Source organism: Ctenopharyngodon idella, chromosome 1, assembly GCF_019924925.1.
Source record: "Ctenopharyngodon idella isolate HZGC_01 chromosome 1, HZGC01, whole genome shotgun sequence".
Classification (NCBI taxonomy): domain Eukaryota; kingdom Metazoa; phylum Chordata; class Actinopteri; order Cypriniformes; family Xenocyprididae; genus Ctenopharyngodon; species Ctenopharyngodon idella.
Genome location: NC_067220.1, coordinates 43,536,864 through 43,597,811, shown reverse-complemented (window position 1 = coordinate 43,597,811; position 60,948 = coordinate 43,536,864). Strand labels below are relative to the sequence as shown.

General features: G+C 36.2%; 2 protein-coding genes and 2 long non-coding RNA genes across 13 annotated transcripts in view; 3 read left to right on the top strand and 1 right to left on the bottom strand.

Moving 5' to 3' along the window:
- Nucleotides 1-647: 647 nt before the first annotated feature.
- LOC127515132 (uncharacterized) lies at nt 648-46,544 on the bottom strand. Of its 2 annotated transcripts, none has more exons than XR_007930774.1 (5): nt 46,330-46,544; nt 2,083-2,187; nt 1,864-1,985; nt 1,644-1,747; nt 648-1,263 (listed from the first exon to the last, which is right to left on the bottom strand). It is a non-coding gene; the product is annotated as an uncharacterized LOC127515132 (long non-coding RNA). The 2 variants fall into 2 exon arrangements; XR_007930763.1 differs by lacking the exon at nt 46,330-46,544 and adding an exon at nt 3,094-3,322.
- On the top strand, nt 8,280-29,286 carry LOC127513741 (CD209 antigen-like). 9 transcript variants are annotated; one of them, XM_051896001.1, is made up of 10 exons: nt 14,364-15,535; nt 15,638-15,747; nt 16,034-16,137; nt 16,234-16,868; nt 21,239-22,663; nt 22,753-23,298; nt 23,381-23,490; nt 24,483-24,586; nt 24,713-24,837; nt 28,895-29,286. In XM_051896001.1, the coding sequence occupies exons 5-10, from the start codon at nt 22,522-22,524 to the stop codon at nt 28,951-28,953; spliced, it is 1,086 nt and encodes a 361-aa protein (XP_051751961.1). In that variant the 5' UTR covers nt 14,364-15,535; nt 15,638-15,747; nt 16,034-16,137; nt 16,234-16,868; nt 21,239-22,521; the 3' UTR covers nt 28,954-29,286. The 9 variants fall into 9 exon arrangements, with proteins under 9 accessions (XP_051752058.1, XP_051752226.1, XP_051752381.1 ...); XM_051896421.1 differs by lacking the exons at nt 14,364-15,535; nt 15,638-15,747; nt 16,234-16,868; nt 28,895-29,286 and adding exons at nt 8,283-8,506; nt 8,817-9,374; nt 9,463-9,584 and having other exon boundaries at nt 24,713-26,867; XM_051895846.1 differs by lacking the exon at nt 16,234-16,868 and having other exon boundaries at nt 16,036-16,137.
- LOC127515279 (uncharacterized) lies at nt 32,231-33,972 on the top strand. Its single transcript, XR_007930808.1, has 3 exons — nt 32,231-32,330; nt 32,546-32,649; nt 32,774-33,972. It is a non-coding gene; the product is annotated as an uncharacterized LOC127515279 (long non-coding RNA).
- An 11,222-nt stretch (nt 46,545-57,766) lies between the features above and the next one.
- Nucleotides 57,767-60,948, top strand: part of LOC127512338 (uncharacterized) — a 21,843-nt gene continuing 18,661 nt past the window's right edge. Inside the window, exon 1 of the mRNA XM_051893140.1 lies at nt 57,767-57,974. Within this exon, the coding sequence (XP_051749100.1) occupies nt 57,875-57,974 (100 nt within the window). The 5' untranslated portion in view covers nt 57,767-57,874. The remainder of the gene's footprint in view (nt 57,975-60,948) is intronic.

Here is a 60,948-nt window from a genome sequence, read left to right as displayed (position 1 = left end):
CACGCTTAGTGTGAAAGGACCTTTAGATGAAATCAACTGAAGATAAAAGACATTAAGATTCTCTTAAGATCTGATTAAATAACTCCACAAACAGCATTACCAGCTTATAACTAAGCTTTAAACTCTAATGTAACTAATAAACAGATTTACTTTATTTAGAAGTTCTCGTTGAGAATTAACAGAGGTTAAAGATGTTGATGTTTTATTGTTTCGTTTGAAGTCGCCATTATGGTGATCAGTGTTTGCATTAATTGGGCTCTTCACTTTTGACTTTTTAACAGTAAGTTTTCTTTGTTTGCTGTAACTTGAGTGTTTATAAAACACATTTGTTATGATGAGTCTCAGATTCACTGATCACATCCAGTGTTTAATCCTTTATTAAAAGAGTGTTATATTATTAATACCCTTAAATTCTATTTTACCACCACTGTAAAACTACAGCAAGACTTCCACCAGCAAGTTATTCAAGTAACCTATTGTTTTGGAGCTGAAGTTTATATTAATCTCTGATCACTTCAGTGTGTGCTCTGCTGGACTGAAGAAATCTCTCAGTTTTTGTGCATCAAGTACAGTGAAGCAGATACACAAGAATAAAACATGAAATAAAAAAATAAAAAAAATATGAAAAAATGAAATGTATTATAATAAATTGTTAATAATGTTTTTTATTCAAAGAGAAAGCAAATCAACTCAAAAGCAGTTTCACAGCACTCAATATCTCAACACTGAATAATAGGGTGAATCAGGGCAATCTAAAACACTTTACACTTCAGTACTGTGATTGTCATTTCAACACTTCAGATCAACAAATGAGACATGATAACAGCTAGAATAAGACATATTGGCATAGAGCTGCTTGTGATGAGCAAGACATGAACACATCAGATGTAAAGTGTGCAGCATCACCTTTCACATTAAAGCAGTTCATGCAGTTAAATTAACTGATATTGTCTTAAAAGACAGGAAATGTAATAATAAATGATGTGATAGGGGCCATATTCACAAAACATCTTAAAGCTAAAAGTAGCTCCTAACTTGCTGATTTAGGAGAACTCTTAGTGGTAAGATAAAATGTTTTGTGAAACGGCCCCCGAATAAGACTGAAAGTTAAGCATGATGAAACCCTATTTCTCACAAATCCCTTTTCTCATCTTAGAGCATCCGAGATCATTCCAGTTGTTCAGGGTGTGTTTTGTAGGATCCAGTTCAATGCAGTCCTCATCCCAATCATAATAGTTATTCGGCTCACCTTCAGCCCAAAACCTGAATAAAATGTGTCAGATTTTAAATTATTCAGAACCACAAATGTTCAACCAAAGTTTTTATCCATTCAGAAAATAACAACTAAAGAATGTCACAAGCAATTCATAAATCATCAGTACTTGCACTAGCACAATGACAGTTTCAAGAGTAAATTTAGTATAGTAGCTCAAGCAGAAGCAAAACTGCTGAAAAGTAAAAACATTATTATTATTTTTTTTTTTATTATTATTTATAGGTAGTGTATTTTGGGTTTTGCTGCTTGGTTTTGTGGTAAAGCTGTTTTCAGGAATTTTCTGGAAGATTTGATGTTCTTATTTTTAAAAACGAGAATCAAGAACAAATAAATACACATGATTTTCTGGGAGTGTTTTAGCACTTACCCTTGTTTCAGTGGTGAATTATCCACCCATTTCATGTTGCTCTCATTCTCTGTGTCAGACAAACCGATCCACACACTCTCCTTGAGGAATGACGTTATATGCCTCTGTGTGTGAATAAAAACAGGAATAAGTGACATTCCTCTCATGAACACAGGCATTACAAACTGCATTCCAGCAGGGTTGGGAACCTCTGCATTAACAGACACTCACACAAACTCACCTGCTTCTCTTCAGTGTCGATAATGACCAGATCAGCTCCTCGATCCCTGCAGTACTGCCTGCTGTCAGACCAGCTCTTCACCTCACTGGATATGAACAAACCATCTGGACCCCACAGATATCCTAATAGAAACTGAACTTTTTAAAACGGTATGCATAAAATAAGACAAAAAAGAAAAAAAAAAAAAAAGAAAAAAAAGAAATGTACACAAAAACAAACCCTGTTTAGAAGTGCCCAAAAAGTATTGATATATAATGCCAGCAATCAGAAGAAGACAAAGGATCCCGAGACACACTGTGATCAGCACCAAACATCGACTTCCTTCTGAGAAACAAGATGAAAACACAAATATTAATGAATACACTCCATATTGTCAGTTCTGTCATGGTAAATTTCTGCTACAAATGCTATAGCAAACAACAGGCAAGTTTTTGAGAGTTGAGAAGCAAGCTTAATGGCTACTGATACAGCAGCAACCAATCAGCTGTGCCCTATGGAGAATGATGTGATTGCAAGCAGGTTGAACTATCAGCCTGCGCCATCTAGAGTTTCATGACAGAACTATATATATATATATATATTTAGAAGTATATATTTTTTATTTATTTTATTTATCCTTTATTAAACCAGGAAGATCCCAATGAGATATCATAATCTCTTCTTCCAGGGAGACTTGGTCCAGACGGCAGCACACAGTTTCACGCAAAAAAACAAGGACAAAAGTGTGCTCAAACAAAACAGTTCATAAAAACAGGGTCAAGAAAAGCACTTACAAGACTCTTTTAAAACAGTTTGCAAAATACATTTAAAATTATTCAAAGGTGGCAAAAAAACTCTAGTTTAAGTATGTTTTGCATGTCATTCCATGCCCAATGGGGCATAAAAAGAAAAACATACCATAACTGTTTGTATAAAAAGCTGAGAGTTTTGAAATAAAAGAAGGTAATTTACCTAAAAATTAAGTTACCTACCTAAAATATATATCTAAAATATGAACTTTAAAATCAAACTTTGTAAGTTTTTTTTTTTTTTCATGTAAAATATGCAAACAAGAACATATGCTAAAAAAGTAAAAAGAAAAAAAAAATATATATGTGTTAATACATATAAAAATATAAAAGCAGAAATATTAACATATTGGTCTTGGAAACAATGATTGAAATCTAACAGTTCTCATTTCCTGAAACCTCCCTGATGCCAACTCTGCTTCAAATTAAACGCTCTGCTTACTGTGATTTTGAGCTCTTCCTTCATCCTGGCAGTGTCTTTGGAATCCAATTGCGTTCTTATTATTTCTGAGTTTATTTTCATAATAGTCCTCTAATTCCATTATTTCTTTTTGTGTCTTGCAGTACGTTTTGACAGATGAGCTGTAGTTCTTAGAATGATGACTACTTGTAAGCTAAACGTCTCAGCCTGACATTCCCTTCTCTGTTTCTCTCTGGTCTTGGCAGCTGTTTATAAGGCAGATTTGTTATCAGAATCAGAAAGAGCTTTATTGCCAAGAGTGCCTGCGCACACACTGAATTGACCCTAATAGTGAACAAAGAAATGCAGCTGTAACCCCATAAACAAAGCAGCTGCTGTACTTTGTGTTTTCTGAACAGCATTTAAATATGCTGTTGAGGGTAGCAACACACCAACAGACGTAAGTCGAATGTGCATGGCTGTCGCGCATTTTATTTGAGATGTGCGCAGTGTTCGAATTGTGTCAACTCTTGGGGGTCAAAGAAACTGTTTGTTCTTCATTGAACAAGAGCTTTTTTTTTTTTTTTTTGACAAAATAATTTTCCAGGACTTTTGATGTTTTCTCTCATTTCTCATGTGTTGTTCATTATTTTCCAGGATTTCTAGGTTTTCCAGGACGCATGGGAACCCTGTTGAGCTTTGGCCAAAGGGAAGGAAAACAATCATACAGAGAAGTGTTCATTTAAGTCTCCAGCCCTACTATAAAATGATCAGGGTTTATACAGACCCCTTCACACACAACACAACACTCCACCCTCTCAGAATCCTGTTTGTACAGATCTTTGCTCGCCAAGCAATTTCCCTTCATTTACAGAACATCCTTCATATATTTCCTTTGTGCATGTAAGGAATATGGAATATTAGTTTCAGAGAAACTATGAAAAGGTTATCTTTTCATAGGATAATGGAACTCTTAATCCATAACAGCTTAATAAGTTACATTTTATGCTTCTTGTTTATCCATTCATGATATTTATTTAGTAGTTTTGTTAGAAAATTTACCCTTTTCACGGTCTGTGGTGTAATCAACATTTCAAATCTAGTAAAGATTTTAATATTTTTATTTAAAAAAAAAATAATAATAAAATAAGGTGCAGTAAACTATTTTTTGAAAAACACTGTTGAAAGTGTATAAGACAGAGCACCACAACAAACTTGTACATGATCAGCAGTAGGGGGCGTGTCCATTCATGATGGGGGAGGAGAGACTGAGCCAATCAGCAGTAGGGGGCGTGTTCACTCATGATAGGGGAGGATAAAGAGAGTGAGCCAGTGAGCAGTAGGGGGCGTGTTCAATCATGATGGGGGAGGAGAGAGAGTTAGCCAAACAGCAGTAGGGGGCGTGTCCACTCATGATGGGGTGAAGAGAGAGAGTGAACCAATCAGCAGTAGTGGTGCATTCACTCATGATGGAGGAGGAGAGAGAGTGAGCCAATCAGCAGTAGGGGTGCGTTCACTCATGATGGGGGAGGAGAGAGAGTGAGCCAATCAGCAGTAGGGGGCATGCTAATCTACCCAGCCGAGAACAGCTGTACCTCGGCTAGTCCTTCTGACATTTGCCGCTGGCTCAGATGTCTCTGTAGTGGTTAAAAACGAGATATTCATCTTGTGTATAACGGACAATCTTTGGTCTCATGAAATTATAATTTGTATCCTTTATTTGTATCCAAATCGTTTTGGCTGAGGGCAAAGTGAAGTTTCATAACTTTATATATTTATTTAACTTTACCGTTGCGCTGACTTTGTACGTTTGACTGAATTGTTTGCTTGTCTTTATTTCTTATTGTATAGCTTCTCATACTTTATACTTATACTTTTATAATGGTTATTATTGATAATTAAAACTGACTTTTAACAAAAAGAGAGGGTTGTTTTGTCTTATTTCATTTTATTATAGGCTACATATACAGTGAATATAATTAGAGTACATATGCACATATTGCCTGAACCACACATTAATAGGTTTCATGTTTTTTAAATGAAAACGAAAAGAGGCAGGGTTGTGTTTTATATTTTGCTTTTTTGTATAGCCTACATGAAGTGAAGATAATCAGTGCATGCGTTGCCTGAACCACATTTGTGTGGCGCCTCTTGTGTTGTCATTCCCCTTGTAACACGCGCAGGTGACGATTCTCTGTCAACCAATCAACGTTCTGCAGAGTGTAGCTCCACCCTTTTGGTACGGTACTATCGTGCTTGGTACCCCAATGGAAGTGTCCCAAAAAAGTGGTACGGTACGGTTCGGAATTAGGGTACCATTCACAACTTTTGACAATGGAAACGGAAAAAATTGCGTACCGTACTGTACTGAACCGAACCGTACCGCTCAGTGGAAACGAGCCATAAGTTTAGAAAAAAAAAAGCTCAGAGGAATATCACTTGAAAAAGAAGGGTTATGATCAGGCAAGAGCTTCAGGATCTGCATTAATAGAAAAGTTATGTGAACTCAGTAACTGAAACAGAACTCAGATCGAATGAGTTATAGTAAATTTATAGTTCCCAGCATGATAATTCCATAATAATTGTATGATTAAGTGATGATTGAGCATTATCAAAGACACTTGCTGTTAACAAGCAGAATCACAGGGGAAAGGGGAACAAGAAGAACCAAAAAAAAAACATTGTAAATAACTTCTAAAAGTTAGGATAACCTCCTAACTATGGAGTCAATATAATGCCACATATATTTGCAAAAGAATAAAGTAAATAAATAAAGTTTTGCAAAAGAAAAATAAAGTAGTGCAAAAATAAAGATATAATTAATCAGTGACTGCTGTAAAAGAAGCGCATCTCTGAAACACATTTATTTGCAGAGATGATTTTCCAACAGATATTTTTTTTTATGGTCACACCTAATTAATTTGCAACACTCCTTTTATTCTGTGTTTCAGTCATGTGTGAGTTCCCGATACTGATTTCACTTTGCGCTTCACTTTTCTGTGCGTTTCACTTCATGGCATTGTTTTGACATGGGGTGGAGTCAAGAAAGCGGAGCGTGTTCAGCAGGCCTGGTCACACCTCCCTCCAAGTGACCTCATCTGCTCGAGATGCAGATCCCAACTGATCAAGTATGGGAGTCAGAATTATTCCAAATAAATAGATTGAGATTAACAAATAAATGTAAAGAGATTCACAAAAAATAATCAAATATACAAATAAGCAAAATGAGATTTGCAAATAATACATATATATATATATATATATATATATATATATAACATTTGAAGTGGATCAAAACATTTCATCAAAGTTGTCCTAAGAAGAAGGTTCTTCTTAGGACAACGTTGAAGAATTTTTTGATCCACTTCAAATGTTGACTAACATATATATATATATATATATATATATATATTTACAAATACATATATTAACAGAATTTTGTTATAAGAACGTTTTCTAAATATTCAGTGTTGGTTCTTGGGAACGTAAAAAAAGTCCAGTTTTCTTGGCGTTAGAGGAACGTTTTTATAAGGTATAATGTTCCTCAAATGTTCTTTCAACTTAATTTTGATTTAAAATTCAACATTCTAGGAACATAAAATGTCCAGTTTCCTTAATGTTAATAGAATGTTACTTAAAGGTTAGTATGATGTTCCTGAAATATTCTTTCAATCATTCAAACACCTGCTGTGAACAAACACTGAAAGAAAGAGAAATAAGAACACAAACTAGAACTTTCTTCAGCCACATCTTTAGATGAACTGAAGATAAAAGACATTAAATCTCTGAAGATCTGATTAAATAACTCCACAAACAGCATTACCAGCTTCACTTATTACTAACCAGACTGACTTTATTTCTGTCACACGTCTACAGAAGCTCTTATTGAGAATTAACAGAGGTTTAGATGTTGATGATCTATTGAAAATGTTTTGTTTGAGGTCACCATCATGGGGTTCTCATGAGCTCTTGACCCTTGACTTTTGTTGAGTTGCTTCTTTATCAGCAATTGCAGGTGTTTTCAGAAAACATTTCTGAATTCATAAAGCTGATCAACATGTCTGTTTTAATAACAGACAAAAGACAGCATTAAAGTGGTTTGTAAATGATTTGCATACTTGCTTTGATGCATCCGGGGTATATAACCTCACACAGAGTAGATACAGTGTAAAAAATGGCGCAACGGCTGATTTTGCCTTATAAAAAAAGCACAATCACGGTAACAAATATAGGACATAATATCATGTATATTACCAAATATGAGTCCAAATGTTTATCAGTGATGTAACAGTACGAGCCTCAGCATCACTGCAGTATGTACTCTTATGAAGTATTATTTGTGTGAACAAGTGTTGTTTGCTGGGCATTTCACTTTTAAATGCATGATACCTTCTAAGCAAAGTTATGTCCATGTTGAAAAGACGTCCACTGAGGAGCCAGAATGAAAGCTTTTAGGATGTTTTTTCTTGACATCTTCTGAACGTCTGATACAGATGTTCATGAAACCTCCACACAAGGTTAAAAAAAACAACAACAAAAAAACTCAGCCACAGATCCCTCCATAGACAGTAAAACACGCGTTCACACCTATAGACAACTTAGAATCTGTAAATCACACTTTTTTTTTTTTTAATAATTATTCTATGTGTATATTATATTTGTGTCTAAGAGCAGCTCAAGTGTCTCAGTGGGAAACACCGTCTCCTCACAGCAAGAAGGTCTCTGGTTTGAGTCCCAGCTGAACCAGAAAGTCTGAGCCCAAAGACTGTTCTACCAGTTTCCCTTAAATACCCAGACCAGAACAAAAGAGTTGTAAATATATGTTACACAATTATTTTTTTGGATTTGTTGGACCAACTCTCATGCCCCAAAGGGTTGAACCTGGTTTCGGGGGAGAGGAGCAATGATTATCAGATATCTTGAAGGACCACCCAAAAAGGAGAACAGAATTCTCCCAATTTTTTTTAAAGCTTTCACGTAATATATGGTGAATATCTGGTGAAATTGAGACCATTTTACCAATCACACTGAGACAATTAAATGATACCAAACATGAACAGGAAAAAACAATAGATTCACAAGATACATCAAATGTTTTATATCAACATTGTTAGTGAGCTTTCAGTGACTTGAGTCAGGGGGAAAGGATCTCCCTCAGGAGAGGGCGGTTCATAGATGGGCGAGGAGAGAAGTCTGGACAAGGCGGTCCTTATGCTCTTTCTTTGAGGTCTTCTCCAGATTAGTGAGTTTTATTGTTTTATAGCACAATGTTTGATTTCCAGTTCTGTCTTAGCAGGAAACCCAGTACAGATCACAGCTCATTTGTGAACACATAGGCTACTGTATTGCAAGGCTGCAAAACAAATAATGAAATCAGGCAGGTATACTTTAAACACAGTTACTGGAGGCACAACTGAACCTCTCTGCCAGGATGAAGGAAAAGCTCGAGTGTGCAGTAAGCAGAAATTTATTCTAAAGTTGAGACAGAGTTGGTAATTGCGCAATAATGTTTGAAAAACTGAAAACTGTTACATAAAATTCAGTCATTGCTTCAATGTGTCAGTGTTTCTGCGCTTATATTAAATGTATTAATTTTCTATTTAATTTATAAGCATATGTTCTTGTTTGCATATTTTACCACCAATTACAGATATTTATCATTATGAAATTATCTAAAGACAAATATTTAGAAAGGTTGATTAAAGGGTGAATAATATGTGAATGGTTATTAATTGATATTTGTGTGTTTTCTCTCTGTTTGTCAGGAGGAAGTAGGTGTTTGGTGTTGATGACAGTGTGTCTCGGGCTCATTTGTGTTCTTCTGCTGGTCTTCATCATAGTGAAGCACATCTCCATCACAGCAGAGAGAGAATCTCTGTTCAAGAGTTACAAGAACACAGTTGAAGAGTTCAATCAGACCATCAACAGCTTACAGGACGAAAACACTGAACTAATGAATGAAAAAGACCAAATGAAGAACAGTTCAAACTCTTTAAGTCAGAAGAAACGGGAACCGCAGACCAGTGCCAAAGATCTCACTGCTGAGAAAAGCCAGTTACAGGACAGTTCAAACTCTTTGAGTCAGACGAATCTGGAGCTGGAGACCAGAGTCAAAGATCTCACTGATGAGAAAAGCCAGTTACAGAACAGTTTCAACTCTCTGAGGCAGAAGAAACTGGAGCTGGAGACCAGAGTCAATGATCTCACTGCTGAGAAAAGCCAGTTACAGGGAAGTGTTGGTGCTTTGAATAAGAAGAAACAGGAGTTAGAAAGCAAAGTCACATCTTTGAGTAAAGAACTAGAGAAGGACAAATCTAAACGAGGTCAGTACAAATATGTTTTTAAGTAGATTATTTTTCATACCTTTCTTTTCTTTATACATAGAGTTTGTTAAAAGGTAGTTTCTGTTAGGAAATCTGTCTGGTCCTGTTTGTTTGTTCAAATCCAATGAGTCAAAGAGCTGGTCTGAGAGCAGGCAGTACTGCAGGGATCATGGTGGTGATCTGGTCATTATCAACACTGAAGAGAAGCAGGTGAGTTTGTGTGAATGTGTTTATGTGTTCAAGGAGAAATAAGGGGATCACACTTATTCCTGTTTTTATTCACACACAGAGGTCCATATATTCATTCATCAAGGAGAGAGTGTGGATTGGTTTGTCTAAGATTGCAAATGAGGGCAACATGATATGGGTGGATAATTCAACACTGAAACAAGGGTAAGTGACAAAACACTTACAGAAAATCACTGCGAATGTATCTTAAACATGAGACTATCACAACCTCTAAAAAACAACTGAAGACACAACAACAAACACCAAAACCAAAGATTTTTTTTAGCAAAACACAACACTGCTCTCTATTACTTTTGCTCTTGCTTCAGTTCTAAGTTTACTCTTGCCATGTTATTCAGGTTTTGGTATGAACAGCCAAATAATGCAGGTGGAGATGAGGACTGTGTCGAACTGATGCCTTTAGACACCATCCATAACTGGAATGATCTCCCATGCTCTGAGAAGAGAAAGGGGATTTGTGAGAAATAGGGTTCGGAATAGGGTATTGTCATGTTTTTAATTGTATTATTTTATGGAATTAATCTTATTGTGACAAATTCTGAATGAGGTCTCCCCTACTTTATTTAAACTGCTTTTATGTTATCAATTTAATTATATAATTTTCTATAACATAAAAAAGTGCAAATGGAAATTCATAAAATGAAAATGTAAAATGTCAAAATATTTGTATATATAGATATTGCTTTAATAAACTCAATAAACTAATAAACTTAACATCAGCGGGGTGAACTGGGTAATCTGGGACACCAAACCTCTGATGTGTTCATGTCTTGCTCCATCAAAAGCAGCTCTATGACAATATGTCCTATAATTCTAGCTGTTATAATGAGCCAGTAAATTACAGAAGTCTAAAGTGCCTTAGACTGTATTATGTTGATATTGTGTCTTTTTTTTTTTTAACTGCTTTCTCTTTAAATGGTCAATGTAACGTAAATATAATAAAATGGTCAATAACCATTATTACCAAAACATTTTTTATGTAATCACTGAAGAGTGCTTCACATTTTTGGAAAATAAAGTTTCTAAAAGAAAGAAAAAAAAAAAAAGTGTGTTGTGAATATTTATACACTCACAAACTTCAACAATCAGCATATGAACCACAACAATGGTGACATGCTTCATGGCAGCATACAAAACTCATTTATGGCTCCCAGCATGCATTTCAGCATGAATAAATTATGCTGCTGAATTCTTTTACTATTTATGTTTTTTTTTTTTTTTTTTTTTTTTTTTTTTACTGTCACCATTGTTGAGGTTTGAATGATGAGTGTTGATGTCTAAGTAAGTCTCAACTGTTACACAAGAGTTTGTGTTGATGGCTGAATTTATTACTTTTTTTCATTTGTATATCTTTGTATTAACATACAAGTTTGAGTAAAACATTCTTGAGAAATGTAAGGTAATCATTTCCCTCATGTTTTCTAAGTACACTCAACAAATTACATTTTACAGTGTAAATATATTGTCACATTTTTTCAATATATGAAAAGCAGCAATTCCTTATGTATTATTCAATATATTGTAATATATTAACGTAATATATTATTTCATATACTTCTTTCAGTATATTTAAACGATTTAATATATTGATCATAAATATATGGAAATATATTTTCATTATGTAAACGATGCATATAAAGCCCGTTCTTCGGGCTTTAATTTCAAGTTATCAAAATTTATTTGTGGTCCTAACTATTTTAATAAGTTACAAAAAAACACAAACTGACATAAAAAGTAAAGAGTCAAACTGCCTAACTAAAGGAAACGTTGATCACCATAATGGCGACCAAGCATTTTCAATAAACCTCTAAACCTCTGTTAATTCTCAAAATGAACTGTAGACGAGTGACAGAAATAAAGCCAGTCTGGTTTCTAATGAGAGAGATTTTATGTTTTTTTCAGTTGATATCTAAGGCTGTGGCTGAGAGTCAAAACATTACATAGTTCTTATGTTCCTTCAGTGATTCTGCTCGTTATCATCAGGTGTCTTCAATATTTGAACAATTATCACTCAATTAATCACTTAAGTATCTAATTAACTCTAAAGGTGATGATACACGGGGCAACTTTTTGAGCAATGTTGCCGGGCAATGTTGCAGAGCAACGTTGCTTGGGCACTTTCCCACTGAGAATGAGCAACAAATTTATATCTGGATTCGTTAGATCGGTCATGGGCAATTTTTTGAGATCCTCCAATCAGAATGTTAGCAGCCGATCACGTGACCGGTTCGGAGATTTCAGAAAAAATTCAAACAAGATGGCGGCCTCTCAGCAGCAGTGGAGCGGAGAAAAGGAGCATGAACTTATATCTTTTTACGCTAGTAAGTTGTCATGTATCAACCAAAAACAGGCAATTTACCTCATATAATGCTTAAAATACCAACAACTGTCCAATGTAATGCGTGTAAGCTGTAAGTAAGCCATCGAATGTTTTCAGTTAGATACTAAATAGAAGGGGCTTGTTTAACGTCTGCAGTAGCGTAGGTTGTAGGGCATATGGCGCATGAATGTTGCTTTTGTTGCTTTTGGTTCGAATCCACCTTTTGCCGAACTCGCTCTTCTCCCTTTTCCTATCACAAATCAGATCGGAAAAGCATTTATTTTTAATTAAAATGAAGAAAATATTTGAAAAGTTGAAATAAAGTGCCTAACAAGTGTTTATAATAAAGTATTTACTGGATTGGCAATAGATTTGCTTCTCTCTGATTAGTTGCTGCCAACTGTCCGTTGGCCTAATTAGTTGCCCTGTGTCTCATCAGGTTGCCCGTTGACAGCAACATTGCCCGGCAACATTGCTCAAAAAGTTGCCCCGTGTATCATCACCTTAACACTGCTTCAGTGTTACTTTAACGCACTACTGGTGGTTCCCATATGAACACTGAGCGGTGTTAATTTTAACAGTGGGAAATTTACTGTGAGTAGTTGCACGTACTCTAAAAATTTGGTTTCAGTTTAAGAAGCATTTTTGTTTGCAGGCAGCCTCTATTTTGGGCCCTATTGTTTACAACTGTTCCTGTTTCCTCTGCCCTATGTGGATTCTGCATTCCTTATTTAGCAAGAGAATGGTATCAGGCTCTTTTTACTCTTTTGAAGAGCTTGAATGTTGTTTTGCTTTGCCTAGATCCCCTTTTTTCAGATTTGAGCAAATCAGAAGTATTTAACTCCTTTCCAGGGCTTCCCCCTTCCTCACCCATTGAAACGCTGCTTGATTTAAATCGAAACAGCAACGGGCTTATTTCATGTATATATAAAATCCACACAATTTAGATGGTATTTGAAAGGCCTGGCAGTGTGATTTGGGCATAGACTTTACACAGAGAGAATGGGTGGATGATCTATGTCAGGTAAACTCTTCATCTCCCTGTGCTAGACATGGTCTACACTAAGTCCAATTTAAGAGACTCCACAGACTTCATTTTACTAACTCAAAACTAGCGTAATAGGTGCCATGTAATAGGTGCTCACATTCACCCGCCACAACAGCTCACATGTTTTGGTTGTGTCCATGGCTGGAGGAATTCTGGAGAGAGATTTTCGAGTCCTATAGTAATATCTATAGAATTCCTATTAATCCTGACCCCTTAACAGTTATTTTTAGCACTAGGGCTGAAACGATTAGTCGACATTATCGACAACTTCGACAATAAGAAATTGTCGACAAATATTTTTGTTGTCAAATAGTTTTTTGATCTCATATGATCTATGTGAAGGGCCTGCAATAACGCGGTTTGACCAGTGGGGCACTGTAGCGCAATACTGTAATGCAGCACTCCCGGATCGGATCCACAAGAAGAAGACACGGTGCTTCGGAGTGCATAATGCAAACGAAGTCGAACCCGTAAAATGTGGGAGTTTAACATAGCATAAAACATAACATTTAGCATAACTACAAAAAATGCTGTCATGCAGTGCCATCGACTCTCATTAAAACTCACTGTTTGCCACACGTCCATTTAGACAGCGCGCCGACAGATAAGACAGATCAGGCTACTTTTGATATGAAACAAAGTCTTAACTTTTAAATTCTGTCAATTTTACTACGGGATTCAAACAATACATGTGGTTTTGGCGCTCTTTAATGTGGAGTGACAGATCGCTGTAGCGCCTCAGGTCAAGCGGCACGTGAACCTATTATCTCTTCCTCTTTTCTGCTATTACAGCATGAAATAAACATGAATGAATATTAAAAAGTATGTTGAAAGATACAGTACAATTTACTGAAATGAATCCAGCTCTAATGCAATCACTTAATCAGAGTTTCAACCGCAGAAAGACTGCAATAAAACAGCTTGCAAACAAATATGTCACAAAATGTTACATTTACCTCAGGAAAGCCATTCAGTGACCGTAAACTCGATAGTTAGTAAAAAAAAAAAAAAAAAAAAAAAAAGAAGAAATCTAGAGAGGAGCGTTTTTCAGAATTTTTTGCACAATATTACATATTCATATTTTTACTCTTATTAAAAAGTTATTACAATTCCCAGACATAATAAAAACACAGTACGTCATTTTAACAGTATTTTTAACAAATTCATTAAAAATACACTTTCAAAAGCTGAAGTTATTACCTTGTTTTAATTATTAGTTAAAGTATAACTCAGTATTTTAACCAATTGCTAGTGGAATAATCGAACAAAGCATACTGATTAACCAGTATAATAATCGATGATTAGTCAATTAATCGGTCCAGTAATCGGTAGATTAATCGCAAAGGTGTAAAGTCCAGGGGTCAGAAAGTAAAAGTCCTGCCATATTTTTTATTCCACCCACTGAAGCAGTGTTAAAGTTAATGAGATAATTAAGTGATAAATTGAGTGATGATTGACCATTATTGAAGACACCTGATGATAACAAGCAGAATCACCAAAGGAGAAAATCACAATTTTTAAGCCACCATCGTAGAGATGAGTGTTTGCTTTACTTGGGCTCTTGACCCTTGACTTTTTAACATTAGATTTTGTTATTTTTATTTATTTGTTTATTTATTTATTTATTTTTTTTGTAATTTCATTATGTAGTATTGTATTGTTTTATTTTTGTAAGGAAGAAACGCCCAATACGTATACTGTTACACCCAAAGCTGTATTGGTGCCGGTGCATATGTATGTGTGTTTCTCTGTCTCTCCCTTTTGTTCTCTCTTTTTTCCCATTTCTCATAGGTCACCACCCTAATTGGACGTGATGCTAGCGCACAGTGGTTGACAGGGAGCATGAGCGTCTTTTAAAAGAGGAACGGAAGAGCAACAGCCTTTGAATTATGAATGCCATTTATTTTTTGACTTAGTTTTAATTTAGGAGTTATGGAAGTCTTTGAATTTTCACTTATCTTTTGTTCCTGATAGGATATATTGTTGCTGGGTTAAGGTAGTTCACTTTTTGTTTATTATTTTGGCTTGGCCTGGCCCTGAAGTTACTTGTGGGTTCTTTTTCATAGTTTGAACTACTGGCAAAATTAGTTTTCTCTAACCTTACAATAAATATACCTAGCTAACTTACCCTGATTCGCCCTGTTCCCTGGGGAAAACTCAGTTTTTCTCAGAATACTGAAGCCTGATTTGTTCACGTCTGTGCACCTGCAAAACATTTTTGAATAATAAAATAATAATAATAAAAAGTTATTTTGGCTCAAATTAAAAACCAAGTAGAGACTTAAGAAACTGTTTTGAATTGTAAAAGTAGTTCTGTGAGGTCTCCCTTTTTATCAACAGACATTTTAGTTCACTTTGGTACTTTTTTTCAGGCTTTAATGGCTGTTGTAAATTTAATGAACCAACAGATGGCGTTGCTGTCGATACTCTGAGGCTTTGAATATTTTCTAGGTAAAGTCTCAAGTGTCACAAGACGTCGTTTCCCAGGAGCTGCGACACAAGGAAAGGAAGAAAAGCAAAGGAAAGCAAACAAGGATACATAATGTAAGAAATGAGAAGCAGCTCATGTGTGAGGTCAGAATACCACATTTCAGCTCAATGCCAGAAATGTTCAACACAATATAATTTTTTATGTTTATTGAAAAGGCAAAGGCAGCTTTTCCATATCGAGTGAGGAGAAGAGCTGGTTTGACAGCAGGCAGTACTGCAGGGATCAAGGAGCTGATCTGGTCATTATCAACACTGAAGAGAAGCAGGTGAGTTCAGTGGCTAACAGAAGCAGTTCAAGGCAATTCTGTTGTGAACGAACATACTGAAATAGATTTGGTCACAAATGCAAACATCCACACAGAAATTAAAAGTAACAGTCACACCAAAGTCTCACGTTTTAACACTGCTTGAAAAATAAATGCTACAATAATGTAACAAACATTTTTTTTTTTTCTTATAACTGTTCTTGCCTTCTGACAGTCAACTACCAGATGAAAACTGCAAATGTACTTATGATTCTCACTTTTTTGTGTTTTATATATTTACACGCAGAGGTTCATATCTTCTTTAGTCAAAGAGTTTGTGTGGATTGGTTTGTCTGACTTTGAGAACGAGGGCAACATGAAATGGGTGGATAATTCACCACTGAAACAAGGGTAAGTGACAAAACACTCACAGAAATCCACACACTCTGTTCTAGTGAGTAATTACTTTTAGAGCTGTTCAACTGAACCTGATTGTATGTTAATCAGATTTTGGGAAAAAAAAAAATGAGCCGAATGATGCTGGTGGAAATGAGGACTGTATTGAACTGAATCCTGCAAAACCCGTCCTGAACAACTGGAATGACATCCCATGCTCAGCGATGAAAAAATGTGTTTGTGAAAATTAACATCTGTTCCTTCATCTTCATGATAGTTTTGACTCATGTCTTCCAGCTTCATTAGTTGATTAGTAGTCATCATTTCTAAGCATTTCATAAAATAACAAACTTTAGGATTACAATTTTTATGTAATTTTCAAAACAAAGAGTAGCTATAAAGATGTATTTTTTTTAGAAGACAAGATTAAGTATTTTTTCCCTTACTGCAAAATTAAATAATGGACAATGTTCTATTTCTCATATTTTTCTGAAATACTAGACAATCACAGTAAATGACAGAAGTCTAAAGTTTCCCTGATTCACACTGTTATTCTGATACTGAAACTGTGAGTGTTTGCAGTTGAATTGGTTCCCTTTAAATTAAATGGTCACTTTTACTTTTACATTATTAACATTGTAAACCCATATTTTTATTTCATATTTCATTCTTGTGTCTGCTTTGATGCACTTTGGAGAGATTTCCTTCAGTCCAGCAGGGCGCAGCAGAGAGCAGGTTTATCAGAGGTTAGTTGTCTCAGTGAGCTCAGCAGGCTACGAACCCTTTTCACATTTCTGGGGTTCTCAGAAGCAGAAGTCATCATAGTTGGGAAATAAAATGACAGCAAATACCCAGATAGCAACATTGTGTCGGCCCACATCTGGCACGTGTGGCATGATGATCTGGCCTACATGCTGCAATGAATTACGGTCCTTGTGTGGGCCGCTTCTGTTTGCCAGATCTGGGCCACAAACAGGCCACAGCAATGCCACATGTCAGCCAAGAGCAAAGAAATAAACCAGAACTGGACCTTATCTGAGCCACAAAACCTGTATATATTAAGTACGGAATCATCTGAGCCTTAATAAGCCTGTTTAAAAGCAGAATCACTGAAGGAAAGAAGAGAACAGAAAAGAGATGAGCAGAAACACAAGAACTACAACTGAATTCAGCCACAGCCTTAGATGAAATCAACTGAAGATAAAAGACATTAAATATCTCAAGATCTCAACAGAGGAGGATTAAACAACTCCACAAACAGCATTACCAGCTTCACTTATTACTAACCAGACTGACTTTCTTTATGTTAGATATCTATAAAAGTTGTTATTGAGAATTAACAGGGGTTTAACTCTTTTTAATTTGAAGTCACCATAATGGTGAATAGTGGTTCCAATAGTTGGGCTCTTCACTCTTATTATACCTTTGTCTTTTCTGGCTGCTGTGACAGTGTGTCTGTTAAACACGTTTGCAGTAACAAAGGAAGCTGAAGCAAAACAACATCAGATGATGATGGTTGTCTGTTGATTGTTTTGTGGTCATCATAAAATGGTCTGATGTTATTTGAATCTAACATTTGTGTTGTTCTATTAATACATTTACATTATAAGCCCTGTGTATTTTTACAGCATGAGTTCCTGCAGCAATCATAAGATTTGAACAGACATGAGCACTAAAAGTTAATCTATGATAACACAGACATCAAGAATCAGCGTATGAATCTCAACAATGGTGACAATCAAAAGTGGTCTGCATGCTGGGTACCAGCATAGTACAAAACACCCAGCATGCATTGCAGCATGGCACTTTTGATTGTCACCATTGTTGGGATTCATACGCTGATTATTGATGTCTGTGTGTTATCAAAGATTAACTTTTAGTGCTCTTGTCTGTTAAAATCTTCTAACTGATTGCTGCAGGAACTCATGCTGTAGTAACGCAGGGTTACAATGCAATATATAATATAATGCAAATATATAATGCAAATGTATTAATAGCACAACACAATTGTTAGATTCAAATGACATCAGGCCATTTCATGATGACAACAAAACAAGCAACCATCATCACCTGATGTTATTTTGCTTTAGCGTCCTTTGCTACTGCAAATGTGTTTAACAAACACACTGTCACAGCAGCCAGAAAAGACAAGCATGCTGTAAGAGTTAAGAGCCCAACTAATGGAACAACTAATCACCATTATGGTGACTTCAATTGAAACAGAGTTAAATCCCTGTTAATTCTCAATAACAACTTTTGTAGATGTCTAACATAAAGAAAGTCAGTCTGGTTAGTAATAAGTGAAGCTGGTAATGCTGTTTGTGGAGTTGTTTAATCATCCTCCGTTGAGATCTTGAGAGATTTAATGTCTTTCATCTTCAGTTGATTTCATCTAAGGCTGTGGCTGAAGTCAGTTGTAGTTCTTGTGTTTCTGCTCGACTCTTTTTCTGTTCTCTCCTTTCCTTCAGTGATTCTGCTTGATAACAGGCTTATTAAGTCTGAGATAACTCTATACTTAATATACACAGATTTTGTGGCTCAGATAAGATTCAGTTTAGGTTTATTTCTTTGTTCTTGGCTGACATATGGCATTGCTATGGCCTGCTTGTGGCTCAGATCTGGCAAACAGAAACGGCCCATACAAGGACCGTAATTCATTGCAGCATGTGGGCCAGATCATCATGCCACATGTGCCAGATGTGGGCCGGATCTGGGCCGACACAATGTTGCTATCTGGGTATAGATGTTCTTAAGATTATCTTATGAAGTACTAAAGAATTTTTAGTATGTTAAGTACAAAATTAGTCCACGAAAATAGAGCACTTTAAGTACATTGTAGAAATGTACTTTTTTTTCACCTGGGCCTGTCTGAAAGTTGCCACCCTGGAGAGTGATAAAAATGTGTTCCAGTGCAGGAAATTTAAAAATCATTTCATCCGGAAATTAGAAAAGGGCACAAATATAACAGTTCAGTGCAAAATATGTTTGCCAACTAAACAACTAAAATGCTATTGACAACATCGAATGTTTCAATGTCGAACTTGAGGAATCATCTCCTGTGATGAATGTTAACCCAGTGGTGTAGTCTACGTGATATGCAGGTATACGCCGTATACCCACTAGGAAAGGTTAAGAATTTCCGTATACCCACTTAAAAAAGCGCGAGGATACGTAACCATCCAATAAATCACAATAAGATTTGTTGTTTGTTGCTTTTGACATGAAACAAAGTCTCATATTTCAAATTCTGCCCATTTTACTACGAAATAAAAAAAAAAAAAACCTAAATACCATTTCGGCGCTCTTTAATGTGTCGTGACCGCTATAGCGCCTCATCAGTTCAAGAGAAGTGGCAGCTTGAAGCGCAAGTGAACTGATCCTCTCCTCTGCTTTAATACCAGTTACAGCGTGAAATAAACATGAATGAACTTCTGAAGGTATGTTAAAAGATACAGTACAACTTAACGAAATCCGTATCATGTCTCGTGTATTCGTGTAATCAGTGTTTCAACCGCGGAAAGACGTTAATAAAATAGCTTGTAAACAATGTCACGTAATGTCACATTTAGGCTAACGTTACCTCAGAACAAACAGTGAACATAAACTCGTTAGTCAGCTAGAAAAATGAACTCTAGAGACGAGCATTTAGCTAAATATATGCACCATATTACAAATCAATTATATTTTTTATAGTGTTCTTCAATAGCCTATATAATGCATGTTTGAATAAATCTGTCAAGTTGACAGCCACCATTTAAATGTTTATATTTCAAAAAACGAATTGGAGTAGAAATAATTAGTTAGTAGGCCTATTATAACTTTATTATTACAAAAATTTTCTTAAGTGTAGTTTAAGTTTGTATGCAAATCAGTTCATTCTAACCTTAAATATTAATGTAGTACCAACTGATTCCCATGTATATTTTACAGTATTAGTTGAGAGATTTTTTTTCTTGAGAAAATTTGCCATGTACTGTACCTGATATACAGTATATCCAAAATAACTGATATTGAATCGAATTTCAAGTTAGTGAATTGAAATGCATAACTATGATGACAGACTGGCAGGAAATGGTGCAAAACAGAAAACAAAATCCAAACGGGGTGATATTGTGACATGCTGTTAATCCTCATCTTTCCATTATTGTTACACTCTAAAAAATGCTGGGTTAAAAACAACCCAAGTTGGGTTGAAAATGGACAAACCCAGCACTTGGGTTAAACGTTTGCCCAACCTGCTGGGAAGTTTTATTTTACTCAACTATTTTTTAAAAATGACTGTGGCTGGCCAAAATGAACCCAAAATAGGATGGAAATTAAAAATCAGACACATAATTACTAGAAGCAACAATAATAATCAAAAGGTGATAATTTATTAATAAACAATTTAATAAATGTTTATTGTTTAATTATTATATTTAATATTAATAAATGTTCATTTCCAACATATTTTGGGTTCATTTTAAGCAAGCAATACAGCCATTTTTACACAGTGGTTGGGTTAAATAAAACTACCCAGCACGTTGGGCAAACATTTAACCCAACTGCTGGGTTAAAATAACCCAATTACTGGGTTTGTCCAATTTCAACCCAACTTGGGTTGTTTTTAACCCAGCATTTTGTAATAATAGTTGCAACTTGCACTCTTAAATGTGCATTGAAACTTGCCAGCTGATAAAACCTATGATCCAGAGACCATATTCATATAACATCTAAGGCTAAATGTATAGATCTTAAGTGGCTGAGTTAGATGGTGATTGACACTAAACAGTAGAAAATCAGTCCAGTCTCTTCAGCTGTAAATGTCATTGGATGTTAAAGTCTTGTGTTGCTTATAATAAACTGACATGTTGATAAGACACATAAGCATAAGCAGTCTTTCAGAATGCTCTCAATTACATGTAGCCTAGATCAGATACATACTATATGCATTAGCAAGTGTGGTGGTGCTTATGGGGTGTTGCTCTGGGACGTGTGAGTATGAGGTTGGGAGGGAAAAATCACAGTATACTCACTACAAAAAACTAGACTACACCACTGTGTTAACCTTAAGCACAACCTGCGAAAGTATGTGTAAAACCTTCTTTAACATGTATTTCATCTGATTCCTCTTCAGAGGTCAGTATGCTCTGGGTGAGAGGACATGGGTTGGCCCAGCTTGGAGCAGAGCAAGATAAGTGATGAGCTCAAAGAAAAATACAACGGCATGTTGAGTCTCCAGCAGGATCTGCGCTTCGGCTGCGGCTAATCCGTCAAAACGGCCCTAATGCCAGACTACTGCTTTTGAAGACATAATTAAATATTATAAATCAGGAAAATCAGAATAGATTAATTTTCAACTTTAAATGTATGTTAAACATGAGTTAATTTTGACTGTTGCTCAGATTTTTTATTTTTTTTTTTTTTTATCAGCTATCCTGTTACTCAGTGAATAAATTATGTAAACCAGCATGATTTACTTACACTGCCTTTCTTTACTTACAACTGCTATTCTTCACATAGCATAGCATATTTCCATAATAAAAGAAGTCTAGAAAGATCATCTGTTCTGACCATTCCCTTATTCACTGTCCCAAAACTGATTTATGTCGCGATGCAAAATTATATTATAATCTTTACTTTAGAGTAACCTTATGTTGCCTGATGAACCTTGTGTTGTGTAAGTGCAATTTTCCAATAATTCAAGCTCAGCAGGATCTCAAAGTAAAATGAAATGAAAGTAAGTTTCTTTAGAGGGAAATGTGTATTTGTGTTTAACACAGCACATCAGACTGAAGTTCATCACCTATAGTGACACTGAGCACAAATTGTACTCAATAGAAAGTTCAGAATGGACCTTGTGCTGCAACAAGTTCATTTTAATGATTCTCTTTGCAGTTTTTAAAACAAAAGAGTGTATTATATAAAAGATAAATAATGTGTTAGTTCTGTTTGTAGTCATTTTGTGAGTAAAATCTGAAGGCAAGAAATATTTTACTAATATTCACCAGTATTTGAAGAAAGTTACACAATGAGCTGTGCTGTTTGTCACTATGCAAGACAAAACAGCTCTAAAATCAACTTTATATTATTATATATTAAAAAGTATCCAGTTAATAATACAATTTATAGAAATATTTATGAATATGTTGGCATATTTATGTTAATTTCTTAATTTACAGTTGAGTTTGGACCCTGGAATGTAGTTTCAGTGAAATTAAGGGGGGGGGAGTCCCTGCACCCAACATGTTTGACATTGTTCACATTTTTTAAAAAATTTTTAATGAAGATGTACAGTGCATCAAAGTTTAAATTCTTGTGTGTCAGCGATATGTCAATTCTAGGGGAGGTTCTCTATATTACATCCTGCACTCATCCTCCTAAAGTCCACAGCTCAACTGAAGAGACGCAGAAGTCAAAATGGAACTGGAGGGCATTTATAAAAATGTTGACCGCGAGACCTGCAGCAAGGGCAATGAGCAGGGACTGGGCAGAGATGAAGATATTTATGCTAATAAGGACCAAAAACTCAGCCAGACTGAAGCAAGAGCTCAAAACCAAAGTAAGACATGTGATGTCAGTAATGTTTATACACTATAATAATAGTCATTTGTTCATAGCATATGTTCTTGATTTTTTCCTATTTGGCAGGAGGTTTAACAGGGCGAAGTAAGTGTGTTGTGTTGAGCACAGTATGCTTTGGCCTCATGTGTATTCTCCTTGTGGCCACCATTATAGTACTGCAAATCAAGCTCACGGCAGAGAGAGAGACACAAGCTACGCACATGTTACAGACCAGTTCAAGATATCAAACTGAAATGGACCAGTTACAGAACAGTTTCAACTCTTTGAGTCAAAAGAAACTGGAGCTGGAGACCAGAGTCAAAGATCTCATTGCTGAGAAAAGCCAGTTACAGAGAAATTTTGACTCTTTGAGTCAGAAGAAACTGGAACTGGATATCAGAGTCAGTGATCTTACTGCTGAGAAAAACCTGTCGGAGAGCAGGGTCAAAGATCTTACTGCAGAGAAAAGCCTGTTGCAACAAAGTTTTGACTCTTCGAATCAGAAGAAACTGGAGCTGGAGACCAGAGTCAATGATCTCACTGCTGAGAAAAGCCAGTTACAGAGCAGTTTCAACTCTTTAAATCAGAAGAAACTGGAGTTAGAGACTGAACTAAGGAAGTTATCTGAGCAAGGTTTGCAAATATTGAATTGTACATAAAAGCACTTTACAAATAATAAAAAATAGCCTAATTGTATTTGTTTGTTTATTGAAAGCAATTGGCTGTCTTGTCGCGTCCAATGAGGAGAAGAGCTGGTCTGACAGCAGGAAGTACTGCAGGGATCGTGGTGGTGATCTGGTCATTATCAACACTGAAGAGAAGCAAGTAAGTTTACTGGCAAACAGAACCAGTGCCAAGAAATTCTGAGAATTTCTCTAAATATAGTTTGTCATACTAACAGCTAATAAGTAATAAACCCAAAATTCACACACACGTCTCAAGTTTGCATGGAATGTGTTCAACTTTTGAGGGAGTTTTAGGTTTCTCCTACACTGTAAAAAAAAAAAAAAAAAAAAATACACTAACTGAACTTTTTGAGTTATCTTTTCTTGCACTGACTCAGTTAAGCTGTATTTACGTAGAATATTAAGTATGTTTACCTTGACAAATTTAATGTTGTTTGAACTTAAAGTTTAGTTGGATCAACTTTATGATGTTATGCACTGTAGATGATGAGATTTACAAAACCTTTGCAATTTGACATTGAGGAACATTGTTTTCCACAATCTTTTTACGCACTCTTTCACAGATTGGAGCGTCTATGCCCATCTTTACTTCTGAGACTTTGCCTCTCTAAGACATCCCTTTTATAGCTAATCATGTTACATACCTGATATCAATTAACTTAATTAGTTGCTAGATGTTCTCCCGGCTGAATCTTTTCAAAAATGTCTTGCTTTTTCAGCCATTTGTTGCCCCCGTGCCAACTTTTTTGAGACCTGTAGCAGGCATTAAATTTGAAATTAGCTCATTTAGTGGATAAAAGTGTAAAATTTCTTTGTTTAAACATTTGTTATGTTATCTATGTTCTATTGTGAATAAAATATTGGATCATGTGATTTGAAAGTCTTTTAGTTTTCATTTTATTCAAATTTAAAAAACGTCCCAACTTTTCAGGAATTCGGGTTGTAGATAGCTAAGTGTGTGTGTGTGTGTGTGTGTGTGTGTGTGTGTGTGTGTGTGTGTGTGTGTGTGTGTGTGTGTGTGTGTGTGTGTGTGTGTGTGTGTGTGTGTGTGTGTGTGTGTGTGTGTGTGTGTGTGTGCGATAAAGGAGAGAAAGAGGAATCACACTTATTCCTGTATTTACTCACACACAGAGGTGCATATCTTCATTCACCAAAGAGATTGTGTGGATTGGTTTGTCTGACATTGAGAACGAGGGCAACATGAAATGGGTGGATAATTCACCACTGAAACAAGGGTATGTGCTAAAACACTCCCATACAGCCACTGTGTGTTTGTTTTTAAATTAATTTTTCTTATACTTGTATGAGTGAGTAAATATTTTTAGCTCTTCAGGAACTGAATCTGATTGTATGTTATTCAGGTTTTGGGAAGAAAATGAGCCGAATGATGCAGGTGGAAAGGAAGACTGTATTGAACTGAATCCTGGAAAAACTGTCCTGAACAACTGGAATGACATCCCATGCTCAGCGATGAGAAAAAGCGTTTGTGAGATTTAGAATTCATTCTTTAATTTTCACACTTTTTAATAATAATTTGATTCTAAAAATACTTGTTTCACCTTAATATTTATATTGTGATTTTCATTCTTGGTAAAGGTTCTTGTCAGCAAAGCTAATGTCTTACAATTATTATAACTGATTCACTGGTTTCAATTTTTATGTATCTTATTTTTTTTATTTTTTTATTTTATGTATCTTCCAGTATATAAAAAAGTAGTTTCTTGATTTTCTAGATTTCTCACTGCAGTAATAACTGAAGGCATCCTTAGAAATGGTTTCTAAAACAGATTTCCTGTGAATTATCTGCTTTTTATGATTTTATCTTTTTATGAAATCATTGCTTCAATTTCTGGATCCTGTCCTCTTTTTTTATTGTGCTATCCAAAGAGAAAAATATGCATACTTACCTGGGAATAATTTGAGATTTATGCTGCCTTCACATGCTTTCAGAACAGAGGGCAGTGGGCAGAACTATTAAGCACTCCGCAGTGCCATTGGCTAGCACTCAACTATCACCAAATCAAGTCGCTGAACGCAGACGTCATTAATATTTATGAGCCCAACACTCTGCCAGATATTTAGTGTGATAGACACATCACGAAGAGCTGCTGACAATATGCTGTTTATCAGAGGGACGATGTCTTTGATTATATTATAATTTGATATTTCTGAAGTGATAAAATTAGATTTTTAGTAACATTTAGTGATTTTTACAGAAACGTCCAGTGTTGTGCAAGTTACTTCCAAACTGTAATACATTATAGATTACTACAATATAGCTTATAATTGGCAAAGTGAAGGCTCAAGACAATGCAAGAATGACAGACAGAATCACAAACTATCCAAGTCTGTTAAAAGTATGGTAGAGGTATAAAGTGATTATCTGACAAACTTGAAGTAATGCGCATACGTCCATCTCGTGAATTGTTGATATCAGCCACACCCTGCTTCATTAGGAAATGCAACTTTTCTATGCTACTTGTACCTCTTCTGCTTATAAAGAATACACAGCAAAATCCCCAGTGTTAAATTAACACTCAAAGTGTACATATGAGTCCATCTTGCCGGGTGTTAAAAAGTAACTCTGAAGCAGGGCCACAGCTCTGCACAGTTTAGCTCCAACCAGCTCCAACTCACACCTGCTTGGACATTTCTAGTAATCCTGAAGACTTTGATTAACTGGATCAGGTGTGTTTGATTAGGGTTGGAGCAAAACTGTGCAGAGCTGTGGCCCTCCAGGAATTGAGTTTGAGACCACTGGTTTAATGGCTGGAAGTCAGTTGTAGTTGTCGTGTTTCTCTCTTTTTCTCTTGTTGTTTCTTCAGTGATTCTGCTTATTAACATCAGGTGTCACTACTGATTGTCAATCATAACTCAATCATCAATCAATTATCTCATTAACTTTAACACTGCTTCAGAGTTACTTTTTAACACCCGGCAAGATGGACTCATATGTACACTTTGGGTGTTAATTTAACACTGGGGATTTTGCTGTGTAATAATGACAACACAACTGAGATTTAAGAAGAAAAAACATTTATTGAAATAAGTGATTTATAAGCAATAATAATGACAACACAACTGTGATTTGAAGATAAAGAAAAAAAAAAAACAGATGTTTGACTTATAGAGAAAAACAAGAGATAGCTGTTTATGAAGGACAGCTGTCATAAGAGATATATTGGAGGAAGAGACATGTTTGATAACTTGTTTATGTGAAAACAGTGGAAAAGAGTTATGAGAGATAACTGTTTATGAAAAAAAAACTGTGAAAAGTGATATATTGGAGGAAGAGACATGTTTGATAACATGTTTGTGTGTAAACAGTGAAAAGATGTTAGCTGTTTATGAAGTACAGCTGTCATAAGTGATATCTGTTTATAAAAGAAAAATTATAACAGAGATAGCTTGTTGGAAATGATGTGTAAGAAAAACAGAAGAAATGTTTTATATGAAAGAATGTAGAAAAAAGAAAAACCCCAACAACAGATGTTTGTATTAAAGAATGAAACACAAGCTGTCATTTAGTCTTTATTTACAAACTTGGACACCACACGTGGCTATTGACTGATCACGAACAGGTAATAGAACTTACTTAAGGCATTTTTCATTTGTTAAAGTCCACTTTCTGTTAATTCTCAATAAGAACTTCTGTAGACGTGTGACAGAAATAAAGTCAGTCTGGTTAGTAATAAGTGAAGCTGGTAATGCTGTTTGTGGAATTGTTTAATCAGATCTTCAGAGATTTAATGTCTTTTATCTTCAGTTCATCTAAGGCTGTGGCTGAAGAAAGTTGTAGTTTGTGTCCTTATTTCTCTTTCTTTCAGTGTTTGTTCACAGCAGGTGTTTGAATGATTGAAAGAATGTTTCAGGAACATCATACTAACCTTTAAATAACATTCTACTAACATTAAGGAAACTGAACATTTTCATGTTCTTGGAATGTTACAAATCAACGTTCCTAGAATGTTGAATTTTAAATCAAAATTAAGTTGAAAGAACGTTTCAGGAACATCATACTAACCTTTAAATAACATTCTACTAACATTAAGGAAACTGAACATTTTTATGTTCCTATAATGTTGAATTTTAGATCAAAATTAAGTTGAAAGAACGTTTGAGGAACATTAAAAACATTCCTCTAACGTCAAGAAAACTGGACATTTTTTACGTTCCCGGAACCACCACTGAATATTTAGAGAACGTTCTTATAACAAAATGTTATTTTTATAAAATGTTATCTGTTAGCTAGATGAGGCTGGAGTTGGAGAATGAACTAAGGAAGTTATCTCAACAGGGTTTGTTCAAATGGATTTATATTTATAGTTGCACTTTATAACACAAATAATAAATAAACTTGTTTGTACTGTATTTATTGAAAGGAAATGGTAAGTTTGTTCATATCCAGTGAGTTGGTCTGACAGCAGGCAGTAGTGCAGGGATTGAGGAGTTGATCTAGTCATAATAAACACTGAAGAGAAGCAGGTGAGTTCATTGGGAAATAGATCTAGTTTACGGCAATTCTCTTGTGAATGAACATATTTGAATACACTTGAATAAAAGGGGTGATGTCTGACTGAGTGAGATATTTAGACCAGTTGATTTTACTGATTCACTCATTCAGACTGAACACTGAACAGGGTTTTAACCAAATGAAATCAGCAAATCACAATAAATGTGCCCCTTTACAATGAAAAAAAAAAAAAAAAAAAGTTAGAAATTGCTAAAACATTTCACAAACAATTACAAAAAAATGGCATGTAACACACTGAATTAAAAATGAAATTTTGAAGTAAAAGAAATGAAATAGTATCTTCTTGAAAACATACTCCAATAATTTTTGTTTTATTTACAACTTCGAAAAATAATAGCAACGACAATAAACTCAACGGTGTGATTATTTACTTGTATTTTGCTGTTCCCCATCACAGTCACACCACACTTTTATTTTCTCATTTTCTTTTATTTCTCATCATTGTATCTTAGGAGGCACTGCTTCTGATTTTGTGTTTAAGAAATGGGCAATCACACTTATTTCTGTTTTTATTCACACACAGAGGTTCGTAACTTCATTAGTAAAGGATAGAGTGTGGATTGGTTTGCCTGACATTGAGAACTGGTCGATAATTCAAAGCTGAATCAAGGGTACATGCTGAAACACTTTATTTGTGCTTTGTTTTTGAGTTTTGCTTCTCTCTTTCTCTCTTTTAAAGTGAGGCCACCACAGCTGAAGACACACCTGTTCTGCAGCCACTTAACTTGAACTGCAAATACAAATGCACCTCCTATAAATATTACACATTTTCTGCTCTTTCACTTCTGCTCACTTCTGTACCTTTTAGCGTACTCTTGAAACTTGCTGTTGTGGTAATGTGAGTACTGCTGGCTCTTGGCTCTTGCTTGTGATGTTTCTCATTTGTTAGTTTCTGCCAAATTAATAAATGTAAACTATTCTTATTGCTTAGTTGCTGAATAAAACTTTGAGGCTGTTATAATTTAAATATGGGATCCTAATAATTGGAAATTTGATACATATTATTCAGGTTTTGGCTCAGTGGTGAACCAAATAACCAAGGTGGAAGTGAGGACTGTATTGAACTGATGCCTGAAATTCCCGTCCTGAACAACTGGAACGATCTGCCATGCTCACACGTGAAAAAAAAGGGATTTGTGAGACTAAGATTTGTTCCAACCCTAATTGTTGTGATATTTGATAACGTTCACTTTTATGTATTATTTTATGGAATCATTGTTTTTGTAATCACATCATTCCTGATTGATGTCACTGTCAGCTGATTTTACTGTATATATAAATTATCATAATTTTGTTTTATAATTGTCTGTAATGTACAAAATGTGGATGTTCAGATGAAATTTGTTAGAAGGGAAATGTGAAATAGCCATTATACAATAAATTACATTATTCTTTAATAAACTCACATCCAGTTTCTCATATGGTGAGGCTGTTATATTTATTCATACCATCTTAATGAATAAATGGCAGAACACTGACCCCTATATATACACTGAGTAAATGCATATGTTAATATCCTGTTGTCACCCACTTGTTTAAAGGGGTCATGAACTGTGTTGTTTTATTGTTTTATAATGTTAGTATGATTTTTACATCAAACTTGTCATAATTTAGAAATAAAAGGCATTATTACTACGCTGATTTTAGCCCTCTGATTTGAACGCTCTGTTTTAAGGGGCGTGTCTGCTGTGAGACTTAAGCGTAAACGCCCACTGCTGTGATTGGCTGACATCTTTGCATATGAAACAGATAAGTATTACTCTCTCAAAAACTTTTAGCATGTTTTTACTATTACAGCTCTCAAGGTTATCTAATTGTGAAAAGTGTTGATTATAGCATTACATTGATCTATGGCATTATATTTAGATCGTGGCATGTAAGATTGCAGTGATGAACATTGTAGCCGATCACAGACATGTTGTTGAGCACATGAATGGAGTGATCTCGTCATTGCAACTCAATTTCTGCACACTAACGAATGCTTTTTTATCATAACATAATAACCATGTAAACACAATGTAAGTAAGAGATTTGTTGAATAAGATGGGAGTTTTGGCTCAAATCTAGAACTCGGTCACTGATAAACTCGCGCTGTTTGATTGACAAAGGGGAGTGTTCTTTGATCACTTTCTATATATAATGTAATAACTATTTAAATAACAGATTGTTTTTATCCTACTAAGAGAAACAACATGAAATTGACAGATTAATCACTGGTTTGATTTACTGACACATAGACAAAGAATTAACTCAATTACTTACATGTTGTGGCATTACTGTCGAGTCCACATTGTAAAAGTCTGTTTGCAAAACCTGCGCCGAAATGTGATTGATTTACCAAAGAATCAACAGTGAAATCACGAATACAAATAAATAAAGCTCAACTGAGACATTCACATTATTGAAAAAAAAAAAAAAAAACATATTCCTAGCTTTAGGATCCTTTGAAAGGTAATGTTATTCTTAGTTCTGTATCGCTCTTCTCTCCTCCTCATCTCACTAACATGCCAGTGGGAGGGGCTAACGTTGCAATGATGAAGTAGGCGTTGATTTCTTCTGCGGAGGCGGGGTTTCACCTATCATAGATAGGTACATTCCAGGATCAGTTGTTCACTGGGCCTGGTGTCAATAAAAGCTTAGATAAAAACAAGTTAGGCAATTTAAAAGTGTTTGAGTCTGTACCCAGATAACATCAATGATTGAAATAATGTTGAATCAATGTTAATGTGTCAACATTAACCACACTGAATCAGTATCACTTTTGCACCCTCAATTAATGTTGAATCAATGGTGACATCCTTCATGCCACAATACATGCTGGAATGCATGCAAGAAAGTATTGTTGGTGAATGTTACCTACTAAAAACAAATATGCCCTTTTGCTCAGGAAAACAATTAGTACATAATTTTGCATTATGATGATGAAAACTATATCACTCTGTCATTTTGTTTCAGGTTTTCTTTGCAACAAACAATGTGTTTTGGTAAACACTGTTACAAAGACCACAAACACATAAAAAGCCAAGAGTCAAACGGCCTAACTAAAGGAAACACTGACCACCAAAATGGTGACCAAACATTTTCAATAAAACACCAACATCTAAACCTCTGTTAATTCTCAAAAAGAACTTCTGCTGAGATCTTGAGAGATGTATTGTCTTCTTTTATCTTCAGTTGATTTCAGGCTGTGTAGCTTTATGTCAGTTGTAGTTGTGTTTCATTTTCTGAGAGTGTAAGCATGATGTTGAACCAACATCACATTGTAACCCTGATTCAATGCCATTACCATTGATTTTTTGTTGAAATTTCAACATTGATTCAACATTAATTGAGGGTGCAAAAGTGACATTGATTCAATGCAGTTAACGTTGACACATTAACATTGATTCAACGTTATTTCAATCATTGATGCTATCTGGGTACACAGAGAGTTTTAGAGAGTTTCAATGTGGGAATGAAAGTATTTTGCTCTGTGTCTAAACCAATAAAGCCACTTCCTGCTTAAGGTTAGCACTATTTAAAATAAACCAAGCCTATCATTCAACCACAGATCATCTGTCAACACTTAATGTCAGACATAAGAGCGAATAATGGATTTAGAGGACATTTATGAAAATGCTGAAAACGATGATATTGAGGACACAACTAAACCTCGAACACTGAATCACAGCCAGGATGAAGGAAAAGATCAAAAGTGCAGTAAGTAGAGTTTCATTTGAAGCAGAAATGAAAAATATTATTCATAATTTCAGTCTTTTTTCAAAGAATAATGTGTCCATGTTTCTGCTATTTATATGCATTAACATGGAATTATTTTTACTTAACTTTTCTAGATATGTTCTTATTTGCATATTTTACCATAGAAATGTCATTAATTTTGTTAAAAAGGCCTGTGTATTATAAAGATAAAGGTGTATTTGAGCCTTTATTTCTAAAAAAAAAAAATATGCAGTGAATTTTTTAATTGATATTTGTGTTTTCTCTCTGTTTGTCAGGAGGAAGTAGGTGTTTGGTGTTGATGACAGTGTGTCTCTGGATCATTTGTGTTCTTCTGCTGGTCTATATCATACTGCAGCACATCTTCATCACAGCAGAGAGAAAATCTCTGTTCAAGAGTTACAAGAACACAGTTGAAGAGTTCAATCAGACCAATCTTACAGCACAATTACACTGATCTAATGACTGAAAAAGACCAACTGAAGAATAACTTCAGTCAGAAGATCCTGGAGTTGGAGACTGAACTAAGGAAGTTATATTACCAATGTCAGTACAAATGGATTTATATGGATATTTGCACTTTACAACACAATATAATTTTTTATGTTTATTGAAAAGGCAAAGGCAGGTTTTCCATATCCAGTGAGTTGAAGAGTTGGTCTGACAGCAGGCAGTACTGCAGGGATCAAGGAGCTGATCTGGTCATTATCAACACTGAAGAGAAACAGGTGAGTTCATTGGGAAATAGATCTAGTTTACGGCAATTCTGTTGTGAATGAAATACTGAAATCATACATACAAACAGCCAAACAGTAATTAAAAAAAAAACATCACACCAAAGTCTTGTGTTTTAACATTGCTTGGAAAATAAATGCAAAGAGTAATATGATAACAAACATCAAATGCAAATTATGATTCTCAGTCTTTTTATATTTACACACAGAGGTTCATATCTTCTTTAGTCAAAGAGATTGTGTGGATTGGTTTGTCTGACGTTGAGAACGAGGGCAACATGACATGGGTGGATAATTCACCACTGAAACAAGGGTAAGTGACAAAACACTCACAGAAAACCACATACTCTGTTCCAGTGAGTAATTACTTTTAGAGCTCTTCAGGAACTAAATTTATTATTTATTATTTAAATTTATTATGATTGTATGTTATTCAGGTTTTGGGAAAAAAATGAGCCGAATGACGCAGATGGAAATGAGGACTGTATTGAACTGAATCCTGCAAAACCCATCCTGAGCAACTGGAATGACATCCCATGCTTAGCGATGAGAAAATGTGTTTGTGAAAATTAACATCTGTTCCTTCATCTTCATGATAGTTTTGACTCATATCTTCCAGCTTCATTAGTAGTCATGATTTCTGATGAAGGTTACTGTCAGCATTTAATAAATAACTTTAGGATTTAATTTTTATTTTATTTATTTTTTTTTTTAAATCTTTTTATGTAATTTTCAACCAGGTCAACAATTTGATCTTACAGTGATCTCATGAGCTCCCAGGATACTTGTGATGTGGTCACAATGTGAGCACAGTGAGCTAAAAGTGTAACTTCACAGCAAACTCATTGTGTTCATACTATGGTCACAATGTGAGGTCAAAGTGCACTCACTGCACAAAGACTAGGTACCCAGCATGCACTGCAGCATGAAGCTTTTGATTGTCACTATTGTTGAGATTCATACGCTGATTCTTGATGTCTCTTTGTGTCTAAGTGACAATAGTTCAAAATGTGCGTCTTATCATGCTTTTAAATTCCTTCATAAATGATTATGATACTGCTGGATCTGAAATTGTATAACTACAAGACTGTTATATTAAATATTTGCAATTAACAACACCTCACAAAGACTGCATACTGAATCATGTAGATGATTCTGTTGTTATCATCAATAACAAACCAACATTGCCTAATGCATTCTCTTCTGGCTTTCCTTGTCATAACAAATGTGTTTTACAAACACAGTTACAGCAGCCACAGAAAATTTAACGTTAAAAAGTCAAGGGTCAAGAGCCCAACTAAAGCAAACACTGATCACTGATCACCATGGTGGTAACATCAAACAAAACAGTAAAACCAACATCTAAACCTCTGTTAATTCTCAATAAGAGCTTCTATAGACGTGTGACAGAAATAAAGCCAATCTGGTCTGTAATAAGTGAAGCTGGTAATGCTGTTTGTGGAGTTGTTTAATCCTCCTCTGCTCTTGAGAGATTTAATGTCTTCTTTTATTTCAGTTGATTTGATCTAAGCCTGTGGCTGAAAGTCAGGTGTATGTTTGGAGAACGTTCTTATAACAAAAATCTGTTAGCTGGGTGTGCACTCATACTGTGAGCTCACCACGTGACACCACTGTGACATCACTGTGATAGTGTTGGGAAACAGGAAGTAGAATATCCCCCTGGTGACCGATATTTGAACCGCCTCCTCTCAACCTGCTCAACATTTTGAATTCACAATGATCTCACATATTACTCTCATTGTGCGTGTCACAGTATGAGAATGGTGTGATGTTACTGTGATCATCGCATGACCTCACATAGGAAAACAAAGAGTAGCTATTAAGATGTATTTTTAGAAGACAAGATTAAGTTTTTTTTCTTACTGCAAAATTAAATAAATTATGGATTTATTTTGTTTCTCATATTTTTCTGAAATACTAGACAATCACAGTAAATGACAAAAGTCTAGTTTCCCTGATTCACACTGTTATTCTGAAACTGAACGACTGTGAAACCCACAGCATTATTGTTTTTATTTCATGTTTCATTCTTGTGTCTGCTTTGCTGCACTGTGGAGAGATTTCCTTCAGTCCAGCAGGGCGCAGCAGAGAGCAGGTTTATCAGAGGTTAGTCGTCTCAGCAGGCTATGGACTCTTTTCACATTTCTTGGGTTCTCAGAAGCAGAAGTCGTCATAGTTGGGAAAACTTCTAGTGGTGAATGAGACGACATTAAATATAATTTTTGTATTTCCATTTGCTCCAATAGCAAAAGACAAAATTTGTGGTAGTGTTTCCATGACTTTACAAAAGAGGGGAAAAAATAGAGAGAGACTGAAAACAGCAGTCAGAAGAGAAGATGTCAAATTTGCTGTCACTCCCTCAGCTAGATTAGAAACACCCTTGCATCAGTGTTATTTATTATTTATTTACTTATTTCATTTTCAGGAAAGGTAATATAACACAAAATATAGCATTATAAATTATTTAAAAAAAAAAAAAAAAAAAAAAAAAACTCCTTTTGTGATGTTGATAACTGTGAAAACGCATCATCACAGCCTTTGAAAGGGGCCTTTTTTATAGCGGCAATTTTAGTGAATAAAATTAATATTGATAAAAAGTGTTGGGAAGGTTATTTTGGAAATGTAATAGGTTCCAGATTACAAGTTACCCCATTGAAAATGTAATAAGTAGTGTAACTATTTCAATTACTTTATTAAAGTAATGTAATTGATTACATTTGATTAGTTTTCTAAATTTCTAACAAATGTTTTTAACTGTTAATCATTTTTCAAACATTTAAACTAGACAGGGTTAACCTTACAGTAGTACTCAACACTGATTACTGTCAGACTTTCAAAATTCTTCATTACTTGAATTAAGATTATAATAATTAAATTTTAAAGCACACACACCACAAAATCAGACTTTAGCAACTCTTTTTACTTTTAGATCGTTCTAAGGACAAATACAGATTTTGGATGAAATGATTTTTAAATTTCCAGCACTGGAATACATTTTTATCACTCGCCATTGTGGCAACTCTCAGACAGGTTATAGCCTTTCAGTGACAATGTGGATTGATGTAATTAGCAGATGTGGTGCGTCTATCAAAAGCATCAGAATGACATGGAGTCCAAAAGAAAACTGAATTGGCAAGAGGAAGAAGCGCTACTGCTTGCTGAATTAGTAGAACAGCGGAAACATGTTATAAAAGGCAAGTTCAGCCCAACATTAACCAGCGCTGACAAGAAAAAGGCATTGGAGGACATCTCCAGACATTTAAACTCTTCACAGATCTCATGCACTCGGTCACCATCTGACTGTGTGAAGACATGGTGCAACATTCTCAGCAAAAGCCGCACTGAAATGGCCGCCTTCAAATCCAACATTTTGCGCACAGGTATAGTTAATTTCTTTCCCATTTGCGTGCCTGTGTCCTTTGCCATTAGCCCTACCTGATTTACTTGTAGTCGGTATTATAACTGATATTCAAACTGGAGGCCCCCCAGGCAAACCACTGAGCGCCCTTTGTGAGGTGGTGCAGCGCATACTTGGATCCTGTGGCAATGAAGCTCGAAATTCTATCACAAAGGTGCGGCCCAAATAATTTTTGGTAACTTAAAACAATGACAACAATATTCAACATTTATCTTTCAGTTATAATGAAGACGCAGGGGATTCTCCTGACCTGGCCAGCCTAAACATAGGTTCTCCGTATGCTACCCCTGCTTTGGATGTCCTTTCAAGCACCTCAAGTCAGGTATGCCTGATGCTGGATGACAGCCCGTCAGAGGACCCCCTCCCAGATGACCTGCAAACACTGCGGAGAGAAAAATTAAAACATCAAATTAAAGTATTAAGACCACAACAGGAATAATACACTATAACACTGAAAGAAAAAACAAAACCAAAAAAAAAAAAAAAACAAGAGTGACAAATACAAGAATGAAAAACACTTGTGTGTATCAATACTTATTAATAAGTATGTGTACCCAAACTGTTGTCTGAAAGCTGCCTTATTACATGGATTGATGTTGCTTAGGAAGCTGGCAACTGTTTTTCTCTTTGTTTGTCTAGCTGTTATAATTAAAATTACAACAGCCCAAACAAAATATGATATTAAAAAGTCACAGGTCAAGAGCTCAACTAAAGCAAACCCTGATCTCCACGATGGTGACTTAAAAATTTTTGATTTTCTTTGGTGATTCTGCTTGTTAACATCAGATCACCTTCCTGATACATTTACTGTGTTAAAATCATCACACAATGAATGTGTCAAAATTAACACAACAAGTGTTGTCCCTAAACTCACACACTGATGTGTAAGAATTTAGCCAATTTGAGTAGTTTTTTAACAAATGCTTTTTGACACATTCTGAATGTCTTTGTTTGACACAGTGAATTTCAAAATTAACACAAGTGTTGTCCCAAAACACAAGCACTGATGTGTAAGACTTTTTTTGACTGGGCTTGACAAAGAGATCATTGCAAATTTGATCTTCATGTTCAGAAGCAGCACAGGTGTTTTATTTTGTTGTTGTTGTTGTTATTGTTTTCCTCTTCCCTTCAATGATTCTGTCTGTTAACAGCAGGTGTTCATCACTAGTGCTTAATTAATGACTTAATTATCTCATTAACTTCCCTCTTGAATGGTCTTGGTTTCGGTCTTGGACGGTCTGGTCTTGACTACACCTCTGGTTAACCTTTCTGACACATTCACTGTGTTAAAATCATTGACTCAATGAATGTGTCAGAATTAACACAACAAGCGTTGTCCCTAAACTCACTCATTGATGTGGAAGAATTTAACACATTCTGAGTCAGTTTTAACACATACTTTCTAAGAGTGTAATAAGTGAAGCTGGTAATGTTGTTTGTGGAGTTGTCTTGAGAGATTTAATGTCTTCTTTTATTTTGAGTTGATTTAATCTAGGACTGTGGATCTCTCTTATTACAAACCAGACTGACTTTATTTCTGTCATTTGTCCACAGTTATTTTTGAGAATTAACAGGTTTAGATTATGTTATTGGAAATGTTTGGTCACCGTTATTGTGATCAGTGTTTCGTGTAGTTGGTCAGATACTCTTGGTTCTTATGTTAAGCTTGTGGTCTTTGTAACAGTGTTTACAAGAATCAATTAAAAATATTTAAAAAAAAAGTTAGTCAGGTGATATGGTTTTCACCATCAAGAAAGAAACTGATTATTCAGGCCTGTCAATGACTGTTAAAGTGACTGGATATAATTAAGTTATTTTCACAAACAGTATCTTCATGCCACAGGTCAGACATTTTGAAGTTTTAAACACATCGTGGGAAAAAAAAAAAAAAAAAAAAAAAATAGACACGGTCAGAGACATCAAGAATCAGCATAAGTTTGATGAAAAACATATGCTGATTCTTGATGTCTGTGTGTCTGAATGTTTCACCGTTTCTTACATTTTTTGTTTCCAAATTAACTAATATATATATATATATATATATATATAATTTTTTTTTTTTTTTTTTTTTTTTTTTTTTTTTTAAGAAAACAGACATTGAGAATCAGCAAATGAACCACAATAATGTTGACATGTTTCATTCTGCAGTGCAGCTGGGAGCAACCATAGTATAAAACTCATGACTCCCAGCATTCATAATGGTGACAAAACATTTTTAATAAAACATCATCATCTAAACCTGTTAATTCTCAAAAAGAACTGTAGATGAATGACAGAAATAAAGTCAGTCTGGTTAGTAATAAGAGAGATTTAATGTCTTTTCAGTTGATTTCATCTAAGGCTGTGACTGAAGTCAGTTGTAGTTCTTGTGTTTCTCTTTTCTTCAGTGATTCTGCTCATTATCATCAGGTGTCTTCAATAATCAAACAATCATCACTCAGTTAATCACTGAAGTATCTAACTAACTCTAACACTGCTTTGGTGTCACTTTTAATGCCCTGCTGGTGGTTCCCATATGAGCACCGACCGGTATTGATTTAACACCAGTGAATTTACTGTGAACTCACACCTCTTTGGAAGTTTTCTAGTAATCCTAAAGACCTTGATTAGCTGGATCAGGTGTGTTTGATTAGGGTTGGAGCAAAACTGTGAAGAGCGGTGGCCCTCCAGAAATTGAGTTTGAGACGACTGGCTTATAATAAACGTAGCAAGGTTTGTTGTTCAGGGAAGAAGGAGGCGGGAACGGTGAATGTTCAACAAATTTAATGATAAAATAAACAAACACAAAATGAAAGTAAAAGCGGCAGCCCTAAACTAAAAACGAAACAAAAGTAAAAGCGGTCTCACGACCTTCAGCCTCGTCCTGCTTGACACAATAATGTTATCTGTTAGATTTTATTCATCGTCCATCGATCACCCTATCAGTCAATCTCTCTCAGTTCAGCTTTGGCCAAAAGGAAGAAAAACAATCATACAGAGAAGTGTTCATTTAAGTCTTCAGCTTTATTGTAAAAATATCAGGGTTTATATAGACCCCTTCACACACAACACGGATGCACTCCACCCACACAGAATCCTGTTTGTACAGATCTTTGCTCGATAAGCAATTTTCCTTAATTCATGTGCAGTATGGAATGCCAAAGCTGTTGAAAAAAAAAAAAAAAAAAAACACATAAATATAAAAAGAAACGTAAAAAAAAAAAAAAAAAAAAAAAAAAAAAAAACCTATAATAAATAAATATACAAAAAATGTACAAAGTAAGTACAAAACTTGGCAAGGGCAATGACATGCCTTTGCAAGTCACACAGGGAATGAATGACTTGATGAGAGATGGACAATATGTCCTATATCACAGTTTAAGTCATTTCATATCACCATAACTATATGTAAATATGGTGACAATCCCAGACATAGGCATGAAAAATTGTCCAGTCTGGATTTCTATCAGCAATGGCTTTAGTTGGGCTCTTTGCTTTTTGATATTAGATTTTCTCTGGCTGCTGTAGCTTTGTGTTTATAAAGCACATTTGTTATGGCAAGGATAGCCATGAGAAAATGAGGTCAGGTGATGTTGGCTGTTAATTGATGATGGCGTTATCATCGTGTAGTTGCCTGAATCACTGAGCTCATTCAGAGTCTAATGAGTCAGATGGTGTAGTTAATCGTGTCACTATTTTATTTTATTTTATTTTATTTTATTTTATTTTATTTTATTATTTTTTTTTTTTAATAACAATGTACAATTATTTCTGCTTTTTTATATAATGTGTTAACATGGATTTTTTTTTTTAAATTACCTTTTTCAATATGTTTATCTTTAGATATTTTGCTATACACCAATGTTTATATAAAGAATATAAAAACACTATAATACAAAGGTAGATTACCTAAGGTTGATTTGAAACTTAATTTCTACACTACATACACTACAGAGGTGTAAAGTCCAGGGGTCAGAAAGTAAAAGTCCTGCCATATTTTTTATTCCACCCACTGAAGCAGTGTTAAAGTTAATGAGATAATTAAGTGATAAATTGAGTGATGATTGACCATTATTGAAGACACCTGATGATAACAAGCAGAATCACCAAAGGAGAAAATCACAATTTTTAAGCCACCATCATAGAGATGAGTGTTTGCTTTAGTTGAGCTCTTGACCCTTGACTTTTTAGTATTAGATTTTGTTTGGGCTGGACTGAGTCGTGACAGTCAGACAAGCAAAGAAAAAAAAAAAAAAAAAAGCTGATCAGGTGCTGTTGGTTATGTTTTCACATAGTCATTATTTGATCTGAATCACTGAACTCATTTAGAGGCCAGTCTCGGAGTTAGATTTACAGCAGCACTGTGATTCTACAGCAGAAGATCAGCTTTTTCAATACAATCCGAAGGGTTTCTCAAACGGTGTTCTGACCAAAAAAAAATAAATTAATTCATTTAGAGACACAGACATCAAGAATCAGCCTGTGAATCTCAACAGTGGTGAGAATAATAAAGCATGCTGCAGTGCATTCTGGGTGCCACCAATCAAAATTCATCCATGGCTCCCATCATGCATTGCTGCATGAATAAATTATGAGCTTAATTGTCTTAGTAATTTCTTTTATTGTCACTATTTTTATTTATTCATTTTTTTTCTGTTTTTATGTGACTTTTTAGTAGCTTGTTTTCTAATGTTCAGAGTTGATCTGTTTATCAGAATATGTTGCTTGTCACCGTTGTTGAGATTCATACGCTGATCGCTGATGTCTGTGTGTGCCTAAAAGAAAGTTTTATTTTTTATTTTTCAGAACAACCTTTGTGAAATCCTTTGAATTATATTGATAAAGCTGACCTTCAGCTATAGAACCACAGTGCTGCTATAATCAATAATACAAATTTAACTCAGAGTCAAATAACTATTATGTAAAAACATAACCAACACCACCTGACCATCTTTTTTTCTTTGCTTGTCTGGCTGTTACAACAGCCCAAACAAAAGGGTCAAGAGCTCAACTAAAGCAAACACTCATCTCCACGATGGTGGCTTAAAAATTGCGATTTTCTCCTTTGGTGAGGCTGCTTGTTAACATCAGGTGTCTTCAATAATGGTCAATCATCACTCAATTTATCACTTAATTATCTCATTAACTTTAACATTGCTTTAGTGGGTGGAATAAAAAATATGGCAGGACTTTTACTTTCTGACCCCTGGAATTTACACCTCTGATACACTAATATCTGTGTGTTTTTGTCCTGTTTGTCAGGAGGAAGTAGGTGTTTGGTGTTGATGACAGTGTGTCTCGGGCTCATTTGTGTTCTTCTGCTGGTCTTCAACATACTGCAGCAAACATGAAATGGGTAGATAATTCACACAGAAACAAGGGTAAGTGCAAAAACACTTTCAGAAAAAAATAACTGCAGATGTATTTGTAATGTCCTTTTTATTCTCATTTAAAAATTAGATCATCACAACCTTCATAAATCAAATACAGCTGTTCGACAAACACAATCATGCCCATGCAGCAACAAAGGGCCTGTTTACACCTGGTCACTTCATGCATTTCCTCTGATCAGATACACTGTTAGACCCTTGCCAGGCTTTTTTACAGTAAAATACTGGCAACACTGTTGCCAATAATTTACTGTTGATTGTACAGTTATTTACTGTAATCTACAGTATGTTACTGTAAAGATGCCATGCACTAAATTAAAACTCGTGTTAACTCATTTCATTTGCAGAAACTGACTGCTTTAAATTGTCCCACGGCCATTTAAATTTACAAACTAATATTTATGATATGATAATAATATGAACATATTGTTACTATGAACTTATTTCATTAAAGTTCACTAAAAACATTTTAAACAGAGATCTTCACTGCATCAACTACTCAATTGCCATCTGTTAAATAAAACAACATGGAGCATATCATCAATGTTTCTTGATCTTCTCCTGAACTTAAGCACAGGCTCTACTCTTCAGCACAATGGTGACCCACAAAACTCACTTTTACAGTAAACTACTGGCAACAGTGTTGCAAGTATATAACAGTTTTTTTTTTTTTTTTAACTTACTGTTTGTTACACCCACAAAATGTATTTTAACAGTATCTTTTTATCTTACACCTTTAACCGTTTAAACCCCACAAAAACAAATATAGAGAAAAAAAACTCATGAGTCATCACATAATCTCTTGATTCCTTGAACTCTACTGTGTTTAATCTCTTGTGTTACATTATCATCACTGTGAAGCTACAGCAAGAGTTCCAACAACAACAAATTAAAACATTTTTTTTTTTTTTTTTTTTTTAAACACCAGCGTTTGCTTAAGCTCAACTTAAGCAAACGCTGATCTCCTTAATGGTGACATCAAACCAAACATTTTCAATTAAACATCAACATCTAAACTTCTGTTAATTCTCAATAAGATCTTCTGTAGAAATAAAGTGAAACTGGTCAGTAATAAGTGTAATAATGTGTAATGGCTGGAAGTCAGTTGTAGTTCTTGTGTTTCTGCTTCTTCGTCTCTTTTTTTCTGTTCTCGTTGTTCCTCTTCAGTGATTCTGCTTATTAACAGCAGGTGTTTATCATTAATGCTTGACCATCACTTACATATTCACTTAATTATCTCACTGAAACACAGTATCAATGTTACTTTTACTCTTTGTAGTGTGGATACTAGAGGATGTTCCTGTGGTGTTGAAAGGGTTAAAGGGTTAAACACCCACAAAATGTATTTTAACAGTAACAAACTGTACATTAAAAAAACAGTTATTTACTGGCAACACTGTTGCCAGTAGTTTACCGTAAAATTAAGTTATGTGTGTCACCATTGTGCTGAAGAGTAGAGCCTGTGCTTAAGTTCTGGAGAAGATCAAGAAATGTTGATGTTATGCTGTTTGTTGCTTTATTTAAGAGATGACGATTGTGTAGTTGCTGATTCAGTGAAAATCTCTTTTTGTTTAGAATATTTTTTGTGGACTCTAATGGAATAAGTTCACAGCAATAAAATGCTCACATGATTAAAATATTATAAATATTAGTTTATAAATTTAAATGGCAGTGGAACAATTTAAGGCAGTCGGTTTCTGCAAATTAAATTAGTTAACGAGTTTTAATTTAGTTCATGGTATTGTTACAGTAACATACTGTAGTTTACAGTAAATAACTGGCAACAGTGTTGTACTGTAAAAAAGCCTGGAAAGGTCTAACAGTGTACATGAGGAAAAATGCATTTTTGGTTAGTGCAACCTAGAATGCATGCGTGATTTAGCAGGTGATCAGTCATTTTACATGCAGTGTGAGAGGTCAGTTTGTTGGCGCTTTTTCACATCACGCTTAGTGTGAAAGGACCTTTAGATGAAATCAACTGAAGATAAAAGACATTAAGATTCTCTTAAGATCTGATTAAATAACTCCACAAACAGCATTACCAGCTTATAACTAAGCTTTAAACTCTAATGTAACTAATAAACAGATTTACTTTATTTCTGTCATGCATCTATAGAAGTTCTCGTTGAGAATTAACAGAGGTTAAAGATGTTGATGTTTTATTGTTTCGTTTGAAGTCACCATTATGGTGATCAGTATTTGCATTAATTGGGCTCTTCACTTTTGACTTTTTAACATTAAGTTTTCTTTGTTTGCTGTAACTTGAGTGTTTATAAAACACATTTGTTACGATGAGTCTCTTGATTCACTGATCATATCCAGTGTTTAATCCTTTATTAAATGAGTGTTATATTATTAATACCCTTAGATTCTATTTTACCACCACTGTAAAACTAAAGCAAGAATTCCACCAGCAAGTTATTCATGTAACCTATTGTTTTGGAGCTGAAGTTTATATTAATCTCTGATCACTTCAGTGTGTGCTCTGCTGGACTGAAGAAATCTCTGTTATGCATCAAGTACAGTGAAGCAGATACACAAGAATAAAACATGAAATTAAAAAATAAAATAAAATAAAAAAATATGAAAAAATGAAATGTATTATGATAGATTGTTAATAATGTTTTTTATTCAAAGAGAAAGCAAATCAACTCAAAAGCAGTTTCACAGCACTCAATATCTCAACACTGAATAATAGGGTGAATCAGGGCAATCTAAAACACTTTACACTTCAGTACTGTGATTGTCACTTCAACACTTCAGATCAACAAATGAGACATGATAACAGCTAGAATAAGACATATTGACATAGAGCTGCTTGTGATGGAGCAAGACATGAACACATCAGATGTAAAGTGTGCAGCATCACCCTTTCACATGAAAGCAGTTCATGCAATTAAATTAACTGATATTGTCTTAAAAGACAGGAAATGTAATAATGATGTGATGTGATAAATGATGGGCCATATTCACAAAACATCTTAAGGCTAACAGTAGCTCCTAACTTGCTGATTTAGGATAACTCTTAGTGGTAAGATAAAATATTTTGTGAAACGGCCCCCAGAATAAGACTGAAAGATAAGTATGACGAAACCCTATTTCTCACAAATCCCTTTTCTCATCTCAGAGCATCTGAGATCATTCCAGTTGTTCAGGGTGTGTTTTGTAGGATCCAGTTCAATGCAGTCCTCTTTTCCACCATAATAGTTATTCGGCTCACCTTCGAACCAAAACCTGAATAAAATGTGTCAGATTTTAAATTATTCAGAACCACAAATGTTCAACCAAAGTTTGTATCCATTCAGAAAACAACAACTAAATAATGTCACAAGCAATTCATAAATCATCAGTACTTGCACTAGCACAATGACAGTTTCAAGAGTAAATTTAGTATAGTAGCTCAAGCAGAAGCAAAACTGCTGAAAAGTAAAAACATTATTATTGTTTTTTTTTTAATATAATTTATTTATAGGTAGTGTATTTTGGGTTTTGCTGCTTGGTTTTGTGGTAAAGCTGTTTTCAGGAATTTTCTGGAAGATTTGATGTTCTTATTTTAAATACACATGATTTTCTGGGAGAGTTTTAGCACTTACCCTTGTTTCAGTGGTGAATTATCCACCCATTTCATGATGCCCTCATTCTCAGACAAACCGATCCACACATTCTCCTTGAGGAATGACGCTATATGCCTCTGTGTGTGAATAAAAACAGGAATAAGTGAGATTCCTCTCATGAACACAGGCGTTACAAACTGCATTCCAGCAGGATTCCCCCCCCCCCTCCCTCACTGCACATTTTGAATCTCTGCTTTGTCTGACACAACCATTTCAGGTCTTGGATTCGTTACTAATTAGCTGATGACCAGAATCAGGAGTGTTTGTTTAATTAGACATGGAAAATGTTCAGTGTTGTGGGAGCTCCAGGAACATGGTTGGGAACCTCTGCATTAGCAGACACTCACACAAACTCACCTGTTTCTCTTCAGTGATGATAATGACCAGATCAGCTCCTCGATCCCTGCAGTACTGCCTGGTGTCAGACCAGCTCTTCTCCTCACTGGATATGAACAAACCATCTGGACCCCACAGATATCCTAACAGAAACTGAACTTTTTAAAACTGTATACATAAAATAAAAAAAAAATAAAAAAATAAAAAAGAAATGTACACAAAAACAAACCCCGTTTAGAAGTGCCCAGAAAGTACTGATATATAATGCCAGCAATCAGAAGAAGACAAAGGATCCCGAGACACACTGTGATCAGCACCAAACATCGACTTCCTGCCAAACAGGAACAAAACACAAATATTAATGAATACACTCCATATTGTCAATTCTGTCATGGTAAATTTCTGCTACAAATGCTATAGCAAACAACAGGCAAGTTTTTGAGAGTTGAGAAGCAAGCTTAATGGCTACTGATACAGCAGCAACCAATCAGCTGTGCCCTATGGAGAATGATGTGATTGCAAGCAGGTTGAACTATCAGCCTGCGCCATCTAGAGTTTCATGACAGAACTATATATATATTTAGAAGTATATATTTTTTATTTATTTTATTTATCCTTTATTTAACCAGGAAGATCCCAATGAGATATCATAATCTCTTCTTCCAGGGAGACTTGGTCCAGACGGCAGCACACAGTTTCACGCAAAAAAACAAGGACAAAAGTGTGCTCAAACAAAACAGTTCATAAAAACAGGGTCAAGAAAAGCACTTACAAGACTCTTTTAAAACAGTTTGCAAAATACATTTAAAATTATTCAAAGGTGCAAAAAAACTCTAGTTTAAGTATGTTTTGCATGTCATTCCATGCCCAATGGGGCATAAAAAGAAAAACATACCATAACTGTTTGTATAAAAAGCTGAGAGTTTTGAAATATAAGAAGGTAATTTACTTAAAAATTAAGTTACCTACCTAAAATATATATCTAAAATATGAACTTTAAAATCAAACTTTGTAAGTTTTTTTTTTTTTTTTTTTTTTTTCCTGTAAAATATGCAAACAAGAACATATGCTAAAAAAGCAAAAAGATAAAAATATATAAGTGTTAATACATATAAAAATATATAAGCAGAAATATTAACATATTGGTCTTGGAAACAATGATTGAAATCTAACCGTTCTCATTTCCTGAAACCTCCCTGATGCCAACTCTGCTTCAAATTAAACACTCTGCTTACTGTGATTTTGAGCTCTTCCTTCATCCTGGCAGTGTCTTTGGAATCCAATTGCGTTCTTATTATTTCTGAGTTTATTATCATAATAGTTCTCTAATTCCATTATTTCTTTTTGTGTCTTGCAGTACGTTTTGACAGATGAGCTGTAGTTCTTAGAATGATGACTACTTGTAAGCTAAACGTCTCAGCCTGACATTCCCTTTCTCTGTTTCTCTCTGGTCTTGGCAGCTGTTTATAAGGCAGATTTGTTATCAGAATCAGAAAGAGCTTTATTGCCAAGAGTGCCTGCGCACACACTGAATTTACCCTAATAGTGAAGCTACCAGTGCACACATATAACAAGACACATAATAACATTTAAGAATAAAATATATATTTAAAAAAAAGTATAGAGTCACTGATTTAGACAGAACAAACATTTACAGATAATGAACTTATTTTCAGTATAATAATATGAACAAATAGGACTACATGATTTTACAAAGATTTACAAAGATATTGCACTAAACAGTGGGGTATTGCACTTGGAAGGCATTTAACTGTTCAAGAGAGAAATAGCCTGTGTGAAGAAACACTTTCTGTGCCTAAATGTTCTAGTGCCCAGTGATCTGAGGCATTAACTGAACGGCAACAGTTCAGATAGTTTCTAGCTGGGTTGAGTGGAGTCTGTGTCTTTTGCAATATACAATTTATACAAAATATACAATATATGTATTTGATCTTTAGTATGCATAGATATATAGGCTACTATTTATTAAAAACAGGCTTACATAAAAGAAAAGGCTTTTGTGTTGATTAAGTAGATCTGCACGTTCCTGAATAAATTGAGAATCACATTATTATTATTATTATTATTATTATTATTATTATTATTTTAAATAGAGCCCACAATCCTCCCACGATTCTGAATAGACAACTAAACAAAATAACATGTAATTTACTAGAGGATGACAAATTGTTAATTAAAAATATTTAATTATTAAAAAAAATGGTTTGAGTGAATGATTCAATGACTCACTCATAAACACTTGACTTGTTTCATTACTGGATGAATCAGCATTTTTGATCAAATCTCTTGAATGATTCAATGACAAAAAAAAATTTATCAGTCACTTGTCGCCACCTACTGGTGTAACAATGTAATTGATACAATCTTTATTTGAAGTGTCAAGTTACTTTCAAAAGGTGATTTAGACAGCTTCCATAGACATCAGTGTTTATATCCCAACTATAAACTTTTATCCCAGTACTTCTGTGATTATTTCTGTGAAATAATGATACTGTGTGGTTTAAAAGACTGTTAGTGAAGATATATCTATTTATGACAACTGCTCTCTCTGGCTAAGCGGTAGCGCCAATGCAGATCTGAATGTTAGCTTGAATTGCACCTTTCAAAGGTTTAATAGACAAGAGACTAATCGCTGTCATTTGGGCGTCCAGACCTCAATATTTTTCTGAGGTGTATATAATAAAGGTTGTGAATTAATATTAACTCTACTTTGGTGCTGCACGGATATATTGCACAACGCCAAGATTACCGACATTCTAATCTGAGCTGTCAGCCATCAAAACACTGCTCACTTATGTCAAAATGTTTTGGATGACAAATCAAATCAAAGTATAGGTGGGCTTTTGTTCACAGAAGCTGCTGAATGATGATCATGAATTCCAACGAGACGCTTCGGTCATAAAGTTTGAGATAAACAAACTCAACATTTAATATTTGTCAGCTGTTTTACAATAGAAATGTTAAACGACCAACAGAAATATTTAGGGATGAAAACATATAAACTTTTGTTTAATTTTGCTATTTTTTGTCGAAAAAATAGGCTACGTGATTCATTGTAATTCGTAACTGTCAATGTGATGAGATAAGAAACATTAACATATGCCATTCATCAGTCATACACTTAATAATAAGAATATGAATGTCCACTCTGAAACAAGCCCAACACAGATGAGAAGCATGGCAACGGAACAAGTAAAGGAGATGCGCTGAATGAAAATGAACATAACATTCACTCTCTGACAGTAGATGGTGCTGATGGAACAAAGAAATGCAGTCGTAACCCCATAAACAAAGCAGCTGCTGTACTTTGTGTTTTCTGAACAGCATTTAAATATGCTGTTGAGGGTAGCAACACACCAACAGACGTAAGTCGAATGTGTATGGCTGTCGCGCATTTTATTTGAGATGTGCGCAGTGTTCGAATTGTGTCAACTCTTGGGGGTCAAAGAAACTGTTTGTTCTTCATTGAACAAGAGCTTTTTTTTTTTTTTTTTTTTTTTTGACAAAATAATTTTCCAGGACTTTTGATGTTTTCTCTCATTTCTCATGTGTTGTTCATTATTTTCCAGGATTTCTAGGTTTTTCAGGACGCATGGGAACCCTGTTGAGCTTTGGCCAAAGGGAAGGAAAACAATCATGCAGAGAAGTGTTCATTTAAGTCTCCAGCCTTACTATAAAATGATCAGGGTTTATACAGACCCCTTCACACACAACACAACACTCCACCCTCTCAGAATCCTGTTTGTACAGATCTTTGCTCGCCAAGCAATTTCCCTTCATTCACAGAACATCCTTCATATATTTCCTTTGCGCATGTAAGGAATGTGGAATATTAGTTTCAGAGAAACTATGAAAAGGTTATCTTTTCATAGGATAATGGAACTCTTAATCCATAACAGCTTAATAAGTTACATTTTATGCTTCTTGTTTATCCATTCATGATATTTATTTAGTAGTTTTGTTAGAAAATGTACCCTTTTCGCGGTCTGTGGTGTAATCAACATTTCAAATCTAGTAAAGATTTTAATATTTTTATTTTAAAAAAAATAATAATAAAATAAGGTGCAGTAAACGATTTTTGAAAAACACTGTTGAAAGTGTATAAGACAGAGCACCACAACAAACTTGTACATGATCAGCAGTAGGGGGCGTGTCCACTCCTGATGGGGGAGGAGAGACTGAGCCAATCAGCAGTAGGGGGCGTGTTCACTCATGATGGGGGAGGAGAGACTGAGCCAATCAGCAGTAGGGGGCGTGTTCACTCATGATAGGGGAGGATAAAGAGAGTGAGCCAGTGAGCAGTAGGGGGCGTGTTCAATCATGATGGGGGGAGATAGAGTGAGCCAATCAGCAGTAGGGGGCGTGTTCAATCATGATGTGGTGAGGAGAGAGAGTGAACCAATCAGCAGTAGGGGTGCATTCACTCATGATGGGGGAGGAGAGAGTGAGCCAATCAGCAGTAGGGGTGCGATCACTCATGATGGGGGAGGAGAGAGAGTGAGCCAATCAGCAGTAGGGGGCATGTCCACTCATGATGGGGGAGAAGACAGAGTGAGCCAATCAGCAGTAGGGGGCATGTCCACTCATGATGGGGGGAGGAGAGCGAGTGAGCCAATCAGCAGTAGGGGGCATGTCCACTCATGATGGGGGGGGAGAGAGAGTGAGCCAATCAGCAGTAGGGGGCATGTCCACTCATGATGGGGGAGGAGAGAGAGTGAGCCAATCAGCAGTAGGGGGCATGTCCACTCATGATGGGGGGAGGAGAGCGAGTGAGCCAATCAGCAGTAGGGGGCATGTCCACTCATGACGGGGGAAGGAGAGAAAGTGAGCCAATCAGCAGCATGGGGGTGTGTCCAGTCATAATGGGGGAGGAGAGAGAGTGAGCAAGAGGGAGATTTTAAGAAAGACTGTAATGGCTCATTTCCACTGAGCTGTACGGTTCTGTTCAGTACAGTTCGGTACGGCTCGGAATGGTACACCCTGATAAGGCTTGCGTTTCCACCGCCAACAGTACCCTTACTTGATGGGCATGGTGTAGCCGGAAACTAGCGATCAACGTCATTCTCGCGCGAAGAAGAAGACAACAACACAGTAAACAACAATGGATACAGCAGATCTTGTTCTTGCTTCTCGGCTTGAGGCTGTCTGTCACAAGAAGAACCAAGCTTTGCTTGCTGCATGCCAACATTCGGCATTTCACAATACCAAGTATGCAAAGTTCAGACGTCCATGCAGCAGCACAAGCGTCAATAGCGGAGAAGCGGAGGAGAAAACCCGCGTAATTTAAAAACTACTTTATTGTGTCATTAAATGTAGTTTTATACATTTTTTAGGCGAGAATGTAGTTGTTTAAAGCTCAAATCTGTGGTTTATTTATAAAGATAGCGCCTATTTGAAAATTTGATCTGACGTTGTCGGAGTTGTGGGATCCAGGTGATCACCGGGCGCTCAGTGCTAATGTACCCCGCCGAGAACAGCTGTACCTCGGCTAGTCCTTCTGACATTTGCTGCTGGCTCAGATGTCTCTGTAGTGGTTAAAAACGAGATATTCATCTTGTGTATAACAGACAATATTTGGTCTCATGAAATTATAATTTGTTCCCGGGCAAATCGTTTTGGCTGAGGGCAAAGTGAAGTTTCATAACTTTATATATTTATTTAACTTTACCGTTGCGCTGACTTTGTATGTTTGACTGAATTGTTTGCTTGTCTTTATTTCTTATTGTATAGCTTCTCATACTTTATACTTATACTTTTATAATTAAATATAATTAAAACTGACTTTTAACAAAAAGAGAGGGTTGTTTTGTCTTATTTCATTTTATTATAGGCTACATGTAGGCTACAGTGAATATAATCAGAGTACATATGCACATATTGCCTGAACCACACACTAATAGGTTTCATGTTTTTTAAATGAAAACGAAAAGAGGCAGGGTTGTGTTTTATATTTTGTTTTTTTATATAGCCTACATGAAGTGAAGATAATCAATGCACGCGTTGCCTGAACCACATTTGTGTGGCGCCTCTTGTGTTGTCATTCCCCTTGTAACACGCGCAGGTGACGATTCTCTGTCAACCAATCAACGTTCTGCAGAGTGTAGCTCCACCCTTTTGGTACGATACTATCGTGCTTGGTACCCCAATGGAAGGGTCCCAAAAAAGTGGTATGGTATGGTTCGGAATTAGGGTACCATTCACAACTTTTGACAATGGAAACGGAAAAAATTGCGTACCGTACTGTACTGAACCGAACCGTACTGCTCAGTGGAAACGAGCCATAAGTTTAGATGGCTAAGAGACATTAGAAAAAAAAAAGCTCAGAGGAATATCACTTGAAAAAGAAGGGTTATGATCAGGCAAGAGCTTCAGGATCTGCATTAATAGAAAAGTTATGTGAACTCAGTAACTGAAACAGAACTCAGATCGAATGAGTTATAGTAAATTTATAGTTCCCAGCATGATAATTCCATAATAATTGTATGATTAAGTGATTAATTAAGTGATGATTGAGCATTATCAAAGACACTTGCTGTTAACAAGCAGAATCACAGGGGAAAGGGAAACACCTGATTAATTTGCAACACTCCTTTTATTCTGTGTTTCAGTCATGTGTGAGTTCCCGATACTGATTTCACTTTGCGCTTCACTTTTCTGTGCGTTTCACTTCATGGCATTGTTTTGACATGGGGTGGAGTCAAGAAAGCGGAGCGTGTTCAGCAGGCCTGGTCACACCTCCCTCCAAGTGACGTCATCTGCTCGAGATGCAGATCCCAACTGATCAAGTATGGGAGTCAGAATTATTCCAAATAAATAGATTGAGATTAACAAATAAATGTAAAGAGATTCACAAAAAATAATCAAATATACAAATAAGCAAAATGAGATTATATATATATATATACATATATATATATATATATATATATATATATATATTAGTCAATGTTTGAAGTGGATCAAAACATTTCATCAAAGTTGTCCTAAGAAGAAGGTTCTTCTTAGGACAACTTTGAAGAATTTTTTGATCCACTTCAAATGTTGACTAATATATATATTGTTACATGTACAGAAGGGGACAGCGACACAGGAATAATGGTAACGATGTTTATTGAACAACCAGAATTGATGACAGAGTGCAGGTAAGTGGATGCAGGTTGATACGATGGCAGATGTAGATGTAGAATTGATACTTGTCTTGTTTTGCAGGAATGGCAGACAGATGACAGACTTGGGGCTTGAGCAGACACTGATGAGCTCACGGTAGACGAGGAGAACACGAGGAGACGAGGGAACACACTGGAGATGGGTAAGTATCTTCGGAGGATTCCTTAAGGTAAGCAGAGTGGTAGGAACCATGTGCAAACGAGACCGGATGGTGACTGAGTGAGAGCGTGGGTCTTTTGTGCTGCTGTTGATGAGGGCACTGATGGGCTGCGGGTGTGAGTGATTAAAACTCTGGTGATGACGTGCGCTGTGTCTGTGAGAGTGTAGAGCCTGGCGTGTTTGTGACATTACCCCCCCGGTCGGCCTCTGCCACGGGGTGCTGGTCTCTCTGGGTGAGTAGCATGAAAGGTGTCAAGTAGGCTGGGGTCAAGTATATCATTCCTGGGGACCCATGAGCATTCCTCGGGGCTGTAACCCTCCCAGTCCACCAGGTATTCAAGATGGCCACCACGACGCCGGGAGTCCAAGATCTCTCTCACCAGGTAAGTAGCTCCATCGTCCACGATGATAGGAAGGGGGGGTTCCTCGGCTGCGCCAGGACCTGTGGAAACAGAAACAGAGGGATGGTGAGGCTTCAACAAAGAGACGTGGAAAGTGGGGTGAATTTTATACTCAGGTGGGAGCTGGAGCTGGTAGGTGACGGGGTTGATCTGCCGCAGGATGGTGAATGGGCCAATGAATCTGGGACTCAGTTTCCTACAGGGCAGGCGCATCCTGATGTCCCTTGTGGACAGACAAACCTTCTGTCCTGGCTGGTAGTTGGGAGCGTTGGAGCGTCGAAGGTTGGCTGTCATCCTGCGCCTGCGTAGGGCTCATTGGAGCTGATGGTGCGCGGAGTCCCAGACCCTCTCGCTCTCTCGGAACCAGTAGTCGACCGCAGGTACGTCCGAGGGCTCCCCTGACCAGGGGAACAGTGGGGGTTGGTAGCCGAGTACGCACTGGAACGGGTGAGTCCGGTGGTAGGCTGTCGCAGGGAGTTTTGGGCATACTCGGCCCAACCCAGGAACTGGTTCCAAGAGTCCTGGTGGCCGTGGCAGAAAGTACGGAGGAAGCGGCCGATCTCTTGAATCTTCCGCTCCGTCTGCCCATTTGTTTGGGGGTGGTAGCCGGAGGAGAGGCTGACGGTCACACCTAGGAGGGTGAAGAAGGCCTTCCAGACCCTGGAGATAAACTGGGGCCCTCTATCTGATACGATGTCCTCTGGAATTCCATAATATCTGAAGATATGGTTAAACATAAGTTCAGCAGTCTCCATGGCCGTGGGTAGTCCCCTAAAGGGAATCAGACGACATGATTTGGAAAATCTGTCAACAGTTATTAGGATGCAGGTACAGTTATCCGAGGCAGGGAGGTCGGTGATAAAATCCACTCCTAGGTGTGACCAAGGACGGTTGGGAACGGGCAGAGGCTGGAGTTTACCGGAGGGAAGGTGTCGGGGACTCTTTGAGATGGCGCATTCCTTGCATCCCTGCACGTACCTTCTGACATCCGATGCCATGTTCGGCCACCAGAAGCGCTCTTTTAGCAGTGAGAGGATTTCATTGACCCCCGGGTGGCCAGTGCCCAGTAACATGTGAGATGCGTGAATGAGGGGAGTGCGCCATGTAGATGTAGATGTAGAACTGATACTTGTCTTGTTTTGCAGGAATGGCAGACAGATGACAGACTTGGGGCTTGAGCAGACACTGATGAACTCACGGTAGACGAGGAGAACACGAGGAGACGAGGGAACACACTGGAGATGGGTAAGTATCTTCGGAGGAGTCCTTAAGATAAGCAGAGTGGTAGGAACCATGTGCAAACGAGACCGGACGGTGACTGAGTGAGAGCGTGGGTCTTTTGTGCTGCTGTTGATGAGGGTGCTGATGGGCTGCAGGTGTGAGTGATTAAAACTCTGGTGATGACGTGCGCTGTGTCTGTGAGAGTGTAGAGCCTGGCGTGTCTGTGACATATATATATATATATATATATATATATATATACAGTGGGTACGGAAAGTATTCAGACCCCCTTAAATTTTTCACTCTTTGTTATATTGCAGCCATTTGCTAAAATCATTTAAGTTCATTTTTTTCCCTCATTAATGTACACACAGCACACCATATTGACAGAAAAACACAGAATTGTTGACATTTTTGCAGATTTATTAAAAAAGAAAAACTGAAATATCACATGGTCCTAAGTATTCAGACCCTTTGCTGTGACACTCATATATTTAACTCAGGTGCTGTCCATTTCTTCTGATCATCCTTGAGATGGTTCTACACCTTCATTTGAGTCCAGCTGTGTTTGATTATACTGATTGGACTTGATTAGGAAAGCCACACACCTGTCTATATAAGACCTTACAGCTCACAGTGCATGTCAGAGCAAATGAGAATCATGAGGTCAAAGGAACTGCCTGAAGAGCTCAGAGATAGAATTGTGGCAAGGCACAGATCTGGCCAAGGTTACAAAAACATTTCTGCTGCACTTAAGGTTCCTAAGAGCACAGTGGCCTCCATAATCCTTAAATGGAAGACATTTGGGACGACCAGAACCCTTCCTAGAGCTGGCCGTCCAGCCAAACTGAGCTATTGCGGGAGAAGAGCCTTGGTGAGAGAGGTAAAGAAGAACCCAAAGAATACTGTGGCTGAACTCCAGAGATGCAGTCGGGAGATGGGAGAAAGTTGTAGAAAGTCAACCATCACTGCAGCCCTCCACCAGTCGGGGCTTTTTGGCAGAGTGGCCCGACGGAAGCCTCTCCTCAGTGCAAGACACATGAAAGCCCTCATGGAGTTTGCCAAGATGGTGAGAAATAAGATTTTCTGGTCTGATGAGACCAAGATAGAACTTTTTGGCTTTAATTCTAAGCGGTATGTGTGGAGAAAACCAGGCACTGCTCATCCAATACAGTCCCAACAGTGAAGCATGGTGGTGGCAGCATCATGCTGTGGGGGTGTTTTTCAGCTGCAGGGACAGGACGACTGGTTGCAATCGAGGGAAAGATGAATGCGGCCAAGTACAGGGATATCCTGGACGAAAACCTTCTCCAGAGTGCTCAGGACCTCAGACTGGGCCGAAGGTTTACCTTCAACAAGACAATGACCCTAAGCACACAGCTAAAATAACGAAGGAGTGGCTTCACAACAACTCTGTGACTGTTCTTGAATGGCCCAGCCAGAGCCCTGACTTAAACCCAATTGAGCATCTCTGGAGAGACCTAAAAATGGCTGTCCACCAACGTTTACCATCCAACCGGACAGAACTGGAGAGGATCTGCAAGGAGGAATGGCAGAGGATCTCCAAATCCAGATGTGAAAAACTTGTTGCATCTTTCCCAAAAAGACTCATGGCTGTATTAGATCAAAAGGGTGCTTCTACTAAATACTGAGCAAAGGGTCTGAATACTTAGGACCATGTGATATTTCAGTTTTTCTTTTTTAATAAATCTGCAAAAAGTTCAACAATTCAATATGGGGTGCTGTGTGTACATTAATGAGGAAAAAAATGAACTTAAATGATTTTAGCAAATATAACAATATAATATATAACAATATTATATATGCAATATAACAAAGAGTGGAAAATTTAAGGGTGTCTGAATACTTTCCGTACCCACTGTATATATATATATTTTTTTTTTTTTTTACAAATGTGTTTTATGTCACAAACACAACCCCAGCTAACAGAATTCTGTTATAAGAACATTCTCTAAATATTCAGTGTTGGTTCTGGGAACGTAAAAAACATCCAGTTTTCTTGACGTTAGAGGAACGTTTTTATAAGGTATAATGTTCCTCAAATGTTCTTTCAACTTAATTTTGATCTAAAATTCAACATTCTAGGAACATAAAAATGTTCAGTTTCCTTAATGTTAGTAGAATGTGCTTGTTCACACCTGCTGTGAACAAGCACTGAAAGAAAGAGAAATAAGAACACAAACTACAACTTTCTTCAGCCACAGCCTTAGATGAACTGAAAATAAAAGACATTAAATCCCTGAAGATCTGATTAAACAACTCCACAAACAGCATTACCAGCTTCACTTATTACTAACCAGACTGACTTTATTTCTGTCACACGTCTACAGAAGTTCTTATTGAGAATTAACAGATGTTTAGATGTTGATGTCTTATTGAAAATGTTTTGTTTGAGGTCACCATCATGGGGTTCTCATGAGCTCTTGACCCTTGACTTTTGTTGAGTTGCTTCTTTATCAGCAATTGCAGGTGTTTTCAGAAAACATTTCTGAATTCATACAGCTGATCAACATGTCTGTTTTAATAACAGACAAAAGACAGCATTAAAGTGGTTTGTAAATGATTTGCACACTTGCTTTGATGCATCCGGGGCATATAACCTCACACAGAGTAGATACGGTGTAAAAAATGGTGCAACGGCTGATTTTGCCTTATAAAAAAAGCACAATCACGGTAACAAATATAGGACATAATATCATGTATATTACCAAATATGAGTCCAAATGTTTATCAGTGATGTAACAGTACGAGCCTCAGCATCACTGCAGTATGTACTCTTATGAAGTATTATTTGTGTGAACAAGTGTTGTTTGCTGGGCATTTCACTTTTAAATGCATGATACCTTCTAAGCAAAGTTGTGTCCATGTTGAAAAGACGTCCACTGAGGAGCCAGAATGAAAGTTTTTAGAATGTTTTTTCTTGACATCTTCTGAACGTCTGATACAGATGTTCATGAAACCTCCACACAAGGTTAAAAAAAACAACAACAAAAAAACTCAGCCACAGATCCCTCCATAGACAGTAAAACACGCGTTCACACCTTTAGACAACTTAGAATCTGTAAATCACACTTTTTTTTTTTTTAATAATTATTCTATGTGTATATTATATTTGTGTCTAAGAGCAGCTCAAGTGTCTCAGTGGGAAACACCGTCTCCTCACAGCAAGAAGGTCTCTGGTTTGAGTCCCAGCTGAGCCAGAAAGTCTGAGCCCAAAGACTGTTCTGCCAGTTTCCATTAAATACCCAGACCAGAACAAAAGAGTTGTAAATATATATTACACAAATATTTTTTGGATTTCTTGGACCAACTCTCATGCCCCAAAGGGTTGAACCTGGTTTCGGGGGAGAGGAGCAATGATTATCAGATATCTTGAAGGATCACCCAAAAAGGAGAACAGAATTCTCCCAATTTTTTTTAAAGCTTTCACGTAATATGTGGTGAATATCTGGTGAAATTGAGACCATTTTACCAATCACACTGAGACAATTAAATGATACCAAACATGAACAGGAAAAAACAATAGATTCACAAGATACATCAAATGTTTTATATCAACATTGTTAGTGAGCTTTCAGTGACTTGAGTCAGGGGGAAAGGATCTCCCTCATCATAGATGGGCGAGGAGAGAAGTCTGGACAAGGCGGTCCTTATTCTCCAGATTAGTGCGTTTTATTGTTTTATAGCACAATGTTTGATTTCCAGTTCTGTCTTAGCAGGAAACCCAGCACAGATCACAGCTCATTTGTGAATACATAGGCTACTGTATTGCAAGACTGCAAAACAAATAATGAAATCAGGCAGGTATACTTTAAACACAGTTACTGGAGGCACAACTGAACCTCAAACACAGAGTCTCTGCCAGGATGAAGGAAAAGCTCGAGTGTGCAGTAAGCAGAAATTTATTCTAAAGTTGAGACAGAGTTGGTAATTGCGCAATAATGTTTGAAAAACTGAAAACTGTTACATAAAATTCAGTCATTGCTTCAATGTGTCAGTGTTTCTGCGCTTATATTAAATGTATTAATTTTCTATTTAATTTATAAGCATATGTTCTTGTTTGCATATTTTACCACCAATTACAGATATTTATCATTATGAAATTATTTATCTAAAGACAAATACTTAGAAAGGTTGATTAAAGGGTGAATAATATGTGAATGGTTATTAATTGATATTTGTGTGTTTTCTCTCTGTATGTCAGGAGGAAGTAGGTGTTTGGTGTTGATGACAGTGTGTCTCGGGATCATTTGTGTTCTTCTGCTGGTCTTCATCATACTGCAGCACATCTCCATCACAGCAGAGAGAGAATCTCTGTTCAAGAGTTACAAGAACACAGCTGAAGAGTTCAATCAGACCATCAACAGATTACAGCACAATTACACTGATCTAATGACTGAAAAAGACCAACTGAAGAACAGTTTCAACTCTTTGAGTCAGAAGAAACTGGAGCTGGAGACCAGAGTTAAAAATCTCACTGCTGATAAAAGCCAGTTACAGGGAACCGTTGAATCTTTAAGTCAGAAGAAACTGGAGTTAGAATATAAAACCATGTCTTTGAGTGATGAACTGAACAGAGAAGTGTCTAAACAAGGTAAGCATGAATCTGTTTTGTGTAAGTAGTTTCTTTTTTCCTAGTTTTCTTTATCTTTACTGTATGTATACAGTTTTGAAAAGTGTTTATGTCTGAAAATTTGTGGTCCAGGGGTTTTTTTCATATCCAGTGAGTTGAAGAGCTGGTCTGAGAGCAGGCAGTACTGCAGGGATCGAGGAGCTGATCTGGTCATTATCAACACTGAAGAGAAACAGGTGAGTTTGTGTGAGTGTCTGTTCATGAATGAGAGAATCACACTTATTCCTGTTTTTATTCACACACAGAGGCACCTAACATCATTCTTTAAGGAGAGAGTGTGGATTGGTTTGACTGACATTGAGAACGAGGGCAACATGAAATGGGTGGATAATTCACCACTGAAACAAGGGTAAGTGATAAAACACTCACAGAAAATCACTGCAGATGCATTTATAAATTCCTTTTTATTCTCAGTTAAAAATTAGATCATAACAACCTTCATAAATCAAACACAGCTGTTCAACAAACACAATCATAACAACAACCTCAATGAAAAATACTTTCCATAAAAAAATAAATGCTATTGATAAACACTTCTCTCCTTTATTTTCTGCACTTTAACTTCTGCATTGAACTAATCTGCCATTGTGGTGTCGTGAATATTGTTGGCTCCTTTATTATATATAAGGGATGTCCCATTTTTTGTGCATCCAATCTGATCCGAGTCATTATATTTATATATGGAAATCTGGTACAAACTAAAAATCTAAAAAAAAAAAAAAATCTAAAAACATGTTTTTTCAGGTTTTGGTTCACAGGTGAGCTGAATAATGCAGGAAATGAGGACTTTATTGAAATTAATCCTGAAAAAGCTGGTCTTATGCTTTTCATTTCTGAATTCCTTTCTGCCTAAATAATAAATGTTAATAATAATAATTATTCTTATTGCTTAGTTGCTGAATAAAACTTTGGGGCTGTTACAATATGAATATGGGGTCCTAGTAAAATTTGATACATATTATTCAGGTTTTGGCTCAGCGGTGAACCAAATGACGAAGGTGGAAGTGAGGACTGTATTGAACTGATGCCTGAAAATCCCGTCCTGAACAACTGGAATGATCTGCCATGCTCTGTGAAGAGAAAGGGGATTTGTGAGAAATACATAGTTCAGTCATGAAACTCCAGATGGCGCAGGCTGATGGGTCTAAACGCAAGCTGATGATAATTACAACATTAACTACTTGGCACAAGCTGATTGGTCCATGTCACATCTGCAGCCAGTGAGCTTGTTGCTCACACATTTAAATGGCTGGTTACATTCACTGTAGCAGTTTGCAGCTCTGTAGCAGTTTCCCCAGCTCCACCTGTATAGATCTGCTATGGGTTACTCACAGCAGCATATCGGCGTATGTATTGGCAGTAGCAAGTTCCTGTACTTGCTTTGCAGCAGCAGCAGCAATAATCTACAGCAGCAGCAATAATCAGCAGCAGTGTAGCAGATCTATTACGCCTAGACCAAATACATTAACATTGTCATATCCATTACCATGCTAACAATCTTCCGAGAGCTGTCATAGAAATAGGTTTTATCAAGTCTTGTTTTGCATTTATTGTTTTATTTACTCATTTTAACTGCAAATGCATAATTTCTGATGGATGTTTCTGTCTTTAAATCACTGCCATCTGATGTACAATAACTCACAATATCCTGTTTCTCATAGGCTGTTATTCAGAGTATTTTAAACCTGCTTTTGAGTTGAATTGCTTTCTCTTTTAATAAAATGGTAATTTGACTTATCTCAGCTTTTTTGTTTTTTATTTCATATTTCATTCTCCTGTATCTATTTATTGCACTTTGGATAGATTTCCTCCAGTCCAGCAGGGTGCAGCAGAGAGCAGGTTTATCCTACTGAGGAACAGAAACATCAGATTCAGGGCACTTGCTGCTGTTTCCTGCATCATCAATACAAAGGTCCAGTTTGGCCTGTTTAAGGGTGTGTGAGTCCATTTGAGGGATCACAGATTCCTCTTGTTGGCTTTTAAAGCTGAGTGCAGGCCAGTTATAGTGATCTAATTGGTAAAAATATCAGGTGCAGACCAGCTTCTGCTCTTTCAGTCTACAGAAAACAGAGTTTAGAGGGCAGATTGAATAATTTTAACTTTTGTAAAATGCCAGTGACAGAGAAGTTTTCACTCCTGACAACTGTTCTGGGAAAAATGTAGGATCTTCTGAGTTTATTTGATTGATTGAGACCATCACACATCACAGAGAAAATAGCAGAACAGTGACT

Excerpts from the sequence above, each read along its gene's own strand:
- LOC127513741 (XM_051895846.1), top strand. The coding sequence starts at position 22,522 with ATGGAACTGGAGGGCATTTATAAAAATGTTGACCGCGAGACCTGCAGC. Across the intron at positions 23,299-23,380 it reads AAGGAAGTTATCTGAGCAAG|CAATTGGCTGTCTTGTCGCG; the intron begins GTTTGCAAATAT and ends GTTTATTGAAAG. Across the intron at positions 23,491-24,482 it reads TCAACACTGAAGAGAAGCAA|AGGTGCATATCTTCATTCAC; the intron begins GTAAGTTTACTG and ends ACTCACACACAG.